Here is a 72,089-nt window from a genome sequence, read left to right on the forward strand (position 1 = left end):
CCTCGAGCATCTTCATACGTGCTAAACGAGTACCACTAGCCATCAGCAGCAGGAAAACTGCACAAAAGACATAAGAATTGATTTTTTTGTGTTTTACATTACCTAACTGATGCTATGCTTAGCACAGGACATGAAGAAAATAATACTAAAAAGGACTCATGTGACTTCAGAAAAAACATAAAAGATCTTCAAAAGACGAGTTCATTAAAAGAGTCGAGAGAACCCTATGTTTAGCCTAAGAAAATAAAGAATTCCGCAAGGAGAAATACTACCAACTACAAACCCAAAAAGAAAATAAATCACGGTAGAGACAACCAACATTGTCAAAACAAGTAGAAACCGGCTTTTACCAGATCCACGACCAAAGCCCTAGCAAATGAAGTACCATTCCAAATACCTTGTCACCGACGATCCCCACTAAGCCTCCAAAAATAAAAATAAAAGGTGCTAATCTGCATGGTCAGGTATATAACTCTAATTTGAACAGACGATCATGATAAACAAGCAGTGAACTACCTCACCAAAAACAGTTTGAAATCAAGCATAAGAAACGGAGAAGAAAGCGAAGAATGTTTACTCGGATCCGCGAGCCACAAATTGCCGTAATTTGCAGCGACCGGAAACTCTTGCCTTTGAGTCGCCGGTTAGGAAGCCGAGATTTTACCGGTGAATGGGGCGGCGTGGCCGTCGATAAAGCGCAGACCAGACTATGGGAATCCGGAAGAAAGAGGACTTGCGGAACGGATACAATGGACCTTGCAAACCCAATTATAGAAAGTAATAGATGCATCAATTTTATTTGCTCCACTGAAAAAAAAAAACATCCTTCATGGACAAATTTCCATACACTTAAACAATTAGTTTAAATTTTTTCTTCTTTAAGGGTTTGTTTGAGGCAGCTGTGACTTAATAATAAGCTGTTGTGCAGTATCAACCACTAGAAGTTTTTGTGGATAAGCTAAATATCTGTTTATTTTATGCAGCTTTGAAAATAACCATGCGGCAATTGTTTCTGAAAAAATACTATTATGTTTCTGAATAGTAATATTGTTTGCAACATAATTGTTCATACTAATACATTGTATACTTTAAAAGCAAAAATTAGATGAAGAACATTACCAAAAAAAAAAAGATATACACCACACTTAACAGTGAGTAGCATAATTATTAAAATTAAGAAAAATATTAATAAAATAACAATTGACAATATGATAATATTATTTTTAAAATGAAAACGGCGTAAGACACGAGTTAAGCAGTCCTCTAGGGATACTCTTCATGTTCAATCACTCTCAATGGTGAAATCTTCCAGTTTATCTGCCCATCGAAAATAGTCACAGTTTTTTATGATTCTCCTCAGGCACTTATAAAACTGTCTCTAGTAGTTATGTGGCTGACGTGAAGTTAGCAAGGAACTTTGAAGTCCACAGTAGCAGTGCAATCCTCAAGAGGTACCAAAAATCTTCGAGCTCATATTTCTTGAATATTGTAAAAACAACTCATTAAACATGACACAAGTAAACATTGATAACATAAATAATTAATTATAGTTTTATATAACTATGAGTTCTCAGAAAACTCAGTACATAGACCAATGAATATGTCACTACAAGAAGACCACTAACCTTATAAAAAAGAGTTATTTGTTCCCTTTAACCCATATAATATCAAGTTCATGTGTGTCGCATATACATATCACCAAAAAAGGTCATTCAAAAGAACATTAAAAATCATAGCATACAAAAAAGAAAGAAACTTGGTTGTCTTCATTATGATTTCACATATGACAGCAATCAATAGTGGCAAACAAACCATCCAAAATAACCTATAAGGTCAAACATCCATGAACCTCCAAACCACTTCAAAAGAAAACCAAAAGAAATACAAAAGAAAAAAAAAACACTTACAAACAACGTAAAAATATCAAAAAGATCAATATCAAATACACAAGGAGCAGAAATAATCATGAACTGTATAAAATGTTAATATAATAAACAATAAATCTCTTCAACAACCATTACAATTATTAATATGATAAAAACTCTAATCACCCTTCACCCTCCAACTATCACATTTGTAATTCGTTCTTTTAACTCTGTCATCTCGTTTGCACATTTCCCGTCTTTAGTACAGGTTTTGAGAACATCCTTTTTGGTCCATAACAAAGACTGTCCAAGACGGTACTTATATGTCTCAGTAGGGACATGTTCATGATCCTCGTCCACCCACGAAAGTCAATGTCATTGCGAGAAGAAAGTTGTCAAATATAATTGTGGAGACTCATCATAGCAATCACAATTTGCACATGTTTAGGAAATGAGTAAGAAGACACATCGCAAAATGTAACTTATTTCTTCTTTTAAACACTAGAAGTCCTCTCAATAACGCCGCATAAGGATAAATGTCTTTTGTTGAACATTTTTTCTTGCCCCACACAACAATGTTGGCTCACTCAAAATCAGTATTGTGGTATCTCATATCAGGATAGGGCTTAAGATACCCTCGCTACAAAAAAATACCTAGCGTCGACCAAATAATATTTACCATATGTGAATTAAGTGATTAGTGTTGAAGTAAAAAAGAATTAAGTGAGTAGCTCAGTCTCAAGCGAATCTATGGGTCGATGTAAGAAGTTGAGTTTGTTATTACGTGTTGCATATTTAAAAGTTTGACTGGCATGTGCACTACCCTCTCAACCGACTATGACAAAAGTGAAACACACGTTGAAGTCACATACTGCCATGACATTATGCGTCGAGGACCCACAACGGTCGATGAGTGTGATCTTCTCATTATTTGGAATACGTGCATCAACGTGTGTTCCATCGATTGCTCCAATACAATTTTAGAAAGATAACAATGGGTTATCTAATTACAATATTTATATGAAAATTGAATGTAATAAATATGAGAAATTACCTTAAAGTGTGGCACATACCGCACATTGTGCAATCTTTGTGGGAGTTCGTTCGAATCTATGATATGTTGCTTTTAAGAATTGTGAAGAAAAACTTACAAATGCATTCAACCATACTAAGAAGTATCTACAAATTGTTTCTGATGAAGGTTGAAATCACTCCATAGCTCACAACATTGTTTCATTATGTGATAATATGTGGAGGGTTATTTCCAACACCTCTCACGAAGTCGTTATGGATGAGCCATGAAGTCCATGATTTCTGTGTAGTTCCCCCAACAGATCGGTGAATACTGCTTGTGTTGTGTGAAACATATTATAAAATCTAATTAGCTAGCCCACAAGCAACTTCCCAACACATTTTTGGCCAAGTTATGAGGATGTCATGCAAGAGGAGTAGTCTATGTACGAGTTATAATATTCGTACATCAAGCATATGACAACCGCAACTCTCATTCTGCTTATTTCTCTAGTTACATATTTGTATTTTGGCATTGAAGTAAATAACACTTAAGAGTCAATGAATTAGGTACAATCATGTAAGATTATGAACAAAACCAACATAAACAAATAATGTTACAAAAGTAAATAGAAAACATAACGGGGAATGAAAAACTCACGAGTAAAGTGGCATGTCTAAAATAGTTTAAATGTCCAAAACATCTTGAAAAACCATAAGCAAATTGAAATGTCCCACATCTAATTAAAAATATGTCCCTCAAATTTCACAACTCTGATAAAAATAACGTAGATAAGTCACTCTACGGTCAGCGGACATCGCTATGAAAAACTATCTCCAATTTGAATCTTCAAAAAATTTCATAGTGAATAAATGCAGCATGCCTACAAAATTTTGGGAGTTGCATACAGAATTCACATAACCTAGAGGACAAAAGTTGCTTGTGATGTGCTAGATTTTTTGGTCAATGAAGCCACCAACTGTGAGATCTGACATTGAAGGAAAGTAGCTCTCGCTTTCTTTTTTTTTTCAACCCAAGAACGCTTTGACCGACTTGTGGACTCAACTTCATGAAGCTTCGGGTTGGGGCCTTCAATGGAAGCACCTGTTTTGTTAGCTCCCAAATTTTTGGGGATATCGTTAAGCCCGGTCTCACTAGGGGCACATGCATTGTTGTTCACTGCCACGACTCCCCCCAAACATACAATCCAAGTTCTCCTCCAACTCAAGATCGATTCCACTGTATTTTATTTTTTTGCAACATACACCACCTACTAAATTCATATAACATATAGTTGAATTTAAACATGGATTAAAAATTGATATAAATAGATGTCATTTTCAAAAACGCACACCGTCAGTTTCTCTGCACACCACTCATTAGAAGCATCAACCATTCGCTTTATCGGATCCCACCCTGATCCTCATTGCAATTTCTTCCAGATTTTTCAATCATTCTTTAGTAAATCTCACTAGTTTTTTTAATTTCATCCTATCATACTCTCTACTTGTACCGTTTTTTTAATTTTTTAATAATATATTTCGAGCATTCTTTGTTGAAATAGGTTGTCGGTCTATTTTTCGAATCAATCTCCTTGAGGCAAAGGCCGCAAAATATTAATTTTGTCTGTTTATCCCACATCGCAAATGAACCGGGCTCTTTTGTTTTAATCATTGTATTACTAACATGAAAAAAAACCAATTAAAATGATAGGAATTCCACAATATCGCAAATCAAAGAAAAATAGGAATGCCACAATATAATTATCAATGTCACCACCTCCGTACATTAGAACATCAAGGCACCACACATCCATCACAGCACCACCACCTCTACACACCAACACCTCCACACAAACACAACCATACACTAACCACCACCTCCACAACCACACGCCAACACCTTCACACAGACACCACCACCTCCATATACCACCACACAAACAACACTAGACACCACGCAGGCAGCAACACCTCCACACACCAGCACATCAAGACACCAACACATCCACCACACCACCAACACCACCTCCACACACCAACACCTTCACATAAACACAACCACACACTAACCACCACCTCCACAATCACACACAAACACCTCCACACAAACACCATTAACTCCAAACACCAACCCCCCAAACACCACACAGACACCACCACCTCCACACCAGCACCTCCACACACCAGCAAATTAAAACCCTAACACATCCACCTCACCATCACTACCACCTTCACAAACCAACATCTTCACACAAAACACAACCACACACTAATCACTACCTCCACAACCACACACCAACACCTCCACACAGACACCACCATCTCCACAGACCAACCAAACACCTCCACACATACACCAACATCTTCACAGACCAATACCATTGCATTACCTCATAATCAACACCACACCACACTACCTTCTCCAAACCACACACCAACCACCTCAACGCCACCAACCACCAACATCAATAGCACACAACACCACTCCACCACCTTCGCATCACCTTCTTCCACAACACACCACCTCCTCCTCACAACCTATAACCAAAATCAACACCCTCTTTCATCTATTTTTCAAATTCTCACACAAACATCAAAGATAATGGTAGAATCTCATCCCATATTTTTCATTTGAGGCAATTACATACACACACCCCAAACATTATTATATACAAATCAAACACTCTCTTTCATTTGAGGCAATTACTTACAGGGCACCCATATTTTTTAAATTCTTTATAGTTACATATAGAGCACTCGAAACAGTGTTATTTACATACAGGGAACCCGAAAAAAAAGGTACTTCCAATCCATATTTTTCAATTGAGACAGTGGCATATAGGGCATCGATAAAGTGCTATCTACTAATCAAGCTCCTTTCATCCATTTTTCAATGTCGTGACATACAAGGTACTCGATACAGTGCTATCTGCATACAGGGCACCCGAAACAGTGCTATCCACATATAGGGCACCTGAAACACCATTCCACTGCACCATACAAATCACAGAACTCGCAAAAGCCACAAAATTATCACAATGACCAAGATGAAAATAAGAAAGATACAAAATGAGAAAGTCATGATTGATTCCACGAAATTCTCACAAATCCCTACGTACCACAAAATGAGAAAAACACAAATCTCAAAGAGAAAGTCATTCCATCGAATGAGCACATGAATTACATATCATGCACAATAACCAGAGATTAGAGGGCAAAGAGAGGAGAAAGACAAGTTGCCACTGGAGAGAACCGCTTAAGACGCGCGAGAGGGAAACGAGAGAGATACCCAGTCAGCGGGCTAAAAACTTAGCTAGAGCGATCGAGAGAGATAGTCAGAGCAGAAGAAACGCGAGAGAGGGAGCCACGGGGTCGAGAGAGAAAAAAAAAATGCTAGAAAGAGCAGCGTGGTAATATGTACACGAAGGAATGCTGACCACAAGGTCGAACCCGCCGTCGCATATTAACATAACTTATTTAGGATTTAGGAACCCCACCGAAGAGTTGTTTCCAAATAACCCGCCGTCGCATATTAACATAACTTATTTAGGAACCCCACCGAAGAGTTGTTTCCAAACTGTCATACCCGAGTTTTCAAAATGCACCGCCCCAAAAAGTTACGCCAAACGGGCTCTAAATTTAGCAAGTCCAGATAGTTCTATAATAGTTCAAACAAATGCATCTAATTTTGAATATGGAGGTATCCTAATAATAATAATAAAGAATAGTTAATTAAATTTGCATGGGGACGTTGTAATTCAACTGAAGATAAATCTTTCATATATTTAAAAAAAATTGTTAAAAAATTAGCATCTAAATAAATATTTGCTAATCGGCGAACCCAATCATTCATTTTTATTTTGACACTTAAATTATCCCTAACGAATCCAATTCTTTACTATATTTTCTAACCCAAAAAATTTTGTAGTGATGAACACGAATAATACATAATACTTTTATTTATAAATAATTTGGCACATATATATATATATATAATAATAATAATAATAATAATAATAACTAAAATCAAAATTGTTAAAATGTAAGCAATCGTTAAACAAGAAATGTGAGAGATTCAAGATTGAAATGAAAAGTTAAACTAAATAACAATATATATATATATATATATATTGATTTAAATAATGTATTAATATAAATATATAAACATAAATAGAATGTGAACTTAAATAACATCTTTAATGATTATAAATTTAAAATTCAATATGATGCTCATCAAGATAAAATTTTAAAATAGATAAATATTTATATTTATACTCATGTTATCAACAAAATTTCATCATTTGACATGAATCTCAAGGCATTGCACGAATCTCTAGATACTTGTTTGAGCAAGAAATTTTCAAACATCGATAAAAAAATCATCTGAAACTTCAATTTCAACAAACTTATAGTCAAATTGACCAGCTCGATGAGACGAACCCAGCTATACCAAAATTGGCTTAATCCAAGTCAAATCAAGCACAAATCATGACATTAAACACTTTATAGGAGCTTTATAAGTATAATTAAAAGGTCAACCGAAGTTGAAATTTGACATGCTTATAGTGAAATCGAGCATTTCAGTGAGAGCAATCCAATCGAGCATTTCTAACATAAAAAAAAAAAAACTTAAATGCTTATAAAACTTCATCTAATTGAGGGAATCTTTTCGGGTCATCCAATTAGAGTGGTCCAGATTCATTTATATGTCAACATGTCATATTGAAAAAGGAGATAAACATGGATCCAAAAGAAGGGTAAAGTTGAAAGAGGGGTCGGAGTCTAGCATTGCTTCTGCATCATAGATCCAATAAATGAATCTCAGTCTGGCAGCCGCCGCTGCCAACTCCAGCCAACGTCACTCACCAACTCCAGCCATTGACGTCCTTTGTTAACTCTAATCATCACACCCGATCAATATAATAGATAATCAACAAGGTCTTATTTCATTTTGCAGTGCAGGAAAAAGTCGTATCCATTATGCGTAGCAAGCGATTAGCAAGATCATGTTTATATTGCAATGCAGAAGAAAATCGTCCTCATCCTACATAGCAGACAAACAACGAGATCTTCTTTTGTGTTGCGGTGCAGAAGAAGATCGTCTTCATCCTGCATAGCAGACGATCAACATGAGCTCCTTTCGTGTTGCAACCTGCACAGTAGGCAACCAACGAGATGATTTTCTGTCATGCTGCTAAGATGACGACATCCAGGGAAATTAGCCCGATGTGCTGGAGGAGACAAAAAAAAAGCTACAATTTTTCTGTCGCACATTCCAGGTGAGATTCTTTTGTTTTTGTACTGCATTTTGAATGTGATGAAGAAATACTGCAATTTTCTCATCGCACTTTTTGTGGGAGATTTTCGTGCTTCTTTGACAACGAATCGGATAATCTCGTTCTCATGAAGATTAACAAAAGTACTAAATTTTTGAAGAGGCGATCCACCACTATTTAAAATAAACTGGTCTCTTGTAGAGTTTGTACCAATTCTTGTTGGTCTTTATGATATTTTTGATCATCTGACGTGGCATTTGTAGATGATGATAATCTATTTCTTTGTACGTCTTTGATGTTGCTTATGAGATTGTTGTGATTCTTAATCATGTGAAATTCTGCAACTAAAGTTAAAATGTGCACTTTATAAAAAAGAATCATGTACCTTTTCAGACTTGTGCCTTATAAGATTTGTATCCTCTTGGGCATTTATTTTTTGAGAATTGTGTCTTTTAGAAGCTTGAAATATGTTGGTGCCTTATGAGGCTCATAGCATTATGATATCTTTAATGCATCTGTGCCTCCTGCGGCTCACAGAGACACTAAAATTTTTTACGTGGAAAAACCGTAAAGGGAAAATCACAGAGTCTAGCCTAGTTGAAGAGATCTAATATAAACTGCAACAAAAAGTATGGTATCTCGTCTCACAAACAACACAAAACTAATATGTGCTAGAAGATTCACATCAGTAGGGTAATGGATTATCATTTTAGCATTGCACAAGAATTCAACACACACTCACATGAAATATCTCTACACCATAAGTTTTTTACGTGAAAAACCTGTAAAGGAAAAAATCAGAGGTCCGACTCAGGTGAAGAGATCTGCTATAAACTTGAGATTACAAGTACGGTCGTTTGTCCCACAACGAGAAAAGGGTTACACAATCATCTAAGCTACAAAGTCGATGTGCGGATGAACTTGTCGTAAGAAGTAAGCGGCGGTAGATGAGGATAACGGTGACTGAAGAGTGATGGTTGGCGGCTATCAACGACTAATGGTTGGTGGTGGTCGACAACTAGTGGTCGGAGGAGGTTGGCGACTGGTGGCCAGCAATAGTCCTAAAAGATGTTAGATTTCAACTCGTTCTCCAAGCTTTAAGCTCTCTATTCAAACTTTCAGCTTTTTCCCACTCATGAGAAGGGTAGAGCTCTATTTATAGTGTTATCAGTGCAATAAATATAAGAATATGAACAATATTATCTGGATGACCCGAAGAGATTCCCTTGATCAGATGACTTTTGATGGACATTTGAGAATGATATTGAAATTGAGTGATCTTGGGCTTGTTGAATTCATCTCGCTGAGTTGCTTGATTTGACTATAAGCTTATCAGCTTAGACAAATGTTTAACCTTTCAAATATGCTCAGAAAGCTTCTAGGAGTGGTTTAATGACTTGATCTAAGCTTGATTAGACTTAGATTTGACTAATTTTGATAGCATTGAGTCCGTCTCGTCGAACCGGTCAATTTGACTATAAGTTTACTAAAATCAAACTTCCGGATGACTATTAATCGAAGTTTGAATATTTCTTGATGAAAATATTATTTTGAGATCCGTGTCATGCCTCAAGATTTATGTCAGACGATGAATTTATTTATGGCTTATCAAATTTTATGACATTCATAAAATTAAATGTGTTTTTATGTACATAATAAGCAATTTATGTGCTTCCATTATTCAATATCCCATGCATTAGCCTGGGAAATTTAAATTAATGCACTTAAGGAAATGACTAAGTGTGCGCGCTACACACACACACACACACAACACACACTTAGTCATTTCCGTAATTGCATTAATTTATATAAGGAAGTTAGTATCTTACGAAAAAAAAGGAACCCAAAGGTAATAAAATTGGTCAAATCCGAGTCAAATCAAGCCCATATCAAGTCATGCATTAAACCACTTTCATAAGCTTTCTAAGCATAATGAAAGGTCAGATATAATTCAAATCCAACATATTTATATTCAAATAGAGCATCTCGGCGAGACAAATCCAATGAGCCTGAGATTGTTCAATTTTGACATCATTAAAACACTTAAAATACTCATCGAACGTTGTCTGATCAAGAGAATCTTGCCAGACTGTCGAATCATAGTGGTTTAAATTCCTTAATTATTTGCAACTTAAATTCTATAAATAGAGTCATACCCCCCTCTTGAAAGGGGAAAGAAATCTGAAGCCAGAAAAGGGCTTGTCTCACCTACAACTCTCGACTCAAGCCCCTGCACCTCATGAACGTTATACGACCTATGTGACCAACTATGGCTTACGTGGCTTACAACTCATGCAACGCTCGTCTTTGACCCCTGCGGCCTATGAACATCATTGCAGCTCACCATTACGACTTATGTGACCAATTCTGGTCTATGCTACTAACTACGTTCTACGTAACTTACTGTAATCTATGTGGTTTATAGCTTGTGCAACTCTCAATTCAAGTCAATGCTACCTACAAACTTTACACAACAAACTGCTAAGACATATGTAACAAACTGCAACATATGTAACTTACAGCTCGTGCAGCTCCCAACTCATGCCTATGCAGCCTACAGATGTTATTGCAACTCATTGTTATAGCTTATATGACCAATCATGACTTATGTGACCCACAACTCACACAAACCCCAACACTTGATCCTTATCGCATACTAATGTTATCACAACTCGACACTAAGTCCTATGTGGCTAGCAGTTTTTGCAGCTTTCCACTACGTCGTCTGTAACTAACCGATGTTTCAGAGACAACCATTTATGACCCACACAACCAACTACTACCATGACTTTTAATTACGACCTACATGATAAGATGGAGCCACAAGCACCGTCTACAACATTCATGGTGGATTGTTGCCTCCATAAGAATTGACTACGACCCTTGCAACCTACTATCACTAAGAATTACACTCATTACAACCAGACTATGATTATTATTGATGAACCATTGTTGTACTTTTACAATGAACATCTTTATAACTCCATCTTTCCTAATTCAGGAGATGAATGAATATTTTTACTCACAATTCACAGTGGTTTATTTTAACTCGTCTAGACCCCGTCGCTCTTTCACATAAAAATTAAGGTGTCTCAAATTTACTATTACTCAATATGTGTGTGAATCTTTAATATATCTTTTAACATGTTTAATTTCTTTTACATTTAGCACATGTTTTTGAATGAAATTGCACATTTACCACTTCTGGGCACCTAGGCACCAATGTTCTCCCAGAAAACAAAGAAGTTGGCGCCTAGGGGCCTAGGTGCCAGAACTGCCGAGTGCGGTTTCAGGACTAACCAGAGAGTTATTTGACAATTTCAAATGGTTAGAAAGGCACTTTTTAGAATTCCTAAGTCCGTTAATCCTACAAGGACACTAAGAAGTCATAAATAGGAGTAGCGATTGTAGATTTTCACATTTCCTTGAGAGATTGGAGAGGGAATTTGAGTGTTATTCTGTAAGGGATTTGCATCAGCATTGCAAGGAAAAGTAGAAGCCTTTGTTGAAGGGATTTGAATCTCTTTTTCAAAGGAAAAAAATCTAAGCATTGTGCACTTTATTTACATGTCTCTGTTGTGAGCACAAATTTGGTGGATTTGCTTTGATGTAATGGAGTTTATGTTGTGTTAAACATGTTTTGTGAGTAGAATTCTTTTACCTTTCTCTTGTGATGCATAAGTTGATTGTGTAAGATGTTAGAATGCTTATAGAATTAATCTTTAAACCTTAATGTGATAGTTTTTACTTCATGCTTAATTTACTTATCAATCTGATCAATTGGTATGTTAAAATTTGTTGTGAATCCATACTTACTCAAGAGAGCTATGACTAACAAATAGGAGAAACCACATTGCAGTGGTGAGTGAAGGAAAATTAGTCCATATATCCATGCAAATAGATTGGGAAATAGGCTTTGATGGGTGTAAATAGAGGACTCTAGGGTGACAACCTAGAATCCTAACCAATTTGATATAATGTTTAAAGAATTAAAACTAGGCCAAATAGAGGGTATAAATTGGAGACTCTAGTGAGACATGCTAAAATTGTAACCAATATAATATTGGTTTTAAGAAATTAATACTAGGTTGATCAAACTTATTTATGCACTCGATAGAGAGTAAAGAAGAGGAATGGTCATATTTGTCACTAGTTATATTAGCAATTCATAGTATTCGATCCTACAATATACTTATGCAATCACAAGAGAAAGGTAGCTTTTATGTCTTAATATTCACCAACCCAAGTGATCTAGATAGGTTTAACTGAGTCATATAATCTTAGCTTAGGAGTAGTTGTTAGGAAAACAAACCTTAATCAACATTATAAACAAAGACCTTAGCGTAGTAGACTATAACTTCTCTTATTGGACTCGTTATCTAATTCTCTGTGGGATCAACAATCAAGACTCAATAGAGCCGTATAATGTTGAAACGATATGTATACTCACGTGAGAAACATTAGTAAGTAAGAATACCTAATTTTAAGAACTCAACCAATTTGCTAGGGACTAGATCACGCTTTTGGTGCCTCTACCATAACTTAAATAAAAAGTGCTAATCCCTGAGAAGGACTAAACTTCATACAATGCTAAGACTTTAAATAATCATTCTACTGTCACAGACCTTCGGCATGCATCACACACACACACACATATATATATATATATATAAATGGGATTTAGTTTACAATTGGTATCACTTAATGAGAAATTTAATAAAAATTTGATTTGACACGCTTCTTTTTAAAGTTTAAACAATATTTCATCTTAAGCTCATATGAATTCAAAGTATATATGCAAGTTTTTCCTATTAAAATAGAGTGCTCAAATTATGTTTTTTGTATCTTCTAAGGTGCTTTAGTTTACAATTATTTACTGCTTTTTAAATTGAATAAAAAGTCAAGTTTTCCTCGTTAGATGAAATGTTCAATTTTACCCAAAGGGTTAGACTTGTTTCATGAAGTTAATTTAAATTTATTTTATGAATTTCTTGAAGCAAACATGTTTATAATTTTAAAGAAACCCACTCTCTCAAATTAATAAAATTGATTTTAAAGATGTTAGTATTACTTGAGGACAATTAACATTTAAGTTTGGATGATTTTGATATGTCTTAAAGCATGCTTAATTTCCTATATCTTTTGAACTTGTTTATGGATGAAATTGTTGTTTAAGGAAAAATATTTTCGTGTTTTTCTTGGAGTTACAATAGGTAGTTGATATGGAAAGAAGTGGCAAAGAAGCAGAGGTAAAAAAGAGCAAATGACCCCAAGTGGTCTGACGCCTAGGCACTAGCCTTTGAGCTCCAAGGCTTTGAAACTTAGGGCCTTGACACAACCCACTAGGCGCCTAGGCACCAACTTCAGTCGAACCAGCCTGAGAGCCTGGTGCCTAAGTGACAGCTATGCAGGGTCTTGGCGCCAATAACTATCTAACAATTTTTTAACGATTCTTCCACAGTTTTGCTGCAAATTTGGCCGAGGATTGATGGTGTTTAGAGTAATTCTAAGTAGCCTAAGAAGGGGGGAAGACTTATGAACCATGGGGGAATTCCTAGGGGGAAGTTTAGAGTTCATTTTTAGTTTAGATTGCTTTATATTTTAGTTTTTGGTTAGGATTTGACAATGAAGCAAAGATTTAAGAGATCTTCTTGGGGGAGATTTTCAATGCTTGGGAAGGGAAAAAGCTAAGTGTTGTAAACTACTTTTGTGTTGTAACTTACTTTATTCATATGTTTAAGGGATTGCTTTGTTTTAAATATGATTTTTGGCAAATTCTTTATGCTTTGTAAGTAGTTTCTTTTAATCTTTCCCTTTATAATGAATAAGTAGGTAGTACAGAAAGGTGTAATGTCTTTAAAATTGATTTTTACTCTTTAAAGTAATGATTTTCCTTTGGTGCTTAGTTTACTTATCATTTTGACCAAATGATTTCGTTAAAATCCGTTGTGAACTCATAATGACTAGAGAGGGCTATGACATGAACAACTAAGAAGAATCACATTGGAACTATAAGGTATGAAGTAAAAGTTACCTATAGGGAGATGCAAATAGATCGGGAAATACTATTTGATGGGTTTAAATTAGGGTAAAAGGAATTAAAACTAGTTCAACCAAACTTCTTTATGCACTCAGGAGAGGACAACCTTATCGCTTGATTTCCACAAAATTTTAATACAATTAGCAAAGTTGTTAAATATATTAAACTATCAGTATAACTTTAATACTATCGATACTTCCAGACTAAGAACTAGTTTAGTATGCTAGAACTTTTATTAGGATTGAAACACCTCCTTCTATGTGGGATCAACAAACCAGACTCATAAAATTGATAAAATTTGAAATGACCACGTGTACTTGTGTGACACATAGGGGTGCAACAACACTTGACATGGATCATAGGAGTAGAGCCACATTGTTGCACAAATTAAGTTAAAAAATTCATAGTACACAACTACGTGCGAGAGCACCCTGAAGGCACAACAACCCAGCCCCATGCCACCAGACCTAAGTTGAATTGAACTTTAAATTGAGTTATCCAAATTGGGTTAGACCTAGGTTAAGTTTAAAGTTTAGTTGAGTTAGTTTCAAGTTATTTTAGATTCCAACTAAGTTTGAAACTTGAGTTAAGTTCGGTTAAATTTAAGGTGGTTTAGACTAAGTTGAATTGAAGTTTAAATTAAGTTTGGTCTAAATTGGGTTAGACCTGGGATAATTTAAAACTTTAGTTGTCTTAGGTCCGAATTATGTTAGACCCAAGCTAAGTTTGAAATTTGAGTTAAATTGGGTTATGCCTAAGTTGGGTTAGACCTAAGTTAAATTGAATTTTAAGTTGAGTTAAGTTTAAATTAGGTTCAACCTACTTTAAGTTTAAATTTTTAGTTGAGTTAGGTCTAAGTTATGTCAGACACAAGCTATGTTTGAAATTTGAGTTAAGTTGGGTTAGACCTAAGTTAAGTTTAAAGTCAAGTTGAGTGAGTTTGGTCTAAATTGGGTTAGACCTAAGTTGAATTGAAGTTTAAAATGATTTAGATATAAATTGGGTTAAACCTAAGTTAAGTTTTAAAATTTGAATTAAGTTATGTCTAAGTTGGGACCAAAGTTAAGTTTTAGGACAAATTCAGGTTGGCTTTAGTCTATGATAGGCTAGACTTAAATTAAACTTGAAGTTTTGGTTATTAAGGTAATTTCATAAATAAAGGGGTAATTATGAAATTAGCCCTCTTTAATTAATAATATCATTTAATGTTTTCATTTGGGTGTTTAATTGAACTTTAGGAGATAATTTGGGCTAAAGTACAATATTTGCAATTTTACAATTTTACCCTTACTATGTTAATTTCATTTTTAAATTTTCAAAAATGAAAATTATAATTTTAGTGTGTGGGCTTACTATCCCACTATTCTTTACTAATTTGAATTCAAATTTGTATTTTTGTGATTAATATTTTAATTTTTATAATTATTTTTCAAAATATTTATAATTTTGATAGAAAATTAGAACTTTTAGTGTCAGAGAAGGTCTTTATTCTTGCAAAAACCTGGAAATGTTTCCAATGACAGAGGGATTATTTCCTTTTAATTTCATACTTATTCTATTATATTTAATTTTTTATAATTAAAATACTTTATGAAGTATTTAATTAATTGAAAATTAAATATAAATTAATTAATCTCATTTTTATTTTTATTATTTTCTCATTTATTCACTAAGTTCAGAGGTAATTTTATTTTATTTTTATGATTTTTATTTGTTGAGTTATGAATTTTTTAAGTTTATAAGCATTTTCTAGATTTAAGTAATTTGAAATAACCAGACTTTCTTACTTAACCAAGCGGCGTTGACTCGATCCTTGGATGCTCCAAAACTCCACGCGACGCTCCACGGTTCGCTACCCTTTCCACGCAAGCCGACGAGGTGGCCTCGATTCGGTGCACTGATAAGATCTCGTGTCGGTTCAATCTCTGCCGTCCGTTTCAAATGCACAGAAATGGACTTTCGTTTATCGTCCCCACGGGGCAAAGAATAGAGAACTGTCAGAGCCGTCTGCCCTAAAACCCTAATATCTCGCTCCACTCTCAATGAAATCGCATGAGATTTGATCCTATAGATTCATCTAAGTGAGAGGAATTCATCTATACGACTAAGTGGGCATACATTGTTCATTTTCGTCATAGAAGGCCAAACCGAGGGGAAATTTAGGAGTATCGAGCCATTAACTTCGTCCAAGAGAAGAGGCATCAGTTGGATAGGTTGAGAAGCTTGCCCTTGGAGTTGCGTGCCTCCTCCTTGCTTCAATTTGATCTGTGGTTGAGCCTTTGTATGTGCTAGAACAAAGGGTGGTTGGATTGGTGTTAATAGGTTAGAAAGCGCGGGAATAAGGGATTTTGATTGGGTATAAGGTTTTAGGACCTTGTGAAGATAGTGGAAGGGTTGAAATAGAGTTTTTGTGAGGTTGATGTCAAGACCGTAAAAAGCCCTGGATTTTAGAGAGGAAATTAGGGTTATGGGGTGGTGGAGATTGCTTGGAAATTGTGGGAGGTGACCGTTAGGGTTTGTGGGAGCAAAGTTGATGTTGGAGGCAGAGGGTTTCAGTGGGAGTTTTCTTGTGTTGTCAGGCTCTTGAGTTGTGGCATTAAATAGCCATGGGAAGCCATGAGAGAGATATTGGCGTGCATTGGAGGCTCCAGGGGAAGGGGTAGAGGTGAAGAAGCTTTCCCCATTTATGTAATCTCTGTCAACCCAAGTTTCAAGCGACATTAAAATAAGATTGCCTAGAAAGAATTATTCTCAAATGGAGGAAAGTAACAATGATAGTTGGCAACATTAAAAGGATGATTAAAAAATATTAGGTTACAAATTATGGTACATATGAGTATAACCCTTAGGTCCCCTATTATCAATTTGAAACTATGCCAACATCATCCCCTCTCCTCAGAGGTATTTTATCCAAAGAAATCACGATGGATATCGCACTTAGAATGGGAGAAAAGTAACTAAAAGAAATATTTTCTTATGAGTTGCCATCTAAATTATTCAGGAAAAAATTGTTACCCACACCCAAAGACTTCAATTTTTTTCTATTAAAATTAAAAATATTATCTTTATATTGAATTTACAATAAATTAAAAAAAATATTGCCCACATAAGAAAAATGACGACTTTAGGCTCCCTAAAGAAGCTCAGTCTAGAAAATATTTAAAAAGTTCTGGTTATCAATTATATATCTATTTTATTTTGTATATATATATATATATATATGCTTGCATGTATAATTGTATGTATATCAAATCAAAAGAATCAAAAGAAAGCTTGTCAATAATCCATGAAGACCTATAACATGGGATATGATGGATTGTTTGACACAATTTGAGATACCAAATATGGTAAAATTATTAGAAATTAAAATATTATCTTTAATGAATCGATATTATGAAAAGAATAGTTAAATATTATCATAAGAAATGCCTCTAACTTCATAGCATGTTGAATTGGTGGATATTATTATCTCAAGATAAAAAAAAATAAAAAATAAAAACCTCATTTTCTGTGGCAATGCTATCAGCCAAGAGCCATCAATCATAACAGCTGAATATAAGAAAATCACCAAAACCAGTAGGGAGATTGTATTGCTCAATTGCTTTCTAAAAGAATAAAATTTTTGCTCATAAAAAAATACATACAAGTAGATACCATAAAAGAATTAAGATTTTGTAACATCTTAGCTAACATTTATGAATGATGAAGCTCATAAATATAGCAATTCACTGTAAAGTGCAAAATAGTGGATCACTTCAACAGCATGAAGCTCATAAATGGAGGCTACTATGAAGTGCAAAATAGAGGTTTCCATAACATGAGAAGAAAAAAGGATTATCATAAAATTCTACATAAATGCTACCGCAAAAGTCTACAATAAAGATTATAAATGCCTTCAATATTGGTTGAATCTTAATATTAGAAGGAAGTTTTACCCTAATTGAGCTCATATAATCCTCTCTTGTAAAGCATCTCACTTTAAGCAAATAAAAAGACAAAAGAAAGAAGAGAGGAAGAAGTTCTTACTATAAAAAAAAATAAAAGAGAGTAAAATGTATCATCCACACCTATTATCCATGTTAACACAAATAGAATGATATCTTTGTTCTTATTTATATGAATTGCAGTCTCTATGTACTTTATTTTTAAAGTTTGGTGAATATTTGATCTCAATGTAGTCTTGGACATAAGTGAATCATACCTATGTAAATGTATGTCCTGTACTTGAGATTTGGGGTCATTAGTATCTCATTTTCATTTAATATTTTTAAATTTTTTTTGCTCAAAATTCTATCACAATCCTGAATGGATGAATTTCATAAATTTACTCTTTATTTTAAGACGGATCATATATATTTAAATATTAATTTGATTGATAAAAAATTAAATTTCAAACCTTTTTCTTTTCATCGTATTTGACAATTTCTATGAATAAAACTACAGAAAATGCACCAATCAGTACTCAACAATTCAGTGCATGACAATATTTTCCACACAAATACAAAAATTACAGAAATCTAAAAGGGGTAAGACAAAAAATGCCTAAATAGAAAGCTACTCTGCACTAAATACATAATTTATCATTAAAAATTAATGCACAATCAGGCAACAAGTGAATAACAAAATCAACAGAAGAAACATACGGTTCTAGTTCTGGGAAGATCACGTTCCTCTATCCCTCTAACAAAAGCAGAAAGAGCAAGCTGCTCGGAAGCATGTGTCATGAAAATTGACAGCACTATACCTCCCGCAATCATCAAACCCAACCTGTAGAAATATAAAACGGAAAAAAAAAATGAGATTATGCAATCAACGGATACTGTTTTCAATCAGATGTTCCCATGAAGAAATTAGTTAGGATGAATCTTAAAATCTTAATATTTAATTTTGTTATGAGTGTGATATATGAGAAACTAATATTACATGCATCTCAAAGAAGATGCAGGAAATTTGAGATCCATCCTGATCAAAATTTTAACAAGGAAATAACCATATTTAGACTCAATTTTGTTGGCCAAACAAACAAATTTTCCACCCATTGGTTTAAGAGCAATGCCAAACCTGCAATAGGTACTGTGGTATGTATGTATATGCCCATAATTTTATGAGAATTATGATATTTATGTACATGCTCATAATTTTATTCTTGGTTTAAATAGGCGTTCCAATCTCTGCACGTCTCCTCATGATAGGGACCTGAGTGATATGGTCGAAAATAAATGCAACATTACTCAACCCTTTGTGATGATCATCATCATCATTTGCCACATATCAATAATGGTTGAAAATAAAAAGGGATAAACTTACGAGTTAACATGAAAAGAATTTGCCCGGAATAAATTATGAAAAATATGTATAATATCTCAAGCGGTACCTAGAGATCAAATGTAAAATGAGAATTCATCTGGTTATGATTCAACTAATGTAATGACGAAAATTATGTACAATAGTTATTGCTCTTAAAATTCTTTTAACATAAAACTTTTTAAATTTATCATTCCTACTTTGATCATATACATATAACTCAACATTATTATTTTTGTCATTTAATTTGGCTATCAAGAACTTACCACCCAATGGCCGAATGATTACAAGATACTTGACAAAATTATAATACTATAAATTTATCTTAAATGTCCATAATTTTCTTTTCTTACATAGAAATTAACACATATTTACCTTAATCGATAGACCTTGCCTTCAAAAGTTATTTCATCATCTTTGTCCTCAATCTTCGATAAAATAATGCTTCTTTGTAGTAAATTATAGCAAGTCATTAAGTTGTTTAGTTGTTTAATGGAAATCTATGACTCCGACTCTACAAGCTTTATTGTGATTGATTTATAAGCCTTATTGAAGCCAGTCTGTATTATTCTAAGTATATCATAATGTCAATTTTTACTAGATTAGGATATTTATCGATATTTAGATATTTTAGAAGGGATTTGTAACTATAAATAAGGGCAATTACGGCATATGCAGAGAACTTCTATTTGACACACTTACTTTAATTCAATAAATTTTGATTGAACGAAATTATTTTTTAGCCTTTCAAAACTCTAAAAAAAAGTTGTCCCTTTGCATAAAAAGGAGAGTTGGATCTTCAATATATAATTAGTTGTCCTCTTTTGTTTATTATATAATTTTAGTAATTGATTTGTTGATGAGATTTAAGTATAGTCAAAACTCACGCACCTTGAATATTTGAATTGCATTGTGAATTCCAATCAAATATAAATTTTATGTTATGATCACAATATTCTATAGTGATCTATTAGATTATTAAATTACCATTTATGTAAATTTCGTAAAGATCAGTAAACCAAATTAAAAATTTGTGAATCAGGAACTTATCCTTATATGGTTGATTTTGTGCATCTCATCCATAATTTACAATAAAAAAATAGAGTTTAAGATTTCATCATATTGCTAATTAGAAGTAGGGCATAATAATTGGATCAATCAATAAAATAATTAAATAATTAATTCAAATGAAATAAGGTACGCTATGATTCTAAACAACTACAACGTGGCTATTATGAGACTTGGAAATATGCTCCAATGTTCAATACAAGACATAATGATAAAGAAATTTCATACTAGGAAGATAATTCGTTAGTTACCCTTGAAAGATGCCACCGGTTGGGAGTGTGTTACAAAGAAATTAATGGAATATCTTAATCATTTTGGGCAAATGCTTTTGCTAACTCTACATAAATTTAAATGAAATATAATATTAAAAAATAACATTTATTATTCAATGAATATAAGAATCATTTACAAAATCAATATAAGAATTATGAAGCCTGATATGTTCTCAGCAATTTTTTTTATTTGGCATGAATCTCAGAACATTTTCGAACAAGAAACATTCAAATTCAAATTAAAATTCATCCAGAATTTTGATTTCAACAAACTTATAGTCAAACTAATCGACTCGACAATACACACAATATTTTTGGTGTATCTAAAATTTATGCAAGTTTTCATTCCTGTAGCTAAATATTCTTTGCATTCAGACTATTATTTTATCATTATTTGTTTCATAGAAGTCTTGGGTGGAAATTAAAATTGAAGCATATTATAATTCATCAAAAAAATACTACACGAAACTTTATATGGAACATTATATGTTAAGGAATATTATGACTACTCTACTGTAGGTCTATTGCGCCATTGATTAATATTTCTAAGAAAAATCTTTAACACCACTTTATTAAACATGTGCCAACAAAAGAATGGTTAAATCTAATATTATAAAAAAACAAGAATTAATGAATATTCTTTTGCTGATGAATTAAATGCAAAAAATCATTTGCAAATGTAATACGATTCTACATCTAATTTCATTGAGTTTAAATATGCATCTATGTTAGAGTTGTTCATGAACTGACCAATATTCAAACAAGAGATCATATTTTAAATTGACTGGAGATAGAAATGAAATCCATTCTTGGATGTGAATATTGTCAAATCATGTCTACCATAGTCAACTAAGCAAGCTGAAACAAAATTTCATTGAGACACTATCTGTTAATATTAACCCTAAAATATCAATTCTACTACCTTTACTTAAATATTTTTTTTATTTGAAGAATTTTATGATTATAAAAAGGGACACCTAAAAAAAGAAAAAAGAGGTTTTTATTTGGCATTCTACTTTAACTCACTAAATATCTATATCTATAGAATAATTTCTAGCCTTGTAAGACTTTTGGAGAAAAGATTTCCTTTTATCAATATGAGGTTAGGTAATTTTATTTGATCAGTACTTATCTATCATGTATTTTTTTCTAATTTAGTAATTGGATTGCTTGTGGGATTGATTATCATCAAAGTTCATGCAACTTCATTTTCTTTAAGGACTAAAATATTTATGTGCAATTTTTGTTAGATTAATATTAGATTACTGCTTATGCGATTTTTTTTTTCTTGGATTTTCATTTAGGTGAATGATTAACTGTTTAAAATAAAAAATAAATTGCTAATTTGCTAAGGCTCGAGTGATGTTTGTGCATTTCAACCTAAAATTGCATTAGAAAACCTCAGACACTAAGAGTTGAGCATCAAGGTCTCATTTTGGAATAATACCATTTAAGAAAGCACACACAAAATCGCAAATTTTGAATATCATGCGTAAGAAATACACAAACTTGTACACTTATGTTAATCCATAATTTAATCTTATTGTAATCGGAAACTCTTTAGCAATGTGATGACTGCTAATATTATATATGGTACACTTAATGAATATTTGCAGACAAGGCACGTGTTGGCTTGAAATGGAACATTGATTGAAAATAATTTTTGTTGTTGACAGATAGTTAAGTTGATTTTATGCCAGTACATACACAGATAATTTTGATGACAAGGCAATGAATGATGAAGAACATATAAAATAAGTTATATCTCTACTGCCTGTCTCTCTTTGATTCTCTCCCTCCCTCACACTCCCCCCTCTGAATATTTGCAGACATCTAATTTCATTGAGTTTAAATATGCATCTATGTTAGAGTTGTTCATGAACTGACCAATATTCAAACAAGAGATCATATTTTAAATTGACTGGAGATAGAAATGAAATCCATTCTTGGATGTGAATATTGTCAAATCATGTCTACCATAGTCAACTAAGAAAGCTGAAACAAAATTTCATTGAGACACTATATGTTAATATTAACCCTAAAATATCAATTCTACTGCCTTTACTTAAATATTTTTTTTTATTTGAAGAATTTTATGATTATAAAAAGGGACACCTAAAAAAAGAAAAAAGAGGCTTTTATTTGGCATTCTACTTTAACTCACTAAATATCTATATCTATAGAATAATTTCTAGCCTTGTAAAACTTTTGGAGAAAAGATTTCCTTTTATCAAAGGTAGTTTTATTTGATCAGTACTTATCTATCATGCATTTTTTTCTAATTTAGTAATTGGATTGCTTGTGGGATTGATTATCATCAAAGTTCATGCAAGTTCATTTTCTTTAAGGACTAAAATATTTATGTGCAATTTTTGTTAGATTAATATTAGATTACTGCTTATGCGATTTTTTTTGTTTCTTGGATTTTAATTTAGGTGAATGATTAACTGTTTAAAATAAAAAATAAATTGCTAATTTGCTAAGGCTCGAGTGATGTTGTGCGAATATAAGTCTTGAATTCTAAATAAATTGCAGGATTAAACATTAAACAACATTACTTCAAAGACATAAAGCCGAACATTATGATAGTTGGGACATCCCCGGGGTTTCTCCTGGATCTGTGATGTCTCCTATTATTCATTCATTTGAATTTCTTAAGATAATTGTTCATATTATGAGTCATTCCCATTTGATTTTCTCATGTCCAATCGTGGAAACATTGCCCCCCCAACACACACACACACACAGAGTTGGTCAAATTTGTTTTATTTGAATATAATTTTGTCATTTAACTTTAATATAAGAGGTATATAGTTTTGATTCTGAAATTATTGTGTTTTAATTTTTGAAAAATGAGACCAAATAGTTCTCATTCGTTCAATAGTCTATATAACTGTATCCGATACCCTGAATATTACACTTTCCCGAAAAGATAAGTGTATACCTCGACGATGGACCTAATCATACAAACTAAGAGATTGTGACATCCGTTTGGTCTGAAAATCTTTTATAAATGACCGACGAGTTCTCCTATCTAATACAAATATTAAATAGGGTTTATTTACATGGGTACCAAGTTTCTTATAGCGGCATACCCCTATAGTTAATTACATCCCAAATGACTGGCGTCACTTGAGAAAACTCTCGATAATGATCAGAGAAACTGATCTTCAAAAATTCAAGGTTTAAGTTTTCATTGTAGGACGTGAAAATGCAAGTGAGAGTGACTCAAGTGGGAACAGTTATTTTCAAGAGTTGAAAGAAGGAAACGATAGGGGTCGTCAGAGATCTTGAGAGGAATCCTCAATGACTTCCCAAACTATCATACTGTGTGGTTGAGTTTTAGAGACGATGTTATTTAAGTGATTAATCCTGCCAATTTTATTATTTGGGATTTACATTTGCATAATATTCGATTATGCAAATAACTCGCAGAGATAGGAAGGTTTACGTCGTACCGGAAGACAACCTCAAAACTTACGGTGAGTTAAGACTTAAGTTGTGTAACATAGTTGCATAGTAGCCCAAATAGGGTGTGAGGATTTACGTCGCGCTGGACGAACTATCTCAAAATCCTATGAGTTATTATTTAGATTAAGAAGAGAGATTGTCGAAGAAGATGCTCTTGTTGCTTGATCCAAACTTCTCTTCGTGCTGCCCACGAATTTGGCTCTGATCCTCCTGCTGTAGTAGTAGCTCCAAGGTTTAAGGGTTTGAGCTTTGACCAGATATGTTTCAATATTTCGGGTTTTTTTTGTTGTTGTTTTGGTTTTCCATATAAAGTAAATAAGTGTAGGTAAGAAAATACTGTGAAGTAAATAAAAAAAACTGCAGTGCATAAAATAAAATACGTACCTGAGCTTTTGTTGCTTCTGCATGATTAGTTTATAAAGTATAATATAATTTGTATGAAATTTAAATAAATTGCATAAAAAGAAAAAAAACAGGAATTATAGTGTAAAGACAACGAAACGAGTCGTAACACAAACATGCAAAGTAAAACCCGTTGTCACGTATGGAAGACTAACACTAGGTATAAGACATCGGTAAATGTGGAAGCTCAGAGCTGGACTGTGTGTTTCATGACTTTGAACAAGAGCTACCAACCTGACAATCTACGGAGGACAGTCCTTAACCTCGATCGAAATGACTAACCATGAACCTTTATAAATTTTCATAAAAATGTTTTTGATTTTCATGCAAACGTTGTTTAAGTTTTTATGGAGAGTTCTTTGAACAAGCAAAAGAGATTTTGTTTTAGTTTTGTAAATATTTTGTAAACTAGAGTAATCCACAGGCAAGTCACTCTAATTGAGCTAGGACTACTGACAACTTAGCGTCGAAGGCAACAATCTCATCAAAAGTCGGCGAATAGTATCATCGGCCCTTCCCTCTCCCTTATTAAAGGTCCTTGAGGTAGGTGTTGACCTCATTTTGAGGTCATAACTCTTTTTCTTAAGATCCTAAGATTTAGCTCTAGGAGTTCATATTGACTATCTTAGAAAACTAGAATTGAGACCCACCCTTTTTAAAAATTCCAGCCACTTCCTATTTTCCTGTGATGTCTAGAATTTATAGTATCAAAACAATTGTCTTATGGACGAGCGATTAAGGGCTATTGTGTAGAGACTCAAGGAAAAATTCTCAATAGGATTTCAAGTCCTAGGAAAACCTCTTCATGTCTTTATCGCCACATACACACAAAATGCACAAAATTCACTGAATTGCACAAGATCGAACTTAAATTCAACCTAAAAGATGGGTGAAAATGCGAACTTCTTCGGATGACCCCCGATGACAAAACGGACCACGCCAGCGCGTCCGGAACGTCAAAATTACCTAAAAATGACATTTAATTTTCTACAAACTGACGCACGAATAAAAATACATAAATGAATTGATTTTTTTCTGTAATATTAAATATTTTATATTTATATTACTATTTATAATAATATTAATATCCCTAAACCCTATTTTACCTTAAAAAAAACGACGCTCACGCCTCTCTCGTTCGCGAGACCTGCGGCTTCTTCCCAATCGCGGCTCAGTCAAAGATTGGCTCGTCCCTCGTACCCTAGCTTCCGCGATCGGCCGCACGCGAGGACGCCCGAGCGAAGCCCTAGCTTCCGCGAGCTCCCCATCGCTCTACTCTTCCTCTTCTGCGTGACCCGCTCGACCGAACAGCTCTCCAACTGCGAAGTTCCACCTGGCCGACTTTTCCTCTGCCCTAGGCTGCATTTCCTCTTGCCTTAAATCCTTCTCATCCTCTCCCTTTACCTGATTTGTGACTAGGGAGGCTGGTAGGTGGTTGGGTGGATGCTCCTCTCCTTTCTTTGCTATAAAAACCCCACCTTGGGGAGGTCTAGGGTTGGCCGAAATTTCTTTAGAAGAAAAGGTGCTGCCATTTTTTTTTTTTCTGGTTGGTTTATCCTGTGTGTATGCTTGAAATAATTCTGAAATTTTAGTTTCTTTTGAAAAAAAAAGTCTGAAAGAGAACATAAAGAGAGGGCTTTGAGAGAGGAAGGCTTTTGGAGAAATTTGACACTTTCTTTCTTTCTTTTTCACTGTTGGGAAGGCTACCTCCTTCTGCTTTGCTGTTTGAGAGGAGTTCTTCTTCCTCTCTGTTGTTCGAAACCCTTGCGGCTTTCTGTTGTTCGACACCCTTACGGCTGGAGCTAGAAACCGTGGGGGCTATTTGCGTGAGGCTCTCAGGAAGGATTTCTTTGGGAAGTGCTTCCTTCTTTCTTTTTTTTAGTGTTTTACTACACTAAAGAGGTACAGAGGTATTCTTTTCTCCTTTATTTTGCACCATTTAGGATAGCAAGAACAAAAAAATGATATTTCTTTCCTCTCTTTTAAAAACATGAGAAAGTAAAAAATGGAGGCTTATTTTGAAGTTTAAGCATGAATATTTGCTTAGGTTGGTGAGAAATAAAGCATATACCTTTATTTTTCTTTTGTTTGAAACATATGAAGGCATTGGTAGAGCGGTTTCTAAATGCATTTTATTCCTTATAAATTTCTATGGAAAGCATGTGTGGGTTATCTTTACTCTTTACTTGAGACACTTGAAAGCATGACTAGGATGGTCTTGGAATGCATTTTACTCTTTTAGAAATACATATGGAAAAGCATATTTGGGGGCTGCCTCTATTACCTTCGTTGCTTGAAATGTTTGGAAGTATGAAATGCATGTTGGAATGAAATTATTAAGGCTCTTATTATTAATATCTATGCTTGGCAAAAGAACGTGGGAAAAATGTTTTGTTTAGTCCTTTATGTGCCACGGTTTTAGCCTGTTTTGGGGGCTGTACAAAGGTTGGAAAAGCTGCTTTGATTTACGCCTTTATAAATCAATGTTTTAGTTCTTTATGTGCCACGGTTTTAGCCTGTTTTTGCCTCTACCCATGAGTTTCTTTGGGGCTGTTTTGGGATTGTTTTGGTGGTTGTTTTTGTCTCTACCCGTGAGCTTAAATGTATGGTTGGCCTATTTACAAAATATGAAAGTCATGGTTGGCCTATTTGCAAAAATCTGAAAGTTTCGACGCTTCACTTTTACAAACATCCGAAAGTTTCTATGTTCTATTTGGAAAGTTTGGAGAGGTATGGTGCTCCCAAGTGAGTGCATGTGAAAAGAAATTCTTTTATATATATATATATATGTGTGTGTGTGTGTGTGTGTGTGTGTGTGTGTGTGTAGTGCCTCCCATGTGCTTTTGTTCCATTTCTTCAATCACACGAGTGATAGTTTCTTTTTCTTGTGGCAAATGTGAAAAAATTTTGGAAGAGGCTTGCACCACTTTTGGTTTGATTCATCTGCCATTTTGGAAGCGTTAAGACATCTCATTTCTCTTTTAGGAAAATTTAAATCAGTAATGGTTTTGAGTTTTTGAAGTTTGAAAGCCTTTGGAGTTTGAAAATTTAAATTGTTTCATTAGGGTCGTCTTTTAAATGCTAAATCGGAAGCCTTAAAATATCACTTTCACGTCGCTTTAAGAGTTATATTCCCTTTGTTTTGAAAACTTTAAATACTCTTTTCGAGTTTGGTTTACTTGATGTTTTTGGCACTAATCCGGACTGTTGTTGTTGTCTTGTCTTAACAATATGTTTGGGCCACATTTTTAAAGTTTTATTCGCCACATTTTGAAGCTTTATTTGTGAAGGTTTAAATTACATTTTGAGGTTTTCAAACCTCTGATTGAGATTGATTCAATCATTTTTTTTAACGAGTTTAAACGCCTTTAGGCCGATGCACTTACGATTTCGCTCCAGGTTTTACTGATTTGACTTTGTTTTAAAAAGTGGATCGGTCTCTTTTTTTTGTTTGTTTTTTCTTTAGTGATAAAGTTAAAAATGAGAATTTCAGATTTAATTATTTTCGGAAATAATTCATAATCTTAAAGAAAAATATGAAGAAAAAAGAAAGGGAGAAGAAATTAAAAATGAAATTTGGTCTGTTGAGATGATAGAAACCTAAAGAGGAGATAGGATAACAAACCATTCATCATTCATTCCTTTTGCATAAGAAAGATGAAATTGTAAATGGAAGAATAGTTGAGATTTGAAGAAATTAAGAGTTTAAATGACGACTAGGAGCATGGATTGAAAGATCAGTAGACTTGCATTTAGGTCCCTTAAGCTTTGAATAAACTTAAACTCAATTGCTTTAACTAGTATTGAAGCACATTTCACAACTTTTTTGCCAAAATTATAGGTTTACCCCTAGGTCGTATGAGTCTGATAGCGAGCTAAGCTTGATCTAAAGATGTTCGAGAATTAGTTAAAAGACACCTAATTGAAGATAGACGCTTTAGAATACTTCAGACTCAAACTAAAGTGTAGGCTTCCTAGGTCTTAGGAGCACACCCTGAGAGAGAGTTCATCCTAATTTTCAAATGAACCTAAAAAGCCAGACATCTAACCATAGTTCATAAGTTAATTAGGACACTAGACACGAGGGTGCACTAAGTTGTGATTCATGACTAATTTAATTAAATCAAATAATGAAATTCTTGTCTTAACTTGACAAAAAATGAAACCCAATGTTATGGGATTTGAGCTTGAATCTTACACTCAGATCCTCCTGGCAATCAGGGACATTCCCAATATCACATATAAATCTCATATTCTTGGTCTTTTATATGTGATATTGTGTTTTGTTTTGTTTTTTGTCTTTTTTCCTACGATTTGTTGATTTTCTCAAGTTTTTCATGTTTTGTTTTCTCTGTTTACACATCACATACTAGCTAAGCTTAAAGGAGCAACAATCCTCTCAAATATATAGGTTTAATTTACATTACAGCATTTTATTTCAAAGCATGTTATATTATTCTCCTAGCCTGTTATACTGTTTTCCTAGCATGTAATATTGTTTTCCTGGCATGTATATTGTTCTACTAGCCTGTCATACTATTCTCCAAGCATGTAATATTATTTTTTTCTTCTTTTATATCACATGTTCTATTTGTTTTGATACACACTATACCTTAGTATAGGAAAACCTAGTGGTTATATATAGGATTAACAACAAACCTTGAGGTGCTACAACAAATAGTTTGGAGCGAACATCGTGGGTAGCATGACGAGGAGCAACTTCAATATGGATCTATAACATCAAAACATATTCACATCAACTATCACTCTCTTTAGTTTAAATAACAACCCCTAAGATTTCGAGGTAGTTTGTCTAGTGCAACGTAAACCCTCATATATCACTTTTAGGCTTTTGCACAACTCTGGTTATGCAATTATAAGTCCTAACACTTTAAGATTCCGATGTTACCGTACGGTACGGTATAAATTCTCTTATTTTTTTAGGATATTTGCACGATCAGATATCGTGCGAATATAAGTCTTGAATTCTAAATAAATTGCAGGATTAAACATTAAACAACATCACTTCAAAGACATAAAACCGAACATTATGATAGTTGGGACATCCCCGGGGTTTCTCCTGGATCTGTGATGTCTCCTATTATTCATTCATTTGAATTTCTTAAGATAATTGTTCATATTTTGAGTCATTCTCATTTGATTTTCTCATGTCCAATCGTGGAAACATAAACTTTAAAATCTGAAAAGTAAAACCACTTATCATAATCGAGAGTTTTATTAAGTAACCACGGTCATTTAAGATGTAATTAATTATAGGGGTTTGTCTCTATAGGGAACTTGAAACCCAAATAAAATAAAATCTATCTAATCTTTATATTAGATAGGGGAACTTGTTGGCCTTATATAAAATATTTTGCAGACCAAATGGATGTCACAAATTCTTTAGTTTAGGTGATTGAGTCTACTGTAGGTGATATGTTTATTCTTCGGGATAAGTGTATTACTTGTGGTATCTTGTTTAGTCGCCTAAACTATTCAAAATGTGAGACTTGTTTGGTCTCACCTATTTTTAAATCAAAATGTTACTTTAAAAAATTATATTCATATCAAAACTATTTTCATATTTTTCCTATATTTTTCAAGATCAAAATTAAAACGGCCGACAGTAGAAGATACTATTCTAAATTCCGCTTTTAGCACACAACACTTTTATCATCGCTCTCGCCACCTAGACCCTATACTTATTCTAGTCTGGTGATTCATATGTGGCATTAACAAATGTCCCCTGATCCATATGTGGCATTAACAAATATCCCCAATTATCAGAAGGATTTGAGTGTAATATTCAAGCTCAAATCCCGGTGCATCAGATATCACCGTAGGTTAAGTCATTACAGAAATTTCACTGGTTGATTTAATTAAAGAAGTCATAAATCACATCTTGGTGTATCCTCATGTTTAGTGTTTTAATCAATATTTGAATTAATGTCAAATGTCTAGTTTCGTCATTCATTCAAAAATTAGGTAGATGAACTCTCACCTAAGATGTGCTTATAAGATTTAAGAAGCCTACACTTTAACTTGAGCTTGAAGTGATTTAAGGTGTTTTACCTTCAATTAAATATTTTTCAACTAATTATCAAATATCTTTTAAATGTTTTCCAAATAATTAAACAAAAAATTCTCATTTTTGACTTAACCATTAGACAAACGAAGCTAAACAAAACAAAAGAAAGGAGAAGACCGACCCACTTCAAAAAAATAAAAGCAAAAGGGGGAAAAACCCGATGCAGTGTTAAAAATACCCAAAACAGTGTCCAAGCTGCTTCAAAACCAGCCCACAAAACACTCCAAAACAACCCTTAAATTCACCTCAAAACAGTAAAAATATGGGGGCAAAAGAAAACATCTATGGTTCTTTCATAAAACCCGCTCCTATGAATTTCAAGCTTGCATAAATTTCAAGTTTGTGCATAGCTAACTCACATAAGCTTTAGATTTGCATAAAACCAAGGTTTCCAGGAATTTCAAAAAAACTTGGGCGTGAGATATGCGAACATATAGGAATTGAGCGTTATGCATGCAAATGCCAAAATGAAAACTATCAAAGTTTGTGTGTAGAAAATAATTTCTTAAAAGGGGGATGATGAATCACCGCATCCCTCAAAAGTCTAAAGCCAATTTAAAACATTGTAAACGGATCAGCTCAAGACTCAAATTCAAGAAAAAAAAAAGAAAAAAAAAGAGGCAGCATCAATTGCTTGGTGATTGTTATCGGAAAATCTGTGAAACATTACCTCTTTCAAGTTAAGTATGAGAAAGCTAATAGTTAACAATAAAATCCTATAACCAAAACTTTCGAAATAGATGGGTCAATCACTGCCAAGGATAACGCCAATAATTGCTACCGATAATGCCGAAAACTGAATAGAATCGAGCACATGAAAACTCAATTATGCAAGGTACCAAGTGGGTGGCAAACGGCAGTGCATGTAAGTTTCCAAATCAGATAAGGTCTTACCCATTGCATTTGACAACACACACCACAAAATAGATTAGGGCAACAACCCAAGCAGCAAAGCATCTACTAATTACATTTGGCAACCCACTTTAACAGAAACAGCAAACTGCTTCGCATTTGCATGTATAGCACCCTCAATAAGGGCCACTAAGTTTATGTACTGACGGCTTCATAATGAGGTAAAACACCAAAGCTATGATGCAGTAAATACAATCGTCCAACCTGACAACCTAGATCAACAGCAAGAGTGCATGTCTGTGGAGAGGATTTGAGGGGTTTGAAGCAACCATTTAAGAGCTCCTTTGCAAACGTGATTTGAGCATCACTAAATAAAACTCCATGAAAATCGATGCTCAGCAAGACAATAAACATCAATCTTGATTTCTGTTAATGAAATAATGAGATAAAGAAGGTCTAACAGATGTAGACCGAGAAATAATAGGAAAAAAAAAAAGAAAAGAAATTTCAATTCATTCGGTCTCTTCATCCACCCGTACTCTCTTTTTTTTACTAATCAAAAATAATTTATCAAGAAGTTTCGTCAGAAGAAATGAAGTAAGCGATCCGGGTCTCGCATTGAATTCGATTTTGGAGAGTTTTGAAAAAAAGATCATTCATGTTTAAGAAATATAAATGAAAGCAAACATCATTCGCATCTTTAACAACCGTATGACTTCCCTCGAATCCCATCCATCTGGAGGAATTCGAATCCCACCACAGTCAAGAACAACATCCCACAGGAAAACCTCACAAATCCATCGCAGAAATACACCATCCAATTTCATTCAGATCAAGGAACCCCTCAGAGAGAACAAAAATGACAGTTAGGATTTGCATACCAGATAGAGTAAATCCTTAACCTTGGAAAAAGGGGCTTCAACTGTGTGAGGAAGTTGAGCGAACGAAAAGGGTCGAAATAGTTGTTGCTGGCTCGAGTGCTAGTCAGCGAGGGAGGGTTCGCTTAGCGTGCGTGAGAGGGCGAGCAGAGAGAGGGGGAGGCAAAGCAAGGGCTTCGGTGCAGGGAAGAGGCGAGAGAGTTTCGATGCAGCGAGGACGAGTAGAGCAAGGGCTTCGGTGCAGGGAGGAGGTGAGCGAGATTGCTTCTGTGTAAGCAAGAGGAGGCGGGATTGAGCGAGAGAGGGCTTTGGTGCAGCGAAGAGGTGAGCGGGCGAGGGAGGGTTCTCTTAGCATTCGTGAGAGGGAGAGCAGAGAGAGGGGGAGGCAAAGCAAGGGCTTCGGTGCAGGGAAGAGGCGAGAGAGTTTCGATGCAGCGAGGACGAGTAGAGCAAGGGCTTCGGTGCAGGGAGGAGGTGAGCGAGATTGCTTCTGTGTAAGCAAGAGGAGGCGGGATTGAGCGAGAGAGGGCTTTGGTGCAGCGAAGAGGTGAGCGGGCGAAGAAGAACAGGGGTTTTTGTGCCGAGGAGAGGAGGCGAGCAGGGGGAGCAGAATGCCAGGAAGGTGAAGCCCGTCGAATTATGTAGTTGTAATATTCAAACTAGACGTTACGCGAGAGTAGACGGGGAATTAAATAGATTCCCTTCATGCAGCCGGTTTGATTAGACAAATTTTTAATGCCTGATTTCATTAGTTAAGGTGAAATTAAATAATTTATTATTTGAAATTTGAAATTCGAATTTTGAAATTAAGAAGCGGGTTACCGACCCGACCTGGTACAATTGGGCCGTGTTCAGTCTGAATCGAGCCCGGGCTGAGCCTAAACACGCACCCCTTAATTAAATATTCATGTGCATCAATTTTCATGATGTTTGCGAGTGTGCGAAACCATAGTAATATAGGTTTCCTTTTTAGCTAAATTTGACGTCTCGAACGCGTTTGTGTGGTCTGTTTCGTCATCCGGGGTCATCCAGACAAGTTCAATGACGGTCAGACCAAAAAAGGTGACAACTTTGGTTTTCTTCGAATTTCAAGTTCGTGACGTATCATTTTGAAAATTAATTTTAGTTTAATTGTCGGTGCAATGTGTGTAAGTGTCGATGACGTCAATTGCTAGGTTTACGCGCGTGGTGTATGTAAATGTATATGTGTGAAAGTCGAAACGGGTATTCCTAAGGCCTCCTGATCCTATAGGAACTCATTTTCAGGTTTTCCACATGCTGATTCAGCATTCGCCTGACACAGAAGAAGAAAATCCTAATCTTTAAATTTATTAAAAAAAACAACCAAGATTGCCAAATTTCAAATGTGTGACAACTAAACATATAATATAAGAACCTGAAGGCATGGCCTATAATAACAGATCAAGAGAATGAATAAGGGACATGCGAACAAAAACTTGATCAACATTCTCTCAGTAGGATTTGTTCCACCTCCAGTTCCAGGAAGCGATTCCTTCAGTTGCACCCTAACATTCTGCAGCGTGAATTCATAAAAAATAGTGGCAATTATCTCACTATGATCAGCTGAGTCATTTTGATTCCACCGCATAAGAAAAGAATTTTGCATTGAAGAATGACTCAAACTAGTCAAAAAAAGGGGACAAGAACATATAAGAAAAAATTGTAATGATAAGATAAAATAATAAAGGGACATTTACATACATACCGACTAATTCCTTAGTAGTTACATATCTAACACCTAATATACCCCCTAAATCTTTCATTTTACATCAAAAATACTACCATTTGACTTTTAAAAAGTGAAACACACCTTTTCATGCATAGGTAAGGTGGTATCTATGTAAAAATTTAAGTTTAAAGTGTTGAATATGTAAATACATAAGAATTGAGTGTATGCATGTAAATCTTCCAATATCCAATAATCAGCAATAATAAAGATAAAGCACCTGCCACACTTCCACTGGCTTCACAAGCCATGCTGCCCACCAGTCCCACGGCTTAATTGGCCCAAGTGTGTAGTGGATAACTTTAAGTTCTTTCTCATCAACCATCCACTGCACATTCATAAATCAAAAAAGATTTTTCAAAGTGCCAAATAAGGGATATGCCTGACCCTTATTAACCCAAAGAAGGTAATAGCAGCACAACAGAATCAGATTTAAGAGGTCAAATGAAACAACCATCCTGGAAGCAGAGTTTATGGGAGTAAATCGAATAAAGCTGCAGAACAATAATACACAAATGTAAAAAATAATAATAAAATAATATGTAAGATATTAGTCCTTTGGACTTGCTAAATCTGCAATTAATTTTAGAAAAGGCTGCTTAAAGTTACAAAGTATGCAAATTGAGGTTTACATACATTAAAAGGCTAATCAGATGGAAGAGATAATGATTCAAGAAAAGACAATAAATTCAAAAACATGCAATAAAAGAATTGGTCATCTCCCATTAGTATGAAATAGCATGTTTACATGAGGAAAGAGTAAAAAAAAAAGAACACAATAGCTCTCTCGGCCTAAATATAATTCCAACAAAAAGGGCAAAGTGGAACGAAAAAACTGAATCGATATTGTTGATGACTGGAACCCTTTGGTAAACCAAGGTTCTACCATACAAGTTCTAATTGGAGTGAGCGCCAATTTAGTTAGTAGAGAAATTGAAATTTGAGGCCCAATTTCCGGGGATCAAATACTGTCAGCATCAATTTGTGCTTCGATACTTAACTTCTCAAGTTTCAACGATAATAGTTCTAAGCTTTATGCACTAGAAAAATTAAAAGGAGATTTCTAGAATGCTTTTTTATGGTATTATTCTTAGCTTAAAAAAATCCTTTTTTAAAGTATAGAAAAAAGTCATGAAAACACGGTCAATTTGAAAATGAAATGAAAAGGAAAATAAACTCTGGTTCTTAAAAGATAATACAGAACATTTGAAGTGATAAAGGTTGATTCATATGACTTTAATTTGGTGTAGGCCTCCTATTTTTTCTCTTAACAATGCTAAACCAATTATTTTCCAAACACCAAATTTGAGCTATGGTGCATCCTTTGATTCATATCACTTTAAATTATTTCCCCGCATTTTCTTTTAGGACTGATAAACCAACAACTTACTTAACATGTTCAGTTTGACGTAAGGAAAGTTATATAGACAATGTAGGACAAATATAAAATGTGGAAACATAGAATTCTAAAGTCAATACCTTTACATTTATAAATTTACATTTAGTTTTTATTCTAACTATCATGGGCAATAATATTATTTGCCTAGTTAAGATAAATTTAAGTACTTCCTATTAACTTGTAGGATCGTTGATTATAGTAAGAGTTCCAAGGGTCAATGTTCAACAAAAAATCAAGATTACCATGATAGATTAATTATATGGATAACAAGTAAACCAAAACTATAACTTTAATTAATCAAGACCCTGGTTGGCTTGATCAAAAGCTGGCAACCAAAAAATTTGGGCCTTCATTTCTAACGTTGGATCAATCAACCTTTTGCTTCAAGCCCAAAACTTAATGTAAGCTGAAGGCCCTAATTAATGTAGTTGGGGGTAAAACATTGCATCCCTAAGATTAGGCTTAATTTTCTAATCAATTGAAGAGCTTCAGTTGACAGAAATAAGCCCTTAACTATAGGAGCTAGACCCAAATTGGCAAGGGCAATAATTGAATAAACTTAACATAGTTAGATTAAACAAGTTAAATTTATAATTAATAATAGTTATGAAATCAAATCTAAACTCAATTACTATAATAAGAATTCCAATTAATGCACATAATTAATCATGTGACTTTTGGTTATTAATTAAGCATTATGGGGTGGTTTTTTTTAACCTAAATTATTTTAAAGAAGCTTTCATAAAGAAATGATAGAAAGCCATAAAGCTTAAATGGATTACATCCTATACATTATCTTCATCGAACGATAGTTGAACTTGGTGTCATGCATCGCCCTCAAAACAAGGTTCAACACAACACCTTCGATTTTTCTCTAAATATCTATTTGTCTTGTCAGCTGAAGTTATAAAAAAACATGAAAAAGACAGTATCAAGAAAGCATACCTACTAATCATGATCACGCACTACTCGTACACATCGCGAAAAGACAGAAAAACAAAATCGTCAAATAAGTCATCGATCCTAAAGACCGCCATTACATCGTTAATCCTTGGTTTGGTTTGAGATTTACCCTCCCCAAATATTTAGTTTAAATGCATAGAGTGATTGCATCTTTTGTCGAAAGCTACAAAAAATCAAAAACTCACTTGCAACTCTCAAATTGATGTTGGATGAATATCATTATAGTTGCTTCATAGTTCAAAGTTTGTCTTCATTTTTTGAGCCACACACAAAAAAGATTAAAAATAATAAAAAAAAAGATACAAATTTCTATAAAAAGACTCGAATGATGCCATTGAAGATATCACATAGTGAACTACAGAAAAATTTGTCAATCTTTAGTTCAACAAAATTTCACATAGTGAACTACAGAAAAATTTGTCAATCTTTGGTTCAACAAAGAATACCTCGCACATCAATGTTTGGTCATATTGGGTTTGAAGCCACCCCTTTGTCATTAACATTTAATATAGCATTGAGTTTCTCCTCCGTTTATAATTGGTCCCATCACATAAAGCAATTTCTTTTCTATTAGCAATTATGTATAATTGAAACCCCAATAGTGACTCTTGGATTGTTGCCAGATGCCTGTTATCATATTGGCTTGATGATTCTATGTTTTTGGTGTGAAAAAGAGTTCAAAGTTATTATAATTCGCCTAACCATTGCCAATTAAGAGCATATTGTAAGCATTTCTCATAACTTGTGCATTCAACAAATGGAGGAAGTGATTCGCTCTAGTCTCACTTAATAAAACTAGCTATAAATCTATCAATGCATGTCCCGTTATTTCAAGCCTCTTGTTTGGCATATCAATGAAAAAATAAAAGTAATAATAATTAGATTTGCTTTCGATAATAATAAGTCACGTCTCTTGTTTGACCAGATCTGAAAAGACTCAAAATAAAAGTTAGCGGTGGAGAGAGAAAAAACAAACATCTAATTACAAAATGAACACTTGCTGACATTCTAGAATTATAAAGAAAATAATGCATATGACTATAAGTTGCAAGGTAACCCCTTGAGGAAAATTCATCATTACAAATACAAATAAATACTAGGAAGGATAGAGTAATTAAACCTAACATGATAATGCCCTTTGCTAAATTTAAATTAAACAAATCAAAACTGCATATTAACTAACAAAATAAATAATGTCAAAAAAAAAAAAATTGATAAATTCTACTTATGAGGAGAAAAGCCAGAGATTGGTAAGATCTATTCTACTCGCATGTCGAGAAGAAATCAAAGAAAGAGACAAAAGCTTGAGAGATGTTGTAATGTTTGTGTGTGGAGGATAAATCGATGAGAGAGATGAGAAAGTAAAACATTTTTTATGCAGTGTTTGCATATGGAGGAGAAATTGAACATGAGAAGAGCAGGTTGAGGAACTTTCGTCTTCGCTAACTTTTTTTATGCAATGTTTCTAAATTGATAGTGATGATCTTTGTACTCATATGAAGGTAGAGACAAAAATGATCCCACATTCTAAAAATAACATCAATATCTAGTTTGATTGATGACATAAAACGGGTTCTAGCAATTTTATGTAATTCCATTCCTTTATTCTTTTAGAAACACCTGCTTTCAATCTGAAGTTTATGACATAATACTTCGATGTCAAGGTTCCTTTTTGCACAGTAATACCAGGAACTCTATTTCTCTTACCAAAAGAGTGGAGGGTGGACGTCTCACTTCATCCTTATAATCTAAAGAACTAGTCACTACTGGAGTGATGCAAAGGAAAATCAAACAAGAATTACATATCTAAAATGTTTTCCATAACTTGCATCACAAAAAATAATAATTTGTATAATGGTATTTCATGTACAACGGAATAATTTATTACAATATAAAGATAGCATGAAAAGATTCTTCTAAACTTAATCGCATTTTCAAAACTGCCCCCATTACCTTATTGGCAAGCATGTAAAGTCCAACATCAGCATTATAAAGAGTAGACAATCGCTCCATCTCAGGAGCTGGTCTACTCTTCCTCAAATCATCAGGTAAATTTGGCTCAAAGAGGTGGGCATTAGCAAAATCACCATAGAAAGAATTAAGAAAACCCTGATCACCTGCATGGAATTCAAAAGTTAGAAGAATGATAAGAATAAAGATAGAAAAGAAAAACAGAGTTAAATGTAATTAAGCTTTTAAGTTTCTCAGCATTCCATGTACAAAATCAATTCGATTCACAACTCATGAGCTTGAAATAAAATCCAGGTACATAAAGCCTTAAGCAGTGCAAATAATCAGAATAAGAACAAGATAAATAGTTGAAATGTTATGGTTATTTTTAAAACTTTTGACTTCTACAAAACCTCCAGAGAACATCTAAGCATGAAATTATAGAGTTTAGGAGTTCAGTAATAATGATAGTAAATGTGGCATCGTCAAGATATTAGCTTCTTTGAAATTTCCTTGTTATTAGTTCAGAGAATAAGATAAAAATAGCAAATTAAAAAAAATTAAACGACTCAGAATACACAATAAGTCAGAGAAAAAGAGACCTCCTGTATAAGAAGGCAAAGAATTCACTTTGCTCATCATATCTTTGAAAAGAGAATCTGATGGCTCTACAACCATTACTCCAGAATTCAACCTCTCAGAATGCTTCAAGTTTGCACAAAATCCCCTACACTGGAAAAGATCATCTATGTTCTTGACAACAATTGTATCCGCATCAAGATAAACAACTGAAAGAAACGAAGGTAGTTTCAGTAGCTCAAAAAGCTTAGAAGTCCAGCCAAATAAATAAAAATAACTGCAAATTATTGTAAGAAATTGTCATATTATGTTAAAATCAATTACCTTTCTTATACGTGGTCATATTAAAAATTTTCAATTTGGTGTAAACTCCCCAGAACCTTTTAGGCCTGACTTGATTTGGATTTGTCAGAAGGCTAATAAGTTCCACTTTCCAGCCATCAACCTAAAAGACTTAACAGCATAACTATTTAATATTTAAATTACACATAAGTTCTTCATTTTTCTAGCATTTACTCTGTATGGGAAATCATCTCAATTGTCTGAAAAGAAAAAAATCAGCATGAGATTAAAATTGCTTGTTATGACCATATAAAACAAATTTATGAGAACAACTAGTAACAAGTGGGTGGTACATTTTGTTGCTGAAGTTTACAGTCAATATTCAAATCAAACAAAAATTAATCCGCTTTCTAAAGCAAATAGATAAAAGTTAAAGTAAGAAAAAACTGTCATTAATGGCATTTATGCACAAAGAATGTTGATTGTGTTTCGATTAAAGTTTTGTATGTCAAACTTTTATTGTGATAAGTTGCTTATGGGGAATGCCCAATTCAAAAATTAATTCATTTTAAGTACTTTTGGCATTAGCTTAATGGCTATCAACCAACATCACCCCGATGTTTATCCTACAAAGAAAGAATCTATGACAATATTTGTTTTTGTCTAAATTCGAATATGTGGACGCATGTGTGTATGTCCAGTGTGCATACACATGCATACATAAAAAAGTTTATCGTGTAGTGTAATTGCAATGAATTATGTCTGCACATTTTAAAAAAATTATGGTATTCCCCAAGCTTGAAATACATTGTATCTATATCCACATAATATATTAATGTCGATACTCCACTCGCATGAAGTATCTAGCATCATGCTTGGTACCCATGGTCTTATTCTACATATGATGCAACAAAATCATAGAGACACAGAATGAACTAAACAATATACAAATAAAAAAGTTGAGTTCTTGTCATGATAGTTTATAAAGAGCAAATTTGACCAACCAAAGAAATAATGGTATAGGGGCAAAGGGGAGGTATCTAGGCATTATAAATTGACTAGTAGGTTCATGAAAATAATGGAACTAGGGATTCAGACAAGCTAAGCTTGAGCAATTTCAAGTCTTGTTTGACTTAACTAGTTAAGAAAGCAAGCTAAAATTTACTTCTTGTATAGATGTGATTAAGCTGCCCAACCTTAGCCGGACTCTCCACCCAGGATCGTAGGTACATGAAACAGATAGTGTCGCCCCGGGGGGTGGGGAGGTTGAAGCTATGAACATCTTTCTATCCCGATGAAACCTCATTCAATACCACTCCGAAGAGTAATTAGGAAAGATATACAAACCCATTCCTCTGAGAATAAGTGAAGCTCCCTAAAAGAAAGGGTTAACTCGCCGTACAACGGTTTAGAATTTTTTCATTTTTTCTTTCACTTTTGCATTAAGTGTTTTTGAGGAAAGATGGTCTTGCTTTAGTGCGTGTTGTATGACTTTTGCTCGTATAGTGTTCCGTCCTAACAAAGCAGTCTGGCTCTGGTCACCTCTGCCCATTTGAGAAGAAAAGTGTGGGTGACTGTACACCATCTGAGACACAGACGAGTCAGCATAGATATATCTTGGGTAATCTAAAATGAAGTGTCTCGTGCAATGGAAAGTCTGAATAGATAAGATTTCGGTCAATCGGCTGTTCAGAGTTTGTAAAAAACTCTTTGTCCAAGCTAGTGTGTGTGTGTGTGTCTATCTATATATATCTCTCTCTCTAATATATATATATATATAAACAGTTTAATTTTTTTAACAATTAAATCAGGGTTGTACTTAACTTGCCTTAATTAAATGAATGAGTGTTGAAATGAGCTAATAAACAAGCTCAAAATATGAAAAATACTTGGTTTATTATATGGTCACATAATTCTATTAAACTAACGGTATGTTTGGGGTAGCTGCAGCTGTAGCTGTTTGAAGAAGCGGTTGTTTGAAGAAACAGCTCTGAAGCTACTGAAAAAAAAACTAATATTCAAAAAACTACAGTGTCTATTTAAATTTTTTTTTTAAAAAGTCTGACTGCAACTTTCTAGCGGCCACAGCAGGTAAGTAGGTAACCAGGTCTGATGAGAAAGCGCAACATTTAGAAAACGCAGACAAAATTTAATTTTGTCAAACAAGAAAAACTGTGGTGTGACACCACACCGTCTCCCTAAACGCACCCTAAATGAATAAGTGAAGCGGTTGTTCGAAGAAACAGCTCTGAAGCTACTGAAAAAAAAAAAAAATAATATTCAAAAAACTACAATGTTTATTAATTTTTTTTTTTTAAAAAGTCTGACTGCAACTTTCTAGCAGCCACAACAGGTAAGTAGGTAACCAGGTAACCAGGTCTGATGAGAAAGCGCAACTTTTAGAAAACACAGACATAATTTAATTTTGTCAAACAAGAAAAACTGTGGTGTAACACCACATCGTCTCCCTAAACGCACCCTAAATGAATAAGCAAATAAATAAATCTAGAACCATCATCTAATTAGTGGACACCAATTTTAAAAAGCAACAATTAAACAAGATAATTGATAAGTTACAAATAAACATTCTTGCAATCATGCAATATAAACAAACAACAAAAAAATCAATCATTAAAATAGAGATATAAAAAGTGATTTCATTACATCAATGTATAGATTCACTGATATAAAAATATATATTTTTTGAAATAAATTAGAATACTAAAAAATAACCATAAATCTTATCAGGATAAAAAACATTTAATGGAAACATGTCTACACCATCTCTACGGTTGTAGAATTTAAAGTCCTTACCAATCCCAAACTCCTCCAGGCCTCTTCCCCTTAAAAGCTAAGATGATGTGCTCATAAAAACCTTGTTAACATGTCAACCACACGAGGTCAGAGAATGAGAATAATAAAAGATTTGCTCATTTCCTATGAGTTATGATAACAGATGACCCTTGCTCAAACAAGTGGATGATTAGGGTGGCATAAAACAACAAAACTCAGAAGCATGGAACGAGAGATGAAATTGTATAAATAATGGAAAAAATTAATAAATTACCATTGTATAATAAATAAATATAATATATTATTATTAAATAATTGTTTTAAATTAATTATATTTAACTAGATTTTAATTAAATACTATGCAAGCTATCATCGAACTTAGTCTTAAATATTTAACAGGTTACTTGTTAGCAAAAAAGCTTATTCATGAATAAAAACAAATAAATTAGAATGTATTCAAGCTTAGTTCATTTAACTATCAAAATTTTGAATGAAGTTCAAATTTTTTCAACTACTAAATTAAACGAGTATTAATCGAACTGAGTTAAGTTGTTTATTGAGTGCGTTGATTAAATTACAGCTTTGGTTGTTTGTGTTCGACTTGCTAACTTATCAAGCCAAATACAAATTGCTCGCAAACATAAATCCTACTTAAAAGACATATATAAATTATAGAATACACATGCTTCGATGCGTGTGTACATATATCTATACATATATTAATGCATGATATGAATATTTGCAATCTATATAAATACATGTATACAGACATATAAATATCAATGCGTGCATAGTTGTATACATTTTTATGTAGTTTTTTTATACACATAATTATCAAGTTGAACCTGATAAAAAAAAGCATTTTTCGTGTTTAGCTCTTTAATTATGAGCTTAGAATAACTAGTAAACTAATTATTGAAATTGAACTGAACACAGAAAGCTTTTTTGACAGCCCTAAATAGAACAAAAAATCCTAACGGATCAACAAAAATGACAACAAGCGGAATTTTGAATGCCATATCTTATGGTAAGATCGCCAGGATAAGCGATTCTTATGCCAACTTCTTTTACATTCACCTATCTGTGGAAGCATGAAATCTATTTGCCTGCTTCATTTATTGCTCACATGAACAGGAAGAAAAAGATGAGCCGAATTAGTACTCGAACTCCATTATAAATCCCCCCACTCCGACATGTAAAATCACAAGTCCTTTTTTTCACCGGAAACATTATGGATCCAAATTTGATTGCTTAACAAACAGTAGATATATCATCGCCAGGTCATATAAGTACATACAAACAATAACATAAGCGAAAAAAACTACAGAATAAGGTGAAAAAAACTTCCGATTACATCTCATATGATCCTACTAAAAAGGAATCAGCAGATAAAACAGAATCAAACCTGAAGCAGCTTCTTAGCATAATCGGAGACACCATCGGATGCCAGAACCACCATATCCTTGGACGATCCAGTATCACGAATCGACTTCCCAAGCACCCTAACTCCCAGAACGAACTCATCTCCATATAGTAAGGTCACATATGCCTCCTCGCTTCTTGCGGAACTCTTGCCTACGCTAGTCAACGCCAATAACACTACCAGTAACCCAAATATCGATCGGAAATATCCCATTAAACTGGAATTAAAAGAATTCGGCAAAATCAGAGAGCTCGCTTCAGTGCCGCCTTCCTCCTGAAATTAAGAACAAGAGAGAGCTAGGGTGTCGCAACTTTACTATGCAGAAGCCGCCGATCCCTGTACAGCTCTCCCTCTACCTCTCTCTATTCTTTCGCCCATTTGAGGCTCTTTGAAGTTCTGCTTGGACCGAACTTCTCTTCTGGTCGTCTCCTCGCCGCCGAATGTCCCATTTGCAATTTTTTTTTTTCACGAGGTATAATATTTTTTTTTCTGCCATAATTATAATAAAATTTTTTATATAACAAATATCTAAAATAATTAATATAATATTTTAACTATTTAAATTTTAAATATAACACTTTAAGCTCTAATGAACCATTTAGCATTGCTTTTGGGTGATTAAAATGTTATATTTAAGGTTTTGCTACATTAAATGTTATATTTAAATTTTGAGTGGTTAAAATATTATATTAAATATTTAGGATGATTGATACGTAAAAATATCTTAATTTTTGATAGCTCAACATAATAAAATATTAAGTTATGGTTAATATTAATTAAAATCATATATTTATAATAACTTATAGATAATAAATTAACAAAAAAAACTCATAAATATTGTAATTTCAATTGTAGAGCACCTACTTAGTGCCACTTAATGGATCTCAACGTAAAGTGAGAGTATTTCACTATTTGGTGCAGGTAAGTAACTGTTATTTATTATAAGATAAATACATCATTCATTGTTACAGCTTTATTATTAATATTTATATTAAGTTCTGAGCTACTTGTATGTTTGCTAGGTTTATTCTTCAAACTCTAATAGTATATTTACATTAGATTTTATTCCTTATTCATAATAAAATTCTTGAATAATTAGTTTTGTTTTATTGCTGCATGGATTTTTTTAATTATTTCTCTTATTTATAGTGGTTATTATTTTCGTGCTATATTGATATGTTAAACTTAAATACTGCTACAAATTTATAAATTTATATAAATACTTGTGAACATGTTGTAGTTATACTTTTGTGATTTGATTGGACTATTTAATGTATGCACAATATTATTGTTACGTGCTGAAAGATTCACATTGGTAGAGTGATAATTTAATATTTCAACACTGTACAATGATTCAATACACATATAATTTGAAAGTAGCATAAGGAGATACCGCGATTAATTTCAAAAAGTCATGCAGTAGTTTTTTGTAGCTGCCGCATTTTAACATGTACGGTTGAAAAAAACAATGGTTTCTATCATAATAATTTTAAGAAAAAACAAAGCTGAATTAGCTGCCGCATTTTAACATGTACGGTTGAAAAAAAAAAATGATTTCTATCATAAAAATTTTAAGAAAAAACAAAGCAGTCCCAAATAAACCCATAATATGCTTAATTTGAGCCCATTTGGATATGGATTAGATGTCTATCAACATGAGTGATGAGATGGATGTGGCATAAGATCTAAAGTTTGCTCAATTCAAATAATTTTAAAGTATGGATAACAAGGGAATTTAAGTATTTAAATTTTCATTTTTTTTACCTTTTATTTTGCTACAAATAAATTAAAAAGGTTTAAGTAGATAAATATTAGATGTCAAACACTCATAATGATTCAAACCCAATAAACCGTTAAATAATCATGTATTTGTTTGATTTATTTAGAAATTACTAAATTTTGTTTTTTGAGGTCAAACATAAAAATGAAAAAAAATTCATTAATTATAAACAGATAAAATTACTAATAAATTTTAATAATGTAATTACTCGATTTTTTAGAACCGTTGAATTCAAATATATCCAATAGACCTTACCCAATGAATAGATCATGAAGCTGGGGGAAGAAGATTGTGGGAGAGAGTAAGAGAAGAATAGGAAGTCTTGCCCCTTCGGAGCGAATCAGAGTGTTCACAGACTTGTGAACTCATTTTATTCCATTAAAAAAAAAAAACACAATTGAGGGGAGTTCAAAAAACTCTTTACATGAGAAGACCCTCCTATTTATAGATAATAGGAGGGCCAACAAATAGATTACAATATTACCCTTGTTTTAAAAAGTTAATACATGATATTTTAGTATTTTGTGCTGGCAGTCGTTCCGAGGGAAAAGTCCTTTGTCGCCATCATTCGTTCGGATGGAAATGTCTTCCGTCAGAGTCATGAAGCTGTTTGCCCAAAAGTGGAATCTTAAAGTTGTTCACCCGAAGTGGAGTCTTAAAATTTATTGCTGTCGGGTGTTAGATTTTTTTGCACCTCTCGTAGAGTTTGTCGTTGTTGTGTGTTAGATTTTTTTTTGCACCCCTTGCGGAGCTTGCCCTTTTGGTGTTTTATTTTTTTTTTTTTTTTTTTGCACCGCTCATAAAAATTGTCATTGTCGGGTGTTAGATTTTTTTTTTTTGCACCTCTCTCGGAGCTTGTTGCTGTTGGATGTTGGATTTTTTTGACTCTCTCGCAGAACTTGTTGCTGATGGGTGTTAGGATTTTTTTTTCTTTTGCACCCCTCACAGAGTTTGTCGCTGCCCGGGTGTTAGATTTTTTTGCACCCATTGCGGAGCTGGTGGCTTATCGCCGTCAGCGGTTACATTATTTTGCACCCCTCACGGATCTTCTTGTTGTCGGGTGTTAGATTTCTATTTTTTTTTTTTTTTTGCACCTCTCACGAATCTTGTTGTTGTCGAGTGATCAATTAGTTATACTTTCCATATTTGAGTTTTCCGAGTATTGGTAAAAATTGATGTTTGTAGAAACGTGCCATGCATATGAATATGTAAGAATTGAGCTATATGTATGTATATCTTTCTTTTTTTAAGAATGTTTGCGGAAACAAATAAGACTAAATTTCAGGTGTTAGATGTATAGAAACAAAGAGAATGGGTGATGTGTGTAAATCTTATCCAATTAAAGAAGGTTGCTGAGGGGCAGATGGCAGATTGATCAGGAGCAGATGATTGACTGAAAGTTGGTGGTCGAACAGAGACAACTGGAGCAGCAGTCGTCTTAGGAGTGGTTCTGGCCGGACGGGAGGCTGCAGGATCACAAAATAATTTAGTGATATGTGAGCATAAACAAATAAGAATTAAGTGGTATATAGGCAAATCCACATATAAACAGAGTGTTAGATATGTAAATCTGTATATAAATTGAGTTGCAACTACTTAAATCTGCATATAAATTGAGTGGTAAGTACGTAAATCTGCATATGAATTAAGTGGTATGGATGTGAATATATAAGTTGGGCGGTAGCTATGTAATTCTTCCTTGTTTTAATCTTAGTTCGTGCGGTTGTTTTAGACAAAATAAAAGCTGCAGATTGCAGCTTCTGAACCTTGCATCTCAGATTTTCTCCCAAGTTTCGGACAGGTGCAGAGCGGATGGCCGGTGAGGTCGACGACCGGGGATGCCGTAGGCCGGCGAAGCGGTCTCCCGTCAAATCAGCTTCCTGGCGAGGTCCTTTGCATGACAAGGGGAGGTTTGGCCGGTGTGATGCAACTAGGTGACGGGTTTTGCACGACAAAGGTGGACTAGTGAGTAACCACCAGCCTCCGTACACGCTGACCAATGTCAACCACCATCGGCCATAAACATCTGCCACTGCTAACCACCGACTATCATCAACTCTTGCTTGCAACTATTATAGTCCTAATACGGCTTTTATTGTCTTTAATACTATATTTTCCTTAAGCTTACAACTATAAGATAGTGTAACTCTCATCAAAACTTTTCAAGACGTTAAAAAATCTTGAAGGCAACAGTTACTATCATTGTTATTATATTATAAAGAACATTAAATATTTAGATGTCAATGCATCCCTTTGATTATAATTTATAACCGCCGCCCATGCATGGAGCACAAATGCTCCAAAGCTCTTTGTTTTGAAGTCTCCGTTAAGCTCTAGTTTTGTACATGAAATCAACTGTTTATTTGACCTCTATTGGCCTCACTGTTATTTTCTTTAATGTTGTCTAGTTTTTAACCTCTCGCGAGCACCTGCGAGGAATCTCTCCCCTGCTATATATACTCTATCAACGCCCATTGTTCGATTATTAATTAAATGTGTAAATTCAATCACTTTTATTTGTTGTTTTACTTTATTTATGTTTTGATTTGCAGCAAATTATTTTTGTATGTTATGTTGAAAATAAATTAAATATTTTTTTAAAACACTTAAAATTAATAATTTTAATTGTTTTAAATATTATTGAGAGTAAGTTGTTATTTTTTTAAAAAGGTAGATATTCGAAAACACCCACTAAGTTCCTTCATATGTATTTAGTGTTGTGAAAAAACAATGGCAATAAAATGAAAAATCTGGTCGAGAAAAATCACAAAACAGAAAACACAGCGCAAACACACGATTTACATGATTCGACAAATTGCTTACGTCCACATAGCTGCAGAGAATTTTATTAGCTTGAGTATCACACCCGTCGATCGTCTCGACGATTACAAGAAATAACAATCTCTCTCTCTCTCTCTCTCTCTCTCTCCCCTCTCGGGAAGAAGAACCTGTAAAGCTACCAATGCCGAAGAGGGATAGCAAGGGGAGCTAGCATACCTATTTATTAATTTCATCATATCATTATACCCATTAAGAAATTAATCAAATAGTTAATGAAATCTATTAATTATTTTCTTTTCTTATCTGCAGCAAATCATAGAAGGAATTAAAAACAATTAATTTCGAGTATCAAATCAAATTTGTTGTCAAACATGAAAAAATGACAATTTGAGCAGTGACGATTTACATGATTCGACAAATTGCTTACGTCCACGTAGCTGCAGAGAATTTTATTAGCTTGAGTATTACACCCGTCGATCGTCTCGACGATTACAGGAAATAACAATCTCTCTCTCTCTCCTCTCTCTCTCTCCTCTCGAAAGAAGAACCTGTAAAGCTACCAATGCCGAAGAGGGATAGCAAGGGGAGCTAGCATACCTATTTATTAATTTCATCATATCATTATACCCATTAAGAAATTAATCAAATAGTTAATGAAATCTATTAATTATTTTCTTTTCTTATCTGTAGCAAATCATAGAAGGAATTAAAAACAATTAATTTCGAGTATGAAATCAAATTTATTGTCAAACATGAAAAAATGACAATTTGAGCAGTTGACCGGTTTTCATATTTGGAACATTTATATATTTACATAACTCCTAAACTTAATTTTTACACACACACACACACACACACACACACATATATATATATATACATATTTGTATATATGTCATCTTATATATGCATGAAAATGTGTATTTCATTTTTTAAAAGTAAAAAATAGGAGTATTTTTTATGTAATATGAAAGATTTGGGGGGATATAAATACAAAGAAGTAAATGAGTGAGAATAGAAGAGAGTTTCAATCAGTTAAAGCTTTTTGCAGTTGGGTTGAAACAGACTTCTTCGACAAACTGCTGAATAGCCGAAGAAGACAACTTAACGATGCTTCGCAGCTCAGCTTGTTATAACAAAGCGTCTCTGTTTTAATTTTTCCCTTGAACCTTCCTTCGTTGCGCTCTTTGATTTTCGTCTGCTTTAATTAATGAACTGGATATGAAGCACCATTACGTTGAAATGGATATGAAATATAATTAATGGTATTAAGTGTTATTTTTAATTGGTTATGGAATATTTGGTTGGTATAATTGTAAGAAAGTGAAGTTCATGAGTTATATATGTAACTACGTAAGACTTGGGTGGTATGTATGAAAATGCCCCCATTAAAAAAATAAAGTTAAAAATAGACTTTTTTTTTGTTAGAAATGGTGAGATGATATTATATAAGCTTCCAACCATTCTTAATGTGCCTAATAATTCGAGTGTCACTCTACTTAAGGCTCACGTTGACAGAGTTGGATTCGAACCCCTCCACCCGAGGGGTCTTAGACTAAAGATGCCAACCAACTGGACAAAATATGCGTGGCTGACAGAATTTTAAACAAAGCTTTTGCATACTTTTGAAAGTGGGAGTTTCTCTGAAAAATTCTATTAATTGAACTCTTAGAAGGCAATCAGAATAACAATCATAAGATTTTACTAATAATAAAACTTAATATTTTCAACCAATCAACAATGCACTCCTAGAGCAATTTCTTTATTTATGTAAAAGTCGCAAAACACACGCACTTTCTCTCTCACATAAAAAATTATTACACCATAAGTTAAATCAGAATCTGCCACTTGTACAGATAGACGCACACGCACTTGTTCCCTCTCTCACACTCACACACCTCATTTGTAATTATTTTATGGATTCTGCACTTATTTGTAATAAATATTTCTCAAAGCCATTTTGGTCGACACCTACAATCTCAACTTCATATTAATAAATTATTCTGTCATGATTCTCACAAAATGAGAAAATAACCGAGTCATGAGCAAGGAATGTGCAGGGCGTCTGTTGGAAGTTTCTATTTTCTAATATTTCTGACTCTTTTATTTTTATTCTTTCTGTTTGTTATGAATTATACAGCCTATAAAGGCCTGTTTTGACAAGCAGACAGCTTTGCTAGCTATTGATTGAAAGTTATACTTTCTTAATAGTTTTTGCAATTTTTAGGCATTTCCTTTCAACTCACCGTTTAAGCCAAAACAATTATACATTTGTTGGTAATGATAGATATGACTCATATATCATAAATGAGACAGTTGCTGGAGCGAAGCTGTGCCCACGAGCGGAGTGGAGCGGAATGATCTGTCAAATCGGGGGAGTTTCATTATGTGTGTTGGGATGCGGGAGCAACACCCCACGATTTGGTACATGTGTAATTTAAGTAATTACATATTTTACTATAGGGTTATATATATGTTATGTTTGTAATCCTATGTGAGTCTCTGAGACTCCGAGATTCTGAATCATGTATTATATACTCTTTTCTGAATATTGAAAGGAAGTCGCTGGTCTGCTCCCGATGATGTAGGCATCTTTGCCGAACCTCGTAAATCTCTGTGTGCTCTTCTGGATTTGCGTCGATTCATGTTTTTTTTTTCGCCCTAATTTCTCAACAATATATTTTTATATATATATATATATATATTTCTGTCCAATTCATACACTGGCAAGAATTAATGTAGATTCAACGCCATACTACGCAGCCAAGGATACTTACATAGAAGGAACCATTCAGCCAGCAGAGTATATTACTTCATAGAAATAGTCTAATAGGACCATATGGACAAAAACCACCTCGTTTCCTTTCGCTTCTATAAACTTGTAGCTTATGATCCACCAGACAAAGTTCACGTCAGTCATCGATTAAAAATTATTAGCCCAATAAGCTCACCAAAATATTAGTATTATTGCTCTTTAATTTGTACTTTTCTTCCTTCATCTCCTTTAATTCCTTGTGTCTAGATTACAATGCCACCACTAAAAAACAATAATAAAAATCATACACAAAGAACAAAATCAGCACAAGAAAGAATAATCTGCCCCCATCAGCTTGTAATTTCTCATGCATATATATGTGTGTGCGTGTGTGCGTGTGTGTGTGTGTGTGTGTGTTACTGAGAAAGAGGAATTATATACACATACATCTACTTGAAGCATTCCAAATTCCCAGCTTCTGCTAACAAACTCATCCAAAACCTGATGTCATCTTCGTTTGACGATCTCAATAAATCGAAATTTTTGACTGCAGATTCCTCTTCTTCTTCCTCTCCGGCCCAGCTGTTGCTTTCTGTCTGCGCTTCGGATGTTAAAATTTCACCAATTTCTGGAAGGTGTCGGAGGAAATCCATGGAGTCTTCTGTGGAGCAACCTGGCTCTTCTGCATATTTCTGCAGCTTCATGTCTTCCATCATGGAGTTGTTTCTGTTTCTTCGCTTGGAGTCCTTCATGGATTGATTAGGATTTAAACGTTTCTTCAAGTGACTGTGCCACACGTTCTTGATCTCATTATCTGTTCTTCCTGGCAACTTGGCAGCTATTGCAGACCATCTGAAAAAAGATAGAGCATATTCAATTAAATATCAAAAATATAAAAATTAAATCTAACGTTTCGTTTAATTAAATTCATTCGAGTAAGGATTCAATACATCAGATTGTGAGATGAATTTAAAGATTTCTTCTTATCGCCGCACATATTATTGGATTTAATAGATAAAATATTACGTTCGTAGTCCGGACACACCGTGAGAAAAGAAGAAACCTTTGAAGGATCGGCGTAATATTTTCTCAATTTAATTAATTTTATTTAACATAAATTAAAATTGCAGCCCAACACAGCAAGGATGGGTTGATGGTGACAAAAAAAAAGGACTTTTTTCCAGCGTTTTTTTGAGGTTTTATTTTTGACTAAAGTAATTTATTTATATCAAGTCAAATCAGAAAACAAAGTCAAAAAAAGGTTTTTTATTTTAATATTTTTATGGGTGTAAGTTAGTCTTTTTTTCCTGTATTTGAAAATGCCCAAACTAATTTTTAACAGCTTACAAAATATCATTGCAAAAGTTTGGTTAGTGGATATTATATAAATGATAGATATTTTGCCACAAGAATAGACAATTAAATTAAAATATTTTTACGTGTGAAACTAACATAAAAATAAAATTTAATTAACTTAAACTTTGTTCAAGCTTGTAGTGATTGCCCCCTAGCCTGCAGCTTTTTCCACATCTTGAAAAACCTGCAAAAAAAAAAAAAAAAATCTTCAGATAAATTAATAATGCATTAATGCCATCTATAGCCATAAACTGAGAAGATATATATGTAAAATTTTTTAGAGAAAATTTGCTGCCATTAATGACCTGCTAGCTTAGGAAGTGCTCTCCAATTTCCATGGCCGTATCTCTGTATATAAGATACCAAAATTCTGTCTTCTTCGGGCATCCATGGCCCCTTCTTCAAGCCCATCTCATCACAACACGGAGCTCTCACCATCTCTTCTTCTCTGTGCAGTTTTCTTAATTTCTCCGCACTGCTGCTCGTCTTAATTAATGGAAGGAGAGATGTTGCAGGGAGAGGGCTTTTTATAGTGGGAATGGCCAGAGTGCTGCAAAGCCTCATATTCTTTGAGGGCTAAGCCAACTTTTTTTTTTATTGGAAAGGCCAAAAGTAAAATATAAATTTAAATAATTGATGGCCACAAAAGTATTTTAAATAATAATGAGTATAGTTTAAATTTGAAATTGTATAGTCAAAATGGTCTGCTTGGATCTCGAGACAATTCAATAGTCGATCAACTCAACTTACTTCAATAGACCGAACAAGTTCTCACCCTCGGTCACCTCATTCCCCCCCCCTCTCCCCAACGGAGGACGTTCATGAATACAAAAGATTAAAATATACAGTACCACCCTTTAAAAGCAAAGGTAATATTGCAATATACTTTTTGACCCTCGTATCATCTATAAATAAAAGGACCCTTTCTTGTAAAATGGGCTTTTGGCTTCCTCCCACTTGTAGCATTGTGCTTTGTGGAATAAAATGGACCTCCGAGCCCATAGACCACCCTAATTCGCCCGTGGTGGCAAAGGCTCTCTCTCTCTCTTTCTCTCTCAAGTTTTTATTCCCTTTGTCTTACGCTATATTCTTTGGGTATGACTAATCAGACACATTTGGATTCAACAAGAACATTCTATTTAACCTATATGAGAAGTAAGTGTATTGTTTGTCAAATTATTTGCTTTTGTGGCTATAATCTCAATTATTTTTTGTCCATCATTTTGGAGTAATATTTTTTTTCTCTTTAGTGCCGAAAATTTAGTGGTAATAAAGTAATTATTTAACTTCTTAGTTTTACACGAAGGTCAAATACATCGAAGATAAAAAAAGAGAAAACATCGAGATTTTTAAATGAAAACAAATCTAGATAGGAATAAACGATGGGGTCTATCATACTTAAAATAATCTAATATAAATTTGTATGTATAAGAGTGCCACCTTATCTCTCAATTGAGGGATTGAACAAAGTTATAAATTTGCACGGAAAATTGCACTTATCGTCGTACAACATAAGAAAAAAACATATGCTAGGCACCACGATCACATTTGAGCTACAAAAGTTGCAAGCAAGAGTCGACTACAGTTGACGGTGATCGAAGGTGGTCTACGGACAGTAGTCGATTGTAGTTGTCGACAATAGGATTTAATGGTTATCGTCGAGTCTTCTCTCTAGAGCATGCTTTAAAATTCTTTTTATTCTCTCTCCTTCACGTGAAATGATGAGATCTATTTAAAACCTCTTAATGAGAGGTGTTTTTGTCGTTGGCGCTTAATTTCATTAACCACTTGATTGACGGTTTGTGTTGAGCCCTTTTGAATCTAGGTGGTTTCCTAAAAATTTAGATGCTTTAATGACTTTAGAATTGAGCGATCTTTGGCTCTTTGGATTAATTCTTCTCTTCGAGATGCTCGATTTGAATATAAATATGTCAAATTTAGAGTTCATTTAATGATTTGATTTAGTAAAACCTTCAAATGTGTTTCAAAGGCTTGATTTGGTCTTGATTGAGCCCCTTGAACTAATTTTGAAATTATTGGTTTCGTCTTATCGAGACAATCTGTTTGGATATAAACTTACTGAAATCCTGCTTTGAGGATCTTGAATATGAATATGCATGATCTTTTATAAAACTTGCATTGAGAATTGTGCTTATTAAGAAAATTATTTATGTCATCACTCAAAGTAAAAAGCAATTGTGCGCATTTTTAATATTTTTTATAATGAGTTGCGTGTAAATTTAGTATTAGAAATGTGTACGAGGTTCATTTTTTTGGTGATTGCAATTTTTTGTTTTGATAAAATTGCTAACATGGAAATAAGAAAAATTTGAATATATCTTATTTTTATGACAAGCAGTACAAAAATTAAGAAAAACAAAAGAGAAAAACAATAGAAAATCATTAGAACTAAGACTGTTTTTTCAACTCTCACATCTCAAGATTTTTTTACTAGCATAAATTTTAAATTTTTATCACCTATTTAATTCATATTTTTAAAATTTATAGAAGAGCAATTTGTATTTTGCCCCTTTTGAAATATCAGTTTTGCCCATTTTGAAATATCACTTTGTCCTTTCATTATCCTAGTCTCTCCCACATTCAGTTTAGTAGTACTGTTTGTCCCCCTTAAAAAAAGAGAATAGTTATGTCGGTGATTTCAATCTTACTTCGCTATGTTTTTTTGTCCTGTAAGTTTTTTGTCCTGTAAGGGATAATAATATATATATATATGCTAGAAATTTCAGAGCCGTTAAGTGATAATTTAATATCATAACATTGTACAAAGATTCATCACATGAGAATAAAATAAAAGTAAAAAGAAGAGACAAGATTGTTTGTTTAATGTGGAAAAACACAGGAAAGAGAAACTATGAGGATGATCCAATAACAATAATTCACTATATAATCAGAAGTAAAAAATTATATTCTTCACCTGGATTAGAGAAAGTGAGATTAGCAAATGATATTAAAATCATAAATGCTTTGAAATAACCAAACATATATAAGTGTTAAGGCTTTATGGGTAATTAAGACTCAAACAACTATAGTCTAACTATAACAGTCGTGGTGATGTTATAATAACCGTAGTTAGAGATAAAAGCTATAGTTGATTATATTAGTCATAGTTGAAGACAATGACAACCACACCAAAGCTACTAAAGTCATAGTTGGAGGTTAACATCTATAGTAGGCTATAGAAGCTATCTTTGTGGAAGGCTATAATAACGGTGGTAGTGTGATCAAAACCTCTAATGGTCAATGACAACATATAGTGGTCAAGATGAACTCCATTGGTCGGCCACGATCTCATGTGACTGATAATAACATTTGACAACAATTAAAGTATTTGATTTGGGCTTATTTGGACTCGAACTAGGTTACTTTCAGCATTATTAGGTTCATTTTTCCGGACACTCAATTTTAATATAAATTGTTTAAAATTGGGGCCCATATGATCTTGAATGTTGATATATATATATATATATAGCAATTTAGCCCACCCTAATGTGTCGTTCATTTTAGCCTACCCTAATTCATATTAGTCTAAACATCATGGTCCGACATTCTCGGTTCACCTTTCATAAAATCATAAATACAAATAACCCCTATCATAAGCATAATTAACTATATAATTCTTAACGAAACTATCATTATATCAAAATATGGCTTACAACTTTTGGTCTAATCTCTTAGTAATTTGTGCATGTAAAAATTGAAGTCTACGTGTTAGACATGTAAATACATAGGAATTGAGTGCTATCTATGCAAATCTTCGAAGGTTTAATATATGAATAATAAATCAAAATTTATATCATATTAGCATATTCCACTGGCAATGAAGCCAAAAATCCTAACATGCTAAAAATAAAAGAAAAATTTACATTTTGGATAATCATTTTCGCAAATTTGTATGAGAAATATTTTATAATCATTACAATTTTTTAAATATATAAATAATATAGTTTATTCATATAAAAATAATTATAATAGTTGAAAAAATTGAATTTCTCCGATTGCATGCTGTACATCGCTTCCTGCTTACCCATTAAACATTTTAAAGGGTCGTGACATAATTCAATACATGATTTCAACCATTTTATAATCAGAAAAAAAAAATAAAAAATAAATATATATATATATATATATATATATATAAACTATTTATTATTTCCGCTATTAATTATTATTATATTTATTTTAAAATATTGAGTATTTAAGTTTGCTTTATTCGAAATTTGGCACAAAAAATAAAAAAAATACATTTTTACAGCATAATACTTTAATTTACTTATTCAAAAATTCTAATTTTTAATTCAATTTAGGTGATTAAAATTTTTGGAATTATTATAAAAATTACAAAATTTAATTCCACAAAGTAAATTTACATTTTTGACTCCCTACATTCTTAAAAAAAGAAAAAAAAACCTTTTTTTATTAAAATAAAAATGAACATTTACATACATACCACCCAATTCCTATACATTTACAAGCCTAACACTTAAACTTTACTATTTACATTTATAACGCCCTAATAGGCAGGGCTGTCAAAAAAACTTGTTGTTCACCAACAGTTCGTGTTCGGTTTGTCAATGAACTTGTGTTCGATTTGTTCGATAAATAAACGAGACAAACGCAAATAAATTTTTTTTTTCGTTCAGTTAGTTAATCATTATTATTCGAAATATAAAATAATTTAAATAATTATATATAAAAATTTTATGATATTTTAAAAAATTAAAATTTCTAAAATATAATAATATATAATAAATTAATAATAATAATATATTAATATACTATATTAGTAATATACTAATATAGATATTATGTAATTATATAATATAAGTTATATAATTAATATAATATATTTTTTATATATATATTAATATTTAGGATGTCAAACTGACTCGTAGTTTGCGAATAATATTTGTGTGTGTGTTGAATTTTCATACAATCCTAAAATAATAAATCACCGCTAAATTGCGGTGTATTTTTATGTACGGATAAATCATAGTAGTTATTTTTAAAATTATTTACAACATATGAGCTTTTTTTAAAAAAAATAAATTAACTAATGAGCCAAAAGTTGACTCTTTTTCTTCTCATTTACATGTTTTCACCATGCCTTTGAAGGAACAATCCCTATTATTGTAAAATTCAAAATATGAAAGACGTTAGGTTCCTGAAAGTTTAAGGATATATCAATTGAGCCACTCTAATTTTCTTTTTCGTAGCTATTAATTACAAATGTCGTTTACATATAAGCCACCCAATTCCTATGTATTTACATCTAATGGCTAAACTATCATTTTTACATTTAAACCACCCAAATATTACATATCACACTAAAACTATCACTAGTTTACCTTTTTAAAAATAAATTTTATATTTTCATGGGCACGCAAGATGGCATATGTGTAAAAATTGAAGTTTAGATGTTAGATAAGTAGAATAGAGTGCTATGCATGAATAAATTTTTGTAAATTTTTTAGATCACATAAAAAAGGGTACTTTTATTTATTTATTTTTTAAATGAAATATGTTGAGAAATTAGGGCAAAGAAAAATAGGAATCGACACAAATCCAGAAGAGCACACAGAAATTTGTGAGGTTCGACAAAGATGCCTACATCATCGAGAGTAGAGCGACGATTTCCTTTTCAATATTCAGAAAATAGTACATAATACAAGATTTAGCTCACCTAAAGTTACAGTAAAGTTACAGACATAACATATATATAACTCTATAGTACAATATGTAATTACTTAAATTAACCATGTATCAAACTGTGTGGTGTTGCCCCCGCACCCTCAACCCACATAATGAAATTCCCTCGATTGGATAGATCCTTCCGCTCCACTCCGCCTGTGGGCTCTGCTCCGTTCCAGCATATGTCACATTTATGATATATGAGCCATACCTAACAAAATATATATTTTCATGCATGAGTTTATAAGAACTAAGGGTTATAAATATAAATATAAATGTTTAGGCGGTGGACATGTAAATACATAAAAATTAAATTGTGTGGTATATATGTAAATTTCCCTTTTTAATTTTATCTAGATTCTTCCACAAAACTCCCCTTCCACTTTTTAGCTCTACGACATTTTATATATATAGGAATTAGCTCCCCAAATTATTCCTATATATATAAAAATATAAAAGAAAATGAAAGCTTCAATTAACATTGTTGATAGATAAATTGACATTTATATAAAAATAATGCAAAAGAGGCACGAAATATGTTACTTATCCAAAATGCCACATCTAGGCATGAAATATTTAATACATGTCTATATAAATATAAATTATTATTATTATTTATTTAGCTGATTGTATAAATTAAAAAGCAGAAGGATAAAATATTAATTTAATGATGACTCATTTGTTTATTTAATGCTATTAAATATCTCTATTATTATGTTTCTTATGTCATATGCATTTTAAGATATCTTTTATAGAAGATATGAATATCTGTTTGGGGCAGCTTATAAGTGCGGCAACGCTTTTGAAAACGCCGTCCAACCATTTGATTTGCATTTTTTTGAAAACGCTGTCTGCTGCGTTTGAATTTTTTACACTAATCGCAGTCGCGAGTCCACCCGCGGGCCTCGTTTCAAGATAAACAGCTTATCGTGAAACACACAAGCTGCCCCAAACATACTCTAAGTAAATAGTTAAATGTATAGATTAAAAGTTTAATTTTATTATTCATAAAATGTTAAAATGATAGGGACATAATGAAATTATTTTTTATAGTAAATATGAATGTATTTATGTTTAATAATTTGGCTATGATGAGCCAAAAAAAAACCCCACTCTATTAAGACAATAATAATAATAATAATAATAATAATAATAACTTATTTTTATATTTTTATGTGTTGAATTTTCATATAAAATTAACATATTAATTTATCACTCTAGTACTGTCAGTAGGCTAATAATAAACTATATTTTTGAACGAAGAAGAATTTTCAACAGAATGCTTTCAATCATTGTTAATTTTTATTGTTATAATTTTATTTTAATTTGGCATTGTTGAATATTGATTTTATTAATATTTTTTGAAAGTGCGATTACATACTTTGATTATATATATTTATTTTCATCTATATTTTCTTAAGTTAACATAAATATTGATGACTATAGGCTCAATGAAGAAGTATTATAATAAATAAGCATATCATAAATTTTTAATCACCATCATCACAAAGCCAAGAGGATCATTAATTTATCACTCTAGTACTGTCAGTAGGCTAATTTCGACAGAATGCTTTCAAGCATTGTTAATTTTTATTGCTATAATTTTATTTTAATTTCAAATTGTTCAATATTTATTTTATTAATATTTTTTGAAAGTGCAATTACATACTTTGATTATATATATATTTAATTTCATCTATATTTTCTTAAGTTGACATAAAATATTGATGACTATAGGCTAAATGATGAAATATAAAATATGAAGTATTATAATAAATAAGCATATCTAAAATTTTTAATCACCATCATCAATAAGTCAAAAGGATAAAAAAAATATTTCTTTTAGCTATAATTTGTAAAATTTGAGAGAACCTTTTATGTGAGTTTTTAGAAAAGAGTAATTGAGGTGATCTAAAATTCTAACATATGCATTTTCTTCTATAAATGAATTCAAATTTGATACTAAATAATACCTCAAATGATCAGAGGGGAAGGAAATATGGGATTAAGAGTAGGTAGATAAAATAAATCAAAATAGAAGAAAATTAGAAAATATAAGCTTAATCTTGGAGATTCTTTATGCTAATTTGTGTTATAGAAATATTAGCTATTTAAATTTCCTTTGAGTCGTCTTTATAAGAATAAATAAACTCTTAACTATGTCATGTTAAGTAGTTTTGGCTATAGCTATGATTCATATTGACTTAACATTAATAGTTGTGCTGGCGTTATTTTTGGAATGAGGTTGGCAAGATTTGATTTTTATTAGACTTAATATTTTCTTATCTCTTGTCTTTAATCTCGAGGGATTTAACATATCACTAGTGCCTAGGTGTCGTGCTAAGTATCCCAAATGATTTTTTTTTTTTTTCAAGACTCAAAGCCTAGGTATCAACATCATAGATTTTAGTGCCACAACATAATGAAAGTTTGAAAGATAGACAACGGAAAACTTCAATATTGATACTTCAACACCACAATGCCGAAGCCTAAGGCCTCGGTGGCTAGTTACAAAGCTGCAGCATGACAACTTTGAAAAGAGCAATTACACATGCCAAATTTAAAACTTTTTTGGGGGATAAATGTTGAGATTGCGGGAATTACTTAAGGGGGTTCACTAGAGACTCTTAGTGTGTGTTGCAGTAGAGAGTGTGGAAAGCGAGTGCTATAGTCCAAATTATAGTGCGTGATAATTATAGTGTGTGATAGTACTATAAGTGTAGCCGTGTCCATTGAAGCCAAGAAGAGACAAAAAGAAGAGAAATACGACTCAGGGAAATCAATTGCATTGCAAATTCCTTGGTTTTCGTGGTTTTACTTTCCTTTCCATCATTTTCTTATTCTAACTCATGGAACTTCTATAATTATCTGTGTTTAATCTTTGAACTTGTGAATTATAATTTGAATTGAAGGCGAACTTTGATTGTAAGTTGATTTTCTCTACTTATCTGTGTTTAATCCAACCTAATTTAGCATTTAGTGGTAGTCACATTGATGTTTAAAATATATTGTATGTTTATTACATCAATTAAGTCTTATATATAGAAGGATCAATCACAACTTAGATTTGAGAAAATAGACATGTTGCGTTTAAATTCTTGCAATCATAAAAGAAATTCTGGATGGTTGAAGATTTGAAGTTTTATTTTTTCAAATTTTTCCTTATTGATGCGAAGTGTTTCTATTGACTCATCTGATTTTTTAGATGTTATGTTCTCATTTGTTGCTATTTTAATCTTTTTATGTTGTGATTGTTTAGTTAAGTGTATTGATCATTGTCTATGTGCTTTTAAATATATTTTATCTTCCCTTTTATTTAGTTAAGTAATTTATTTGAAGTAAATATCCAAATAGCATCATTATTATTTGGCCGAGAATGGCTCGAACTCATTCTCATCATATTTGAAGGATATCTTGAGTATTTAATTATTATTTGACCTTTTATTTTTTGTATGTAATTTTTGGATTTGTCAAGATGAGTCTCATGATTTGGCTTGTGGGTTCGTAATTTTCACAGTCTAATTGGTCGTAGGATTGATCTTTTTAAATCTATATATATATGAGAAATATTCATATAACTAACTTCCAACATTTGATATTTACATTTATAATATCTTGGTGTCATAGATTTATGTTGAAAATATGTATTTCATTTTTAAGAGAATAGTGATAATGATATTTTCAAATATTAAATAATATGAAAAATAGATTCCCAAATTTATTAGACAAAACAACCTAGCAATTAAGAACAAAAAAATTTACAGAAATATACATGCTTACATACCACCCAATTTCTATGTATTAAAATTAGAAATTTACAATAGGGAACTTTACTTACTCACCACACAATTTTTATGTATTTACATATTAATACCTAAATTTTCATAAATAAAAGTCATAAATATATGCATGAAAAGACATATTTTATTTTTCAAAAATAAGTAACGGTAATATTTTTGATGTAATATATAAATTTGACTCATATGTTTTGACACATAAGAATCGGGTGATGTGTAAATGTTGCTTAACATTTATAAGGCTTTGTGTAATAAACTCATGCAAGAAAATTTGGTTTTTCAAGTTAAATTTTTAATCATTTTTATATGATAGTATAAAAAAATTATTTTTTTTAAATTAATATTTAATAATATTTTATTTAAATTAAATTATAATTGTAGTTATAATTTATATTGGCTTTTAAACTCAATAAAATAATTAATTTATTTTTCTTATATATTTTTAAATATATAAGAACTAAATAATATTATAAATAAATATGTGTAGCATGTACACTTAAATAAGTTCTTGTCTTAAACATATTTATGAGTTTAGAAATTATTAAAGAATTTTTATGTTATAATTTTTAATAAAATTATTATAGCATCAATAATAAAATGATTATATATATATATTTATATTTTTTTCATTCATCATAATTTTATTGATTTTATATTAAAAATTTAAAACAAATTTTTTAATATCAATCTCGAAGGTAGGATTAAAAAAAAAAGATTGACTATTTTTTAGATTATTATTTTATGACTCCATTAAAATTTTTTTTTGTGCAATAGAATACCAATACTTTTAAGATTTGACGTGAAAGAGATTTTTGCACTTGTATTGCATGTGTGGCACGTAAGTTTATATTTGAATTATACTTTGGAATGTAAGTTGTTGACAACTCATAAAGTATTTTTATAAACATTTGGCACATGACATGTAAGATAAAAAAAGACTATTAATATTTTATGTTTTATTAGAGTTCATGATTTAACTGGAGTTTTAGTTGTATATTTCATTTTTCTAAATAAGTCTCTCTTCCGGATCATATGATTGATCAGGAAAAGTTAATAACTAGAAAAGACAGACATACAACAAAGTCAACAAACAAGAGAAAGAATGTGAAGAGTTTACTTGCAATAAACGCCACAAGGATGGGTCAAGTATATAAGCTTAAATAAGATCGAGCGGAAGCACCTTGGATCAATATCCGAGAAAGAATATCTATGTAGATTACTCACAACCATATATTCAGGTGTGCTTGCATGTTTTGAGGGTCTAGAGTGCTCGCAATTGGACATATTTCACTTGGTTAATTATATCTTGAGGGTTGACCAGGAATACTTTTGCTTCAAATGAGTTTTACTTATATTAGTAGTGATGACTAGCACAGAGCTATCAAATGATGATTATCTCGTAGGGGAATGAGTTTTGCTTACAATGTTGTTGAATGATTTTGTCTGACTTTTCATATTTCATATTTTTCTTCCTCTATCATTGGTTTTCTTAACTAAGCCTTCTCAATTTTTAGAAAGATTGTTTTGAATATATTGGGTTTTGACAGAATTTTTGCAAACAAATCAACATTTGCTTTGTTAAGAGCAACTCAAATACTAGTTCGTCTCTATTACCTTCACCTGTTCCCCTATTTCTCGAGCTTCTGAATCAACAGCAGCCATTGTAAGGGCAGAGCAAAGCGTTCCAGCTGAGATTGAAGGCATCAGGATCAGTTCTTCTAATCCATATCAAGTACTGTGGTCTTGCTTCGGTTCTTTTACAAAATATGAAGTTTGATTAAATTCAGAACATCATTTAACTACATGGCAGTTTGCAATTTAAATTTTAAAATTTGAAGGTTTTTGATTCAAGGATGCAAGCCTGTTTATTCTTAATATTCTGTTTTTTTTTTTACTTTTTCTATGAACAAATGAATTGTCACTGGCCGAATGCTTGAGGGATCAGTTAAACACTAATATCCATCATTTGATAACCCATTCAAGTTTGATTGACGCTTTAAAGTACAATAATCAGGACCATCAATCCAGAATTAAACTTGAAAACAGTTCTGTGATTGTATAACAAGTGCTAATGATGCTTGCTTTCTGCTGCTTGGTGCTTCTGCAGGTCCTAAAAAACAATAAGAATGGCTTCTTGGAGAAATGGACCAATTGATTAGTACTAGTCTTTAGAGTATAATTTTTTTAATAATAGGCGTCAAGATTCATTGGTGCCTTTTGTATGTAGATCAGAGTTGAAAGATAATTATTTTGTTCATGGCTACTCCTTCATTTTTTTTTTCTTTCTTTATTTATAAAAAAGAAAATTGAGAAAAATGATTTGTTATAGATGCAAGGCAACCTCCAAAATAGTATCATTGGTTCTTCTTTAAAAAAATTTTGTAAGGTTTTTTCTTGTAAGAAATAACTATCTATAACTATCTTGAATGTACATTTGTTTGAAGGGGCATTTACATACATTCCACCTAATTTTGTATGTATTTATATATGTAACATCTAAAAAATTATATTTAATCGGAAATACAAACAACCCCTAGTCCTAAACCTAACGGTTGGAACATAAGACTAAGAACAACCCCAAAAGAAATAGATGAAAATTTCCTTCTGAAAGAACAATAAATCCTTCATGCCGGAACAACAACGTGTAGGATAGAAGACCAAACAATTTTAATACCAGAACACCTCCAGGAAAAGCACCAAGCAAATCTAGAGGACAACATCTTTGATACCATAAGGCAAATTTAATAGCATGGCCTTTAAAACACACACGCTTGCACCAATCTTTGTAAGGTAAATTTTCATGTAAGTGAAAAGAAACATACTTATGAGTATATGAATTAATACCATTCCAAAAGCAAGTGAAACCAACAGATACAAGAATAAGAAGAATATCATCAAGACAATTTAAAGAGATGTTAGAATTACAAGATAAATCCCAATTCCCATTACAAATGATATAAAATTTTTTAGTAAATTTAGGGTAATTAAACCAAGTAAAAATAACATTACTAAACTTCTCGCAAAAGGAAAATCCAAAAAACCAAGGATCACGGAAGAAAAGTAAGTCGCTATTAATAGTAACCTTAAAAAACAAAAAATCATTTCTAATCCTAAAAGCAATTTTAGCAAGATCTTTCCATAATATTGAAATAGAAGAATGAGACTTGAACCAAATAGAGTCACAATGCTTCAAACGACATCTATAATGAATTGTAAGAATCAGAAGTATAAATTCTCCAAATAACACTGGCTTTACACATAATATTAACAGTGTCTAAAAAAGGAAGCCAAAGTCATCCATTGTATGCTTAGGTAAAATAATAGTTTTCTATGGAATAAATATTCATATGCCTTTCATTATCACTTTGATGGAGAAAGTTATTAATAAGAGAGGAAATTTTTTCCTAATACCTTTAAGAATAGTGGCAGAACGAAACCAATAATAAAGGTAACTTTCTATAGTTAATATCTGATAAGTTGCAGTCTACTAGCAGCAGATAAAAATTTATGCTTCCATCCATACAAGTCAAATGTAAAGTATATCAAGAAGCTTATTATAACCGTTAGCATTAAGCTGAGTAGCTTTAATAGTAATGCCTAAATAATTTCAAGGTAAAGACTTAGCAATAAAACCATAAGAATTATAAATCATATTATGAGTTTATAAATCCACAAAATTAGAGAAACAAATAGCAATTTTAATTAACATATAAGTGAGAAGTATGACTAAATTAATTCAGAATATGAGTAAAACATTTAATAGAATTAGGGTTAGCATTTCCAAAAATAAAAAAAATCATCCGCATAGATTAAATGGAAATGGAAAACATTAGAAAGATCATTCTTTAGATCAAAGCCATTGATAATTTTACTATAAGAGTCCAAACAAACAACTAAGACATCCATAATAATAACAAAAAAATGGGGAGAAAGGGGACAACCTTGCTTAAGCTAAGAGGAAGAAGTGAAGTGCCATTTCATTTCACAATTAACTATAACAAAGAAATAAACATCATAAGTGCAAATTTTAACCTATTTAGAAAAAATAAGAGGAAATCGCAATCTCTTCATCCTATCATAAAGAAATAATATATTGATTTTATCAAAAGTCTTTTCCAAATCAATTTTCGAACAACATTTTTCATAAGCATTGCTGGAACTGAAACCAAACAAAAAATTCATTAGCTAGAATGATATTATGAGAAATCTCACGACCTTTCAAAAAAACAGCTCAAGATAAACAAATCTTACTAAACAAAATAAGCTTAAGCCTATTAACAAGAATAATAATAATAATTTTATAGGTAGTATTGCATAAAAAAAATATTCCCAAAATCAGTAAAATAACTGACACCAATTTTTATAGGAATAATCACAATAACAAAATGTTTAATCATATGAGATATTTTTGTTGTGCATAGCTTCAGTTTCTAAAGAGTAACCCCTCAGTCAACATATCAGCAGGGACTAAATAGCTGGATTGCTCTCGTCTCTTCTTACAACTCTCACTGCATGGCCTTGTACCTCTTATTGTCATCATGCTCAGTTTTCATCTGGTACACCCACTTATTGTGTAATGCCTTCTTTCATGGTAGAAGTTCTGTCAGCTCCCACTTGCTCAAACTTTCATCTTGCAAGATTTCTTTATAACATTGTGGTTCTCCACCATCTGTCTGCGAAACAATAGAAATGAATGCCCCGGACCCACTCTCCTATTCACTTCCATCATCAACAAAGCTATGAACTGTCAACAATAGTGCAATATGTACTTCTTCAGATACCACATTTGCGCTATCATTCTCCATATTCTTGGGATTCTTGCAGTTCCTCTTTATGTGATCAGCCTTGTTACAGTTTCAACAAATTTTCTGTTGACCAGACTTTGATTTTGATCTCCCTCTATTTGAGTTCCTGCCATGTCATCTCCCTCTGAAATCAACATTTAGTGCCGAACTCATACTAGAGATCTCGCCAGAATATTTTCTGTGAACCTCCTCAGCCAAAATTAAATTACAAATATCATCGCATTTCAATTTAGATTTACCCGCAGAACTGCTAACAACCATCCTCATGACTTTGCATTTCAATTTAGATTTACCTGCAGAACTGCTAACAACCATCCTCATGACTTTCCAACTATTTGACAACGATTTCAACAATATCAGCGCACATATCTCATCATCAAAATCAATTTCAACAGACGACAATTGATTTGTGATAGTTTTGAAATCATTCAGGTGTTGAGCAACAGAAACACCTTCCTCCATCTTCAAATTGAATAATTTCTTCATCAAGTACACCTTGTTATTCGCCGATGGCTTTTCATACATACTTGATAAGGCTGTCATGAGATCTGCATTCGTCATCTCCTTGATGATGTGCAACAGACCTCGAAAGGTTCAATCAAATAACCCCTAGAACTTGTCGATCCAACAAATTCCATTCAGCCTTTCCATCCTTTCAAGACTTCTTTCAGGTTTTTTCCCCAATAACGGTAGATGAAGTTTCTTCCCATTGAGGTAGGCGTCTATCTGCATTCTCCAATAACCAAAATCTGTGCCATCAAATTTCTCGATTCCTGAAACCTTCACTTCATCTGCAGCCTATCATTCTTCCTCAGATCCGAATAAAGCTCTGATACCAGTTGTTGGGAGATCTATAAATATACACCAGTTGTGGTATATATATAAATCAAATAGGAGAACGATCGACGAAGCGAAAAATAGAACGAGAAAAATTCACACGAGAAAACAATAATATAGCGGAACACAGATTTATGTGGTTCGACAAATTGCCTACGTCTACGAAGTTGCAGAGGATTGCACTACTTGAGGAATTTACACCAGTCGATCACCTCGACTTATAAGAAGAATCTCTCACTTTATTTCTCTCTTTTCTTCTTGAAAAGATATGAGAGGACTTAATTTTATTGATGAAAAGAGAGGAATAAATATCCATTACAAGTCTTACTGTTAAGGAAAACAATAAAAACAAAATACAATAAAAAATAAAGAAATAATAACAAAATATAAGAGACAACTAATCTTTCTAATTTAAGGAGAGAAATAAATAGAGATTCCCAAGAACTCTCATATAATTTATAACCCTCTAAATAGAGTTATAACAAATATGAAATATAATAATTAGTATTTTCAAGATCTTTCAACACTCCCCCTCAAGTTGGGTTGTACAGATTGTACATGTCTAACTTGTTACATAATTCTTCAAAGTTGATTCTTGGGAGAGGCTTAGTGAAGATATCTGCTGTTTGACATGGGGAAGAAATGTATGCAAGTTCGACGACTCCTGTTTTCTGAGATGAAGTGTGTATCGATCTCGATGTGTTTCGTTTTGTCATGGTATACTAGATTCTTTGCAATGTTGATGGTTGTCTGGTTGTCGCATTGTAGTTTGACAGTTTTTTCAGTTAGCATTTTGAGTTCGCTGAGTATTCTTCGAATCCACATTCCTTCGCAGATCTCGAGTGCAAGAGCTCTGAATTCAGCTTCAGCGCTGCTTCTTGATACCACAGATTATTTTTTGCTTCTCCAAGTGACTAGGTTTCCCCAGACATAAGTGCAATATCTGGAAGTCGATCGTCGGTCCGAGACACCCCCTGCCCACTCTGCGTCTGAATACACTTCTATAGTTCGATCCAACAGTAGCAATTGTCTGGAGTCATCTTGAGGTATCTCAAGATTCTGTAAATTGCATTCAGGTGTTCTTCCGTAGGGTTAACCGTTCATGAATTGGCTAACAACACTAACAAAAAAACCAATGTCGGGTCGTGTGTGTGAGAGATAGATGAGTCGCCCCACGAGTCGCTGATATCTCCCTCTATCCACATGTGTGTTATTTTTCTCAGTGCTGATCTTCTTGTAGGGATCCATTGAAGTATCAATGAGTTTGAAATAGAACATACATGTTTCCTTCAACAGGTCCAATGTATATTTCCGTTGTGACACAAATATTCCTCGTTTCAATCGAGCTAGTTCCATGCCGAGAAATAATTTTAGGTTTTCGAGGTCTTTGATTTTGAATTCCCAAGTGAGAAGCTTTGTCAGATTTGTGAGTTCTTCGCGATTTTCAGTAAGGATGATATCGTCGACGTATACAATTAGAATTACAATCTTCTTTTCAGAAGAGGTTTTCACGAAGAGAGTGCGATCTTCCTGACACTGAGTATACCCGTGTTTTATCACTAATTTTGTAAATCTATCGAACCATGCTCGAGAAAATTGTTAGAGGTCGTTCCATGATTTTTGGAGTTTGCAGACTTTGTTGCTTGGAAAGGATGCTTCTAGTCTTATAGGTGCTTCCATGTAAACTTCTTCCAAATCGTCATTTAGGAAAGCATTTTTCACGTCGAGTTGATGTAGCTGTCAGTCTTCATTTGCCGCAAGTGAGAGAAGGATTCTGATGGTGTTAAGTTTAGCCACGGGGGCAAAGGCTTCTTAGTAATAAATATCATAGGACTGTGAAAAACCTTTTGCTACGAGACGTGCTTTTAATCTCTTAATTGTACCATCTGCCTTGTATTTGACTTTGAAGATCTATTTGCAGCTGATTGTTTTTTTTCCCTTTAGCAGGTCTGAAACAGTCCATGTACAATTCTTTTGTAGGACTCTTACCTCTTCATTGATGGCTGCTTTCCACCCCGGGTGTTTGAGAGCTTCATCAATCGTGTTTGGGACTTGTGTATTGTCGAATGCAATGAAATAGGCTCGATAAGTTGAAGATAGTATTTTATAGGACACAAAGTTGGAGATCAGATGCATTGTGTATTCGTACCTGAGTGGAGAACGAATGAACCGGACCTAACACCTTTCCTTAAAGCAATTGGAATGTCAGAGTCATCAATCATAGGTATAGTAGATTCATGCTCAAGTGTGTTCGTACCTGAGTGAATTTCTGTAGGAGTTGTTTCCGGTTCTGACTCTTGGATTGATGCTAGATGTGTTAGGTGATCTATGTGCGAGTTGGACACTTGAGGACTAGACGAAAAGTGATTATTATATACATTTTGACGTGTGTTGGATGAACTTGATGAATCCGAGTCGGGAGATAATGAGTTCGGTTCAAGGGACAAGGATTTGATGTGTGGTGGTATGAACTCGTTGTCCCCCCATGACTGATATTCCCTTAAAGTCTCCCCCTAAATATTAGAATTGGGGTAGTGAGACTGATTTTTAAAGAAGGCGACATCTATAGTATTGTAGGTTTTTCTTGTGAGAGGAGAGTAGCAGTTATACCCTTTTTGAAGAGGCGATTAGCCGAGGAAAATACATTTAGTAAATTTGGGGTCAAGTTTGCTGCAATTGTTTGAATGAATGTGAACAAAGAAGAAGCAACCAATGGAGCAACCAAATACTTTGGTAAGTAGATTTTGGGTAATTACCTTGGTTTGGGGAAATGATTTGAGAGGGAGTTGGACTAGACTTTGAAATTTGAGGACCTGAGAATGCATCCTGTTGATGAGGTAGGTTGCAGTGGATACAGCGTCACCCAAAAAAATCTTAAGCACGTTAGAGAAAAATATGAGGCAACGGGCTACCTCAAGAAGGTGGCGGTTCTTGCGTTCGACGATTCCATTTTGTTGAGGAGTGTCGACGCAAGAAATTAGATGGAGGATGCCTTTAGAGTAGAGATAAGAGCCAAGGACGAAAGTGAATTACTCCTTTGCATTATCAGGCTTGAGTGAATGGATGGAGATTTGGAATTGTGTTTGGATCATTGCGAAGGTGGCGGTTCTTGCGTTCGACGATTCCATTTTGTTGAGGAGTGTCGACGCAAGAAATTAGATGGAGGATGCCTTTAGAGTAGAGATAAGAGCCAAGGACGAAAGTGAATTACTCCTTTGCATTATCAGGCTTGAGTGAATGGATGGAGATTTGGAATTGTGTTTGGATCATTGCGTAAAATTGCTCAAATATGTGACCGACTGCAGATTTATCTTTTATAAGAAATAACCACATTAGTCGAGTATGATCATCAATAAAGGAGACAAACCACTGAGTCCCGGTAAGGGTTGTAACACGGGATGAGCCCCAGATATCGCTGTGAATGAGTGCAAAGGGCCGGGAAGATGTGTAACTAACACGTGAAAATGGCGTGCGAGTGTGTTTGACAAGTTGAAAAAATTCACATTGAAAATAACGCGATAAATAAATTTGGAAATGGTTTTGCAAGATACATAAAATTTGGATGACCGAGACGAAAATGCCATAACATAATCTCAGAATCTTTATTGACACTAGAATTGAAGACGAAATGATGGGTAGAGAAATGTCTGCAGTGAGGTCGTGATGGTGAAGTACCGTTGATGACATAGAGACTCGAAGGATGACTTAGAGACACGAGCATATCTCAACATTGTCAATCGTCGTCCCTGAGTCTGCATCCTGAAATTCACACATGGTAGGGAAAAAATTAGCAATACACCTCAGATCATTAGTCAACTTTCCGATGGATATTAAATTGTAATTTAAAGTAGAAATATGAAGCACAGATTTGAGTAGAATGGTTTGGGTGATGCGCACGAAGCCAAAACCGGAGACTTTGGAGACAGAGTCATCGACAACACGGATGGTGGAGTTGTCTCTGCACGACATATAATAATGGAGAAGGGAGACATCGCCAGTCCATCGCCAGTCCATCGCCAGTCATGTGATGAGAAGCGTCGGAATCGATGATCCACTCACCGAGGGATCCTTGATTGACTGTGAAGGCATGGTAGAACACACCTTGATGCGCGAGTAGGCCGGTGATGGCGTCTGGAACAACCATATTAGGTGGTTTGCCGATCAGTTTGTGCAGCAAATGTAGTTGCTCTTTGCTGAATGGATTGGGCGCTAGTGCAGGAAGGTCATCGACAGCGACGGCGCTGTTGGCACGGGGAGCGCGATCAGATCGAGGCTTCCAATTGGTTGGCTTTCCATGAAGCACCCAACACGTGTCTTTATTATGGTCTGGTTTACGACAATGGTCGCACAGAGATAGCCTTTGCGTGATGGGTCGTCGCTGTGTCGAAGCGGAGGAAATCGAGCTGCAAGGGCGGAAAGGCGAAGACGTCAACGGAGAGATTGGGCGAGGTGGAGATAGGCCCAAGCAAGACTTTCTGGCGACTTTCTTCGCGGGAGGCGCAACAGAGAGATTGGGCGAGGTGGAGATAGCCCCAAGCAAGACTTTCTGGCGACTTTCTTCGCGACTTTCTTCGCGACAAACCTCAGAGAAGACCTCGCGAAT

At 33.3% G+C, this 72,089-nt stretch overlaps 3 protein-coding genes across 6 annotated transcripts in view; all 3 read right to left on the reverse strand.

The window, feature by feature from the left end:
• The window catches only part of LOC110024818 (helicase protein MOM1-like), a 71,955-nt gene extending 71,226 nt beyond the window's left edge, over positions 1-729 (reverse strand). For all 4 annotated transcript variants that reach the window (XM_020724994.1, XM_020724986.1, XM_020725008.1 and 1 more), the window contains exons 1-2: positions 578-729; positions 1-57 (exon numbers count right to left, since the gene is read on the reverse strand). The exon at positions 1-57 is cut by the window's left edge and continues 564 nt beyond it. In XM_020724994.1, coding sequence (XP_020580653.1) covers positions 1-43 — 43 coding nt within the window. In that variant the 5' untranslated portion in view covers positions 44-57; positions 578-729. The remainder of the gene's footprint in view (positions 58-577) is intronic.
• A 17,923-nt stretch (positions 730-18,652) lies between these two features.
• Positions 18,653-44,129, reverse strand: LOC110017945 (inositol phosphorylceramide glucuronosyltransferase 1). The gene is made up of 8 exons (XM_020715120.1): positions 43,649-44,129; positions 39,493-39,613; positions 39,192-39,377; positions 38,593-38,756; positions 34,498-34,605; positions 33,927-34,064; positions 33,806-33,824; positions 18,653-19,014 (listed from the first exon to the last, which is right to left on the reverse strand). Exons 1-8 carry the CDS (start codon positions 43,877-43,879, stop codon positions 18,821-18,823), a joined length of 1,161 nt encoding a protein of 386 aa, XP_020570779.1. The 5' UTR covers positions 43,880-44,129; the 3' UTR covers positions 18,653-18,820.
• Positions 44,130-51,431: 7,302 nt separating this feature from the next.
• Positions 51,432-52,902, reverse strand: LOC110017952 (myb-related protein Myb4-like). The gene is made up of 3 exons (XM_020715134.1): positions 52,644-52,902; positions 52,495-52,522; positions 51,432-51,834 (listed from the first exon to the last, which is right to left on the reverse strand). The coding sequence occupies exons 1-3, from the start codon at positions 52,900-52,902 to the stop codon at positions 51,432-51,434; spliced, it is 690 nt and encodes a 229-aa protein (XP_020570793.1).
• Positions 52,903-72,089: the final 19,187 nt, after the last annotated feature.

This window comes from Phalaenopsis equestris, unplaced genomic scaffold (assembly GCF_001263595.1).
Source record: "Phalaenopsis equestris unplaced genomic scaffold, ASM126359v1 Scaffold000002, whole genome shotgun sequence".
In the NCBI taxonomy this organism is placed as follows: Eukaryota; Viridiplantae; Streptophyta; class Magnoliopsida; order Asparagales; family Orchidaceae; genus Phalaenopsis; species Phalaenopsis equestris.

Excerpts from the sequence above, each read along its gene's own strand:
- LOC110017945 (XM_020715120.1), bottom strand. The coding sequence starts at position 43,879 with ATGGGATATTTCCGATCGATATTTGGGTTACTGGTAGTGTTATTGGCG. Across the intron at positions 39,614-43,648 it reads ATGCTAAGAAGCTGCTTCAG|GTTGATGGCTGGAAAGTGGA; the intron begins GTTTGATTCTGT and ends TAAGTCTTTTAG. Across the intron at positions 34,065-34,497 it reads AGCCAGTGGAAGTGTGGCAG|AATGTTAGGGTGCAACTGAA; the intron begins GTGCTTTATCTT and ends TTCACGCTGCAG.
- LOC110017952 (XM_020715134.1), bottom strand. The coding sequence starts at position 52,902 with ATGAGGCTTTGCAGCACTCTGGCCATTCCCACTATAAAAAGCCCTCTC. Across the intron at positions 52,523-52,643 it reads AGCACTTCCTAAGCTAGCAG|GTTTTTCAAGATGTGGAAAA; the intron begins GTCATTAATGGC and ends TTTTTTTTGCAG. Across the intron at positions 51,835-52,494 it reads AGATGTGGAAAAAGCTGCAG|ATGGTCTGCAATAGCTGCCA; the intron begins GCTAGGGGGCAA and ends ATCTTTTTTCAG.